Source organism: Gymnoscopelus braueri (genome assembly GCF_963280865.1).
Source record: "Gymnoscopelus braueri genome assembly, chromosome: 20".
Lineage (NCBI taxonomy): Eukaryota > Metazoa > Chordata > Actinopteri > Myctophiformes > Myctophidae > Gymnoscopelus > Gymnoscopelus braueri.
In genome coordinates this window covers 37,637,812-37,709,900 of record NC_137622.1, presented here as the reverse complement: position 1 = coordinate 37,709,900, position 72,089 = coordinate 37,637,812, and the positions used below count along the sequence as shown (strand labels likewise).

General features: G+C 40.4%; 1 protein-coding gene across 1 annotated transcript; it reads left to right on the top strand.

The window, feature by feature from the left end:
* The first annotated feature begins 24,347 nt into the window (after positions 1–24,347).
* Positions 24,348–51,200, top strand: LOC308075680 (beta-1,3-galactosyltransferase 5-like). Its single transcript, XM_080415628.1, has 4 exons — positions 24,348–24,429; positions 36,417–36,549; positions 42,550–42,823; positions 48,586–51,200. The coding sequence occupies exons 2-4, from the start codon at positions 36,430–36,432 to the stop codon at positions 49,236–49,238; spliced, it is 1,047 nt and encodes a 348-aa protein (XP_080271754.1). The 5' UTR covers positions 24,348–24,429; positions 36,417–36,429; the 3' UTR covers positions 49,239–51,200.
* Positions 51,201–72,089: the final 20,889 nt, after the last annotated feature.

Genomic DNA, 72,089 nt, shown 5'->3' with positions numbered 1-72,089 from the left:
TCTGCTAGCAAACCAGTACCTGGAATACCGGTCTTGTGGCCTGCCTAAAAGTCACAGAATCTTGGAAAGAGGCTTCCAATAGAACTCTGAAGAACTCTGTTCTTGGAAAGAACAGAATCTTGGAAAGAGGCTTCCAAGAAAACGTCAAAGAACTCTGTTCTTGGAAAGAACAGAATCTTGGAAAGTCAGTGGCTCTCAACGCTAGTTGAGATCTCAGAACTCTGAGCAGCTTGTCAAGTAGTTGGGTTGGTAAAAACAATATCAGACCCACCTCACGCTCTTTGACTACCAGTCCACCAACATATGTAGTTCTCTTCTCGATACCACCCACAATGAAACCCTGAGTGTTCATTCATCTCTAAATGTGTACCAAAAAAAAACTGCACCTAAGATTTTTGTTCACACCTTTGGAGATAGATTACCACTCAGGATTGTCCTGTGACGTTACCAATGAACATTAGTCATTGGATAACCTACTGCACTGGTAAACTTGAATGTCAGAACTGGGGAAGCACAGTTAACCTGGCGACACGAAAACAAACTATATTTGAATAAACGTGTTGCTTAGCGAGTTGAATGACACACGGTCGGTCTCTTAACCAGTGCTTCTCAAACATTGTTTTTATTTTTTATTTCAAGGACTCCCGTAACTCAGAGAGAGTGCAAATGGAACCAAATGGACCCGCATTTGGTTCCATTTGTACACTCTCAGAGTTACAGACCTGTAAAGGGTCACATTTGGAACCCCCTTAAGGAACATTGAGGGTCCCTGGACTTGGGTCCACTAAACTTGGACTAGGATGGCGACCTGGACCCAACCATCTTCCAAGTTATGACCCGGCAAGCTGCCCGGGTTAACAGAACTAGTCGACGAGCCTGGAGGGGAACCGTCAACTCTACTGCCAGGCTCAAAGGCATCATGGACTTGGCTTTTTTTATACTTGCATGACCACTCATTTAGAAAAATAGGGGGGGGGGAGAAAATCAAGGAAACTGATAAACAAATAACTGACACAATAATGTGTTGCAGACTCTCTTAATATAGAGGATTAATGTTTGTTTTATGTTGATATTGCATATTGTATATTTGTTTTCTGTTCGGCCATTAAAATATAATAACAGTAATAATAATAATAATGATAACAATAATAATACGGGAAAAGGGGGGGGGGAAATGGAGGTGTTCCTCCAAAGAACATTGTTCCGTTTTTGTTTTGTTTCTTTCATTTCTTTTAAATCTTAATTAAAGAGTTGTAACTTTTTTTTTTTTAGAAGATTGATTGCTGTGCCTGGTTTTCCACGTTGGCAGTGTGATGACAGTAGGTACAGTACCTGTACAGTTTTCATAACTTCTGCATAGAGATGCATTGCGGTGATGAATTTGAGTGTGCGTCTGTCTGTGTGTGTGTGTGTACGTAGTGCGTACTGTACTGTACAGTACATACACATGTATGCAGTGGTGGAAAAGTACTCAAACCCCAGTACGTGAGTCAAATGATATAGATACTCCTGCTCAAATATTACTCTACTACAAGTGGCAGTTGCTCTGTTATTTTTTTACTGCTGGAGTACTTGCTTTTTTTTTTTATATCAAAGATTTTCCAGACATTTTCCAAAAAAATATCAATAGTAGCGGAAATGAGAGGCTCATGACGCATGGCATCGCGAGTCGCGACACGTTGTGAGCTTGTAGATCTGTTATTTTCACTATATCTAATAATAGGGCTTAAGCGGTTCATCCATAATGTACTTTTTTTCCCTTCCCAGAAATGTAGTGGAGTCAAAAGTTTACAATATTTGGCTTTGAAATGTAGTCGAGTGAAAGTCATCAAACAAACTACAAAACACTCAAGTAAAGTACAGATACTAAAGAAACATTTACTTGAGTACATTACTCAAGTAAATGTACTTGCTGTCCACCACTGCGTGTATGTATGCACATGTGTATATGTGTGTACCCCGGCTAGGGTTGGGATTGGGAACCGTATCCAACATTGAGGAACCGGAATCCAGAACCGGTTTCATCACACCGTCAGAGGCTGGTTATGTGGACTTGACGTCTGCTATACTATTACAATACCGGTGGTTCTCAAACTTTTTAATTTCAAGGACCACCATAACTCTTGAGAGTGTACAAATTGTACACTCGCAAGAGTGTAACCCCCTCACATATAACCCAGAGGGTCCCTGGACCTCACTTTGAGAAGCACTACAATAATATGTATGCAATACTGTATGTATGATTGAATTTATGTTTATCAAAAATTTGAATGAAGGCCAAAATGTTGAGAGAGAGAGAGAGAGAGAGAGAGAGAGAGAGAGAGAGAGAGAGAGAGAGAGAGAGAGAGAGAGAGAGAGAGAGAGAGAGAGAGAGAGAGAGAGAGAGAGAGAGAGAGAGAGAGAGAGAGAGAGAGAGAGAGAGAGAGAGAGAGAGAGAGAGAGAGAGAGAGAGATCAAGGGAACCATTAAGGCATCGGACGGCTGAGACGGATTTGTTAAGGGACCGGTTAAGGATCCCCGCCCTAACCCCTGGCCCATTTGTTTGTCCTTTATTTTCATGCTGAATGAATGGCTGTTCACAACCCTGCAGCTGGACGGGTGGGTTTCGAACCCACCGGTCAGCCAAAGGGGCTTCGCCCACGCGTACAAAGCCGGAATCTTTTTTTTTTTTTTTTTTCTCGTGAGCTTTAATAAACCAACATTACTACCATGATATTTAAGCAAACTCAATAATGTTTTGAATTTACACAGGAAGGTATTGTCATTGTTTGATTAAAAAACAAAACAAAAACTAAACTAAAAACAACTATGAATTCTGGATATATTTGAGGTTGTTTGATACAATAATGAATATCCAATATGCTGTTGGAGTCTCTTTGTTTTTTTGCTCATTCATTTGATGATACTTTTGAAATAATTTAAATAAGAGCAAATAAAAGTCATATCAGATGTTTTTTTTTATATAAATATACAGTGAGTATACAGTGTGTTGGATGGCTATCCTCAAACTTAACCACTTAAACCCCAGCATCCGTGTTCTGGGAAAACTTTTGCAGGAAATAGCAGATCGACAAGCCCTCCGCCAAGGACCCCTGGGGATCCCCCGGACCCCACTTCGAGAACCACTGCTGTAGCTGAGCTGCACTGCAGTGAGATGGAGTGTTCTATTTATTTTTTCTGTCTCTTTCTTTCGGTTGTTGGGTAAAAAGCTAAAACTACACGGGAAGAATTGTCATTGTTTTATTTTAAAAACAAAAACAAAGCCGGTTGGTAATCACTGCATCAGTCCATGGACACAGGTTCTTCAAGGGCATACTGGAGCTCCCCAGGGATCCCTTCTTGGACCACAGATGTACAGATCCCTCCATCTGGATTGATGTACCGAGTCAACGATCCATGCTGAGCCTCCTTCAATGCCCTTAAGTGCACAAGGTATATGTCAGAGAGTCACTACTTTAAGGTATATTGTATCTCAATGAGTCAGTACCTTTATATGCTCAATTTCATTGAGTCACTACTTTAAGTGCAAACTATGTCATTGAGTCACTACTTTAAGGCAGCCATCGTGGAGTTTGCAGCTTTGAAACACAATGGTTGTTTTGTGCAGGAAAACGTGGGACCTTTGGTGTGTTGCCCAGGTGGCGCCTAAACCCTAACCTTTAACTTCACAAAAACCATGCCTAAACCTAACCTTAACACTAATCTCAAAAACACTATGCCTAACCTTAACCCTGACGGTGACCCTATAACCTCACAGAAACTATGCCTAAACCTAACCTCAAAACCATGTCCACCTGGTCGAAACACCGGAAAAAGAGAGAGTCCAAGGAAACCGTACCTTCCCGGGTGAAAACAGGGCCTTCTTATAGGCTTAAAGACACAGCCATCATGACACAGGCAGAAATCTGATTCTACAGATCACGTGGTTCTTCTGAAAACATGCAGACAGCTACAGTTGGCTAGCATTTACAGTAGCCAATGGGACGATGATGTTATCAGTGACGGTGACAGCCTGGGTGTGCTCTGAAGAAACCCAAACAGGCTGTAGGAAGTGTGTATTTAGAAAAAAAAAGATTTAAATCAACTATAGGCCTATGACCTATTAATTGGCCTATTAATTGGGATAGCAGAACTATACAGCGCTGATTGATTAGAGTGCCGTGTAAATGGGGGCTGTCATAAATATTCGATAAAAAAGCATAAAAAAACATATTTCATTAAAAAAAAAAAAAATTACTATATGTGCCAGCTAGCTAAGAAAAGGAAAACAAAAGATTATTTTATGTCATAACAAAATACATACCAAAAAAAATACATTCTGGGGGAGGACCCTCAGACCCCCCGGTTCGGGGGTGTGGTCAGTGCATGCCATCATTCATATCCAGAGATATTAACTTTTAAGTAATGAATGGTTTTTATTATTATTAAAGATGGGTCTTACATAGCTTCAGTCGTCAAATCAATTTCTGTAGACCTACTTTTTTAACGGATGAAATTGTACCCATTATTTTCCAATGCTAGTAAAGCAAGCCTGATAAAAGTATCAAACTCACAAGATGCACCAAAACACAGGAAATTACATTAACTCTGTTAAAAAAAATACAGTGGTGATACAGTACATCCCTAATTGCTGTGCTCCCATTTGGGTATACAAGCCATGGTCCTATTTATTTTAATTGCTGTGTTGATGAGGCTAAACACACAGTTTGAAGAGTGCAAAGCTGCTATTAGTATTAATAATGCATAATTTCCTCTCTGTCGTGTGAAAACCTCATTATGTCCAAAACTGAAACTTTTCAGGATTCCAATTAAAACATCAGCACAGGGAGCAGATCTACAAGTCCACAACGCTTTTCAAGCTTGTGTATCTGCTACTTTAGATATTTTTGTGTAACTACTTATGACCAAGTAAGGCATTCATTTTCGAAAAAACACAAAAAGTCAAGATATGGAGATAAGATGTTTCTGCCCGACAGCAACCATTTCTGACTTGGTGTTGTCTGAAAGATAACATGGTGGTTTATATAACGTATAAACAAGTAATAATAATAATCTGTGCAGTAAAAGCTATTAGTATGCAGTGACCTTAGGGAGCACTTCATCCATTTCATACTTATCTTCATAATAATTGGTCCTCACCAGTGGTGGAAAACGTACACAAATATTTTACTTAGTATCAATACTGCAATATATAAATACTCTGTTACAAGTAAAAGTCCAGAATTCAACATTTACTATTACTACTATGTTTGAAAATAGCATTATGTATGTTTCATAATATCATAATGTATATCTGAAAAGTAACTAGTAACTCAAGTTTCAAGTTCAAATAATTGTAGTGGAGTAAAAGTACAATATTTGCCTCTGAGATGTAGTGGAATAGAAGTAAAAGTACAGAAAATGGGAAATACTCCAGGAAAGTAAAAAATCCTCAAAAGTGTACTTAAGTACAGTACTTGAGTAAATGTACTTAGTTACACCACTGGTCCTCACTAATGCTACTTACTTAGTCTACTCACACATACTGGAAACCTGCCTCCCAATGGCATCAGTGGAGGGTGCTCGGGTGGCGCAATGGTAAAGTAGCTGCCTACCAGTCTGGCGGTTCAAACCGCGGGCCGAACATCTAGTGCCCACGTAGCGCCCACTTGGCAGCGCAGATCACCGGCGTAGCGTCATGAGGGCTAGTGGGGCCATGGCCCGGTCAGTGAAGACCCTGCGTGGCCCGTATAGCTACTCAAACTCCTGGGCAAGATTTGCCAGAAAAAAAAAATTCTGCTCCGCCAACAATAGACACAGCCGCCGGTCACGTTACTGCAGTGATACATTGGCTGCCCCATGCGCACCTTTTACAAAGCCAAAGCTGCCTACGCCTGCATATCAATGGTCCAAGTGTGACCTGTAAAGTACTGTAGTCTGTAGGAGACATGATCCTGTCCTAAGAGGATTCCAAAAGAGAATGGATCCTGGGATTCATTAATTAAATTACAGAGGTGAGAAAATAAGTACATGTACTGAAGTACTGCACTTTTTGAGGCATTTGTACTTTACTGGATATCTATGTTTATATCTATATATCTATACATACAGTATATCTATATGTATATATGTTACAGGTAAATTGGCATTCCAGGTAAATTGGAAAAGAAGCGCTTGTTTTCACCGCCCCCCAGGCAATTCTGTAGAATCAACGCTAGAGGGCAATGCAAGCCAGACATGAGCCCCAAACCACACACGCACGCACGCATGCACACACGCACACGCGCACAAGCGAGCACGCACACACGCATGCGCACGCGCGCACACACACACACACACACACACACACACACACAAAAAAACGAAAAAAGTAGTCCGCGGTTGTTTGAAAAAGTAATGTCCCAAGCGGGAGTCAAACCCAGACTCCCAGTGGTAGTGAATGGGGAGTCCAATGATTATCGAAGTGCGCCACTGGCCAGTGCTTGCATTTCCTGGTTGCTATCTTCTTTTTGTCGTCCTCGCATCAAAGCCTCGCCTCGCAGCCCCGCGCCTAAAAACAAGCGCTCCCCTTCCAATTTACCTGGAATGCCAATTTACCTGTGACATATATATATATATATATATATATATATATATATATATATATATATTCACACACACACACACACACACACACACACACACACACACACACACACACACACACACACACATATATATATTCAAATATTAGCGAAAATGGGCAATATATTGTTTGTTGTGAATGAATGGGCGTCCATCCATGGAGGTGTGTGCAATTGTTAAGTGTGTGTGTCGGGCACTTTCCAGTGCAGATCCACTTCACAGCCACCTCACAGTGTTAGAGACCATTTTGTGAAATTAGGACAAAGTTGCTGATAGTCAGCGGACATGGCAACACTGCTTATAATTAGCATACATGGCAACACTCTCCCCCTCCCCCCTCTCATTTATAAAAGAAGAAAAAAATTAAGGAAAATGTTTCGACCAACGTGAAGGGGACTGTGATGAATGCGATCTGATGAATTAGTGTTCATTAAGTAGGCTACACCCTTGCAGTAGCCTAGTCAGGCAGGGTTGTTATATAAATCTGACCAGCTGTACCTATTTTGCTGATTAACACAGTAAATGGCAGAAGGCAATGTGAACACCGGCTCAGTGAGGCACACATTGTAGCTGTTCATAAACGATGTACTCAGGACTTATGTTCAGATCGCGGCTCCGTCAGCGCTGTGCAATGAGTAAAAGGGGGAGGGGCTACTGGCAGCAGATCTGCAAGACAACCACACGGCGACGCGCTCGTTAGCTTGAAGATCTGTTGTCCAAAAGGTGATGATCATTTTGACGTTGCACTACCTGCGTAAGTGATTTGCATAGCCTAAGTATTGGGGCATAATACGTTTCATATTAATTGTACATCCTGCAAGTACAGTAACGTATGGGAAGCAGGTACGGTTACAGGCAGAATATTGTGGAATTTTAGTGGAAAGTTTGGAGTTAGTTGGGCCATGTGTCTGCTTGGAGACCCTCAACATGCAATCATGTACACTCCATGTGTGGTGCTTGTCAATTATTGTGGCAAGATTATAGAGCATATTTGTATGTGACTGATTATTTTGTTGTCTGAATTATCAATACACAGAGGAGAAATGCTTTAAATAAACACATATATTATTTATAAAGCAACTTTGAGTATCTTTGGGTATTTTTTAGGGTTGTAGTCGAGACCACCTAAAGCGAGTCCAAGTCAAGACCAAGTCCGAGGGGGGGCGAGTCCGAGTCAAGACCGAGTCCGAGAGGCCAGGGAGGGGGTCGAGTCCGAGTCAAGACCGAGACCGACGGGAGGCGAGACCGAGTCGAGGCCGAGACCGACCGGAGGCGAGACCGAGTCGAGACCGAGACCAGATTTTTTTTTTTTTTTTTTTTGTCCTGCATTTTTTACATCTGCCTGTTAGAGCGCCACCAGGAGGCTGACTTTTGTAAAACAAATTTGTTGCAATTACTCCTTCAGATTCTATCCAAAAATCACGCAAATCAGTATACAGTATCTCTATAGTCATGTGATCAAGACGGATGTGTCCGATATTTCATATTGCATCCTAATTTGCTAACATTAGCTTCCAAAGTTTGCAGGATAGGTCAGTTTGGAACAAAATGCCTCAAATCATGAACGCAGCGTGCGATTTCCGTGAAATTTTCCACACACATTCCCACTAGAGAGGAAGAAATGCCGCCCTTTTCACATTGGCCTGTTATAGAGCATCGCAGTTCCCGCCCACTTCCTGGTTTTTCCTGGTGCCGGAACGAAAAACTCAATGCATTTTTCCCATTGACATTTCCAAAAATATTTATATCAATTAATTTAAGCCTAGAATCAAATTATTTTATATTTAATTATATGATATACTATATTTAATAAATACCCTTTGTTTTGCCGTTTTCACAAAAAAAAATCACAGAATCAAACGTTTTATGGTCATGATTCACCAGGACCCTGGATGGCTTGATTCTAGGCTTAAATTAATAGATATAAATATTTTTGGAAATGTCAATGGGAAAAATGCATTGAGTTTTTTGCGGTGGAACCCGGAAGGGGCGGGAACTGCGATGCTCTATAGTGCCACCAGGAAGCCACAATAACCTACCTGACCTGGCGGAGGGAGACCTGTGCTCCGAGGAGCACTTTTTCTAGTTTTGTTTTGTTTTTATTTTGACATTTAAAAAATTATTTGCATTTTTTAATGAATGGCAGAGCAATTAGCTATTTAGTTATTTTTACTGAATTAATTACATCTCAATGGTAAACCTAGACCAAACAACAAAATTGACAACAAAATTGACCAATGAGCCATTATCATCATTACACATTAATGTTCCTTACAGACAGAACAATGAAAACTAGTCCCCTTTAATTACAAGGAGCCATCATTACATAGCACATCGATATGTGATACTTTAATGACTGAATTACATGTGAATGGTAAAGTTATTGACCAATCAATGACTAAGTCTCACACCCCAGCAATGAATCAGTGTTTCAAACACTGGTGAGACATTCGATTTAAACGCACTGTCATTCAATATGCGTTTGCATCTTCAGTTTTAAAATATGTAAACGTCATAATAACAGGCTACAGTAGTTATATATATATTTTAAAAAAAGCAGATCTACAAGCTCACAATGCGTCCCATTACGCATTGTGACCAGGCCTGGAATTTCATCATTTTAGGCCAGGGGCAAGGCCACTTGGCCTTTTGTCATTCTTTAGGGCACAAAGGCCAAATGCCAGGGCATTTTTTTTAAAGTCCACGGACATAATGAATTTAATTTGAAGGTTAAGGATGATTTTATTTTAATATAGTACAAGAATAGTATAACTATCTGTGTAATATAACCCATATTGGCAAATGACCAATATTTGTTATATAACTTATATTGGTCTCAATATTTGTCACATTCAGCCCTGGACTTCACTGACTGAAGTATAGGGGTTATATGAATCACATTAGATTCACAGATTTTATGTATTTTCCCCACAAATTATTTTCATTCAAATTAAATGTGATTGAACATGCACTAACAATGACTTTAGTTGATTTTGCACTATTTAAAATATAATATTTCTTAATTATTAATAATTGAAGCTTGTAGATTGGCTATTTTCACCAGTTTTTAAATAATAATAAAAAAAGGAACATACAAGTTTTCCACCCAACAGCAACGGTTCTGTATCAGTACATGAGTCAGTTTTAGCATATTTCATTCTAATTGGCTACGATGACTGCCTATGAATTTCATGGCCTGGGTAGGTAAACCTGGCCTGGCGGAGATATGCCCTGTTGCGCACAGCAGAACAACAGGTGAAGGCAATGAACTTAAACGAGGACTGTACTGCACAGCAAAAACGGCTCAAACTATGTCAAACTGTCACATAGCTGAAATAAACTTTCCATTTAGATCATTGTTAACAAACAAACAGAACATGGATGTTGTTTGCAAAAGGATTATTTATTTCTTGTCCATTTGTTTGTGAGGTGAGATCACAGCTTCTCTCTACTTTTGTGTGATATTGATAGCCTATAACTTTGAATTTGTTTGCAGTTCATTTCTATTGCTTACTGGATATTAAGACTCTAATAATTTGGGGATTTCGCTGTATTTTGTCAAATGTATTAATCTATATCAAGCGTCAGGCAATGGCAATTAATAATGTGCGCAAGGAAACCTTACTGAAAGCCGTCTCTAATCATCTTTAGAGAATCTCGTTTATTAAAACAACCACAGGCTACACAGTGAACACACAATAAATAAATAAATAAACACCTGGAAAGCTTGCGCTGTTAGTGGAAATAATTTAAAAATAATATAAACTAGAGGGACATGGCAGAGTGTGTTCTGCTGCTGCTGCGCTGTCAACCACGAGATGATGCGCTCCAAGACAGCTGTCCATAAGCGCCAGACAGCTCTCTTAATGTTAATGTGAATAGGCTCCTCATAATATGGGTATAATAAAATTATTTCATTGCATTGTAGTGACTTGGTCTTGGACTCGAGTGGACTCGGTGGGGGTAGAGTCCCGAGTCCCTTAGTCCGAGTCCGAGTCAAGACCGAGTGAAATTATGGGCGAGACCGAGACAAGACCGAGTCAAATTATGGGCGAGACCGAGACAAGACCGAGTCAAATTATGGGTGAGACCGAGACAAGACCGAGTAAATCAAAAAGCGGTCTCGAGACCGGTCTCGAGACCGAGACCGGTCTCGAGTACTACAACCCTAGTATTTTTCAGTATCTCCAAGAGGCCAGGTAAAGTGTCTTCTTTTGGGGAATTCAGAATATGGTCACCCTACGTACTGAAAAGATGGCGTCAAAGAAAAATATATTCCTTATTGTTTCACTATGAAGACACCCAATGTACTATAAAGAAAACATCACATGGGACGTATCCTCAGTGTTGTAGCCTGGGGTCATCGGGTGTTTCGGGTCTCGCAACAACATACACCCTCGCCCAGGTGACCCAGCCGGGGTTGATCAAGCCCCGACTTACGTCCAAAACACATACGATACGTACAATGAATTATATCTTAGTCATTTGGAATGAGAAATGTATTTTGTCTCATTTAGTAACAACAATGCAGCAGTGGTGAACAAAGGGAACTTGGATAGATATTGCGCGTCATGACAAACCACGAATCATGTGACAAGACTTCTCCTGCCAATAAAAGAGAATAGAGAAAGAAAGAAGGAACTGAATGTTAATCCATTTAGACCAGGAACGCATCTGGTGTGTCATTTTAAGATTTCTTTGGCTATTCAAAAATAGCAGATATGCAAGCTCATAGCGCGCCGCACAGAGTGCTGCGCTATTATTGTGAAATTGTGTGCAAATCTTTGAATATATTTTCTACAAATGTCTTCTAAATCCTAACCTTTTTTTTGTTTTTAACTAATGTTGCTATATCGGTGGTGCTCCAGCTTTTCCATGTCAAGGACCCCCAAAATGATATGTATTTGGGCCGCGGACCCCCATCTCAAAATATGTTGTTCCAGGGACCCCCAGAAGCACAGATCGGAGTAAAAAACTTTCGCTTTAAAATATTATATTGAAAGATTTGCACAAATGTTCAACATTTTTCAAAAATAGCAGATCTACAAGCTCATAGCGCGGCACTCGGTGCCGCGCTATGAGCTTGTACAGTATATCTGCTATTTTTGAATAGCCAAAGACATTTTTAAATGACACAGATGCGTTCCCGGTCTTAATGGTTTAATCATACATGAAACTGCATGAAGTGATGTCATCAGTATTGTATTTTTTTCTCATCAGCAACAACTGCAGAGCGATGATGAAGGAAGGGAACATGGAAAGATACTTTCGGGCGAACCTCAAATCATTCAACTAGGAGCTGAGATTTCAACCATATGTGTACCGTACATGAAACTGGATGAAAATGCTTTCATCAGTATTTTAAAAAGTCCAATAAATCATGTTTGCATTATAGTTTGAAATAGCTAATCTACAAGCTCACTGGAGCCAGGGGGGAGCACCCCACACCCATCATGCACCCCACCACGCGCGTGCATGTGTCCCCTCCCCCGCGCGTGCGCTTCGGATTTAGGCGGATTTGGGTACTTTTTCCCCCGTTTTTTGTTACTTTATTTCGGTTTTAGGGTTAGGGGTAGGGTTAGGGTTAGGGTTATAGATATATATATATAGATGGATATATAATACAAAATTATTATATATTGGTGTTTTTGGATAAAACATTGGTGGCTATAGCCACCGAAGCCCCCGCGTAACAACGCCACTGAGATGCTCCCCATCTGATCAACCGGAGGCAAGTCTACACCCACACGCACAACACACATACAGAGATATCAAGTCAAACAGAGCACTACCTGGGACCTTGACTGAATTTGTACTTTTTATACTGCAATTTTTTTGTCATGAAGCAAGCCCACATTGTTTCTTCAGGAACAATATTTTCTAGTTTCAAACAATATTCCAAACTTTATTTTATTTATTAATAATATAGAACAAGGGCTTCTATTTCAGCATGCTAACTTTACAGTAACAGGAAGGATGTAGGCCTATTATAGCCCACTATTAGCTTGGAATAGAGGTCTTCACGGGTCAAATAAAATTACCCGAACCCAAATGGACCCGTGATTTTTTTACCCGGAACCGAATGGACCCGGCCTATGGTCCAATATGAAGGACCCATACCCGAATGGACCCGTGAAAAAAATACCCGTGACCGAATGGACCCGAGCCATTATTACAAATTGAGAACCGGACCCGAACAGCACCGAGAGCTGTCGGGAACCGACCCGTATAGAACCGTGACATACTGTACAAGAACCGAACCCGTACATAACCCGAGCCTCCGAAAAACCCGAACGCAAATTTTTGGCCAACGTCATTAGTACAAGTTGTCCAGCGTTAAATAAGACGTGTTTCATACTTTCTTACCTAAATGTGAACGTAGCCTCCGTGGTTGTGATGTATAATCCCAGTCAATGCTCATCGGACAGTTTATAAATATAAAATAAATCCACGTTCTTTAGATGTGTGTAATACATTGCCAACTATAATCCACGTTCATTTATGTTGTTTAACATTATAATCGGCTTGAGAGCATAGCATATAAAACGCTATGACAACTCGATTATTTTACCATTTTGAACCATTAACCAAAACGTAATAAACAATATTTGCAACTGCCCCGAACTCTAACCTGTGGCTTGTCTTGAACCTTCACCTTTGACGTCATCAGAATGTCACAGTGATGAATAATCATGTAATGCCATCTTGTGGCGATATTTTTGTTTGCACTTTGCAAGTTTGCAGTGCTATATGGCAGTAAATATTGATTAATTTTCAACCTGTTTGATCCAAACTTCGGATCAAACAGGTTGAAAAATACATCAATATTTACTGCCATAGACAGAGTTCAGCCTAACAATAGCTTGTGATTTTTCTTTTTACTATGGCATAAGCAAGGCATATTTAAAATCATCCATCAGGGGACAACAGTCTAGTTCAATAACATTTTTACTGAACATTATTCAATGTGAAAAGCACAAATACAGGACAATACAAAACCAGTGCAAAACAGCCCCTAGGGCTTTTTATGTTATCCTCTAACATCATTGTAAAACCGTACCACTGTACTATTTGCAAACTGTTAAAGTATTCAATCAAAACAAAAACAAATATTATAGCCTGAGCTTCACAAACAGGCCTAATGATAGCTATAAAACAATAGCCTATAGATGTAACCACACAGTGTAACACTAAATTAGGCAGGTCGTGCATTCAGTTTCACACAGTGAATAGGCATTCAAGTCAAGATAACAAAATATAAGTGTGCTTTAGTGTAAATATCTTGAAAATCTGGAAACATATCTGAAAAGCTTGTTTACATTCACTTCTTCAAATTGAACAGTGCAATTCTGAACATATTAAGGCAATAAAGGCATGTCTAACCCTGAGTGTGGCTTATACAGTGTAATGTACATGTAGCCTACATTCTTTCTTTGTGCATATCTGTAAGTTATACATAAAAACAACCATAGCCAAAACAACAAAAGGTAGCCTACACAAAGTGTAATAAAATAGTTGCAGAAGGTCAGGCATTCATTGATGCTATTGGAAACATTGTTAACATCTCAAAGTTTCACTTCTTCACATTGAACAGGGTATAACAATAGCAGTAGTCTGAATCGTAACATACCGATTTACCACCCTAAGAGTTTGGCTAAATAGAGGTACCACAAGCAAGACCCTAGTGTGTGTGGCAGTGTGCATGTTTAAGATAATAGAGAAGACAATCATATGTTGATGCTGATGTGAAAGGGATAGAGAGAACCCCACAAGTAAGTGTCTGTCTGTCTGTCTGTCTGTCTGTCTGTCCCCCACAAGTGTCTGTCTGTCTGTCCCCCACAAGTGTCTGTCTGTCTGTCTGTCTGTCCCCCACAAGTGTCTGTCTGTCTGTCCCCCACAAGTGTCTGTCTGTCTGTCTGTCTGTCTGTCTGTCTGTCTGTCTGTCCCCCACAAGTGTCTGTCTGTCTGTCTGTCTGTCTGTCTGTCTGTCCCCCACAAGTGTCTGTCTGTCTGTCCCCCACAAGTGTCTGTCTGTCTGTCTGTCCCCCACAAGTGTCTGTCTGTCTGTCTGTCCGCCACAAGTGTCTGTCTGTCTGTCTGTCTGTCTGTCTGTCTGTCTGTCTGTCTGTTTCAGTGGAAAAGCCCCTCCATCTGACACACAAAGAGCAGCCAGATGACCCTGCCTAGTAGTCCTCAATTCTTCTGTGGCAGCATGTTGGCAACAGCAGAGATGGCGTCGGACTGGTGGTGTCTCTGACTTGCATCCTGCTGTGACAGAAAAGGGAGATATTTGTTTTATTAGGATGATAGGATCCCCTTAGCTGGCAAATTAATGACAGCAAACAAACAAATCATCAATAATAAGATACTACTACCACCACCACAGCAACAATTAATGAAATAAAATAACTTTATAAAATGATATATATATCGTAGCTAAGCAAACCATAACTTACCCTATCACATGTTGCTATTGAGGAAAAGCAAAGCGTTGACACTGGCTGTCCCAAGCTGAGTGCGCCGGTTCTCCAGGGTGCGTCCTGAGATGCTGAATGTTGATTCACAGCTAACACTTGAAGCTGGCACGCAGAGGATCTTCTTCACCAGCCTGGCCATCATTGGAAACGTTTTGGCATTGTTCTTCCAGAAAGTTAGAACATGTTCCTTGTCGTCTGTCGCCGGGGAGCTCTTTTGTTGTAAATAGCTTTCAACCTCATCATCAACAACAGGCCCATGATCGTCCACATCCTCCCACTGGCTGAATGGTGCTGCTGGCCCAGGCTCGTCCTCATCTTCATCAGTCACTGAGATGCTGGGCTCCAGCTGCTCTTCTTGTTCCTCTGCAGCTAGTTGTGGAAAATTGGACAGTTCCACCCGTGCCAAGTTATATATGGCCTCCTTTTCTTGTAGTAGGGGGTACTAAGCACAAAAAATGGCCAAATCGTTACGCGGCGGATAAAAGCATGACATTTGATACAGATGTCCCTTGGGTCATCCTAAAACATCCTAGAAGGGGTGCCCAAAAAAATCTTAAACAGGAAGTGAGTTATGGACAAAATTCAAAATGGCCACCTAAACTGTTGACCGTTGACTCAAAAGACAACGAAAGAATCTCCAAAAAGCATAACATTTGGCACATATGTCCCTTGGGTCATCCTAAGACATCCTAGAAGGGGTGCCCAAAGGAATCTGAAACAGGAAGTGAGTTATGGACTAAATTGAAAATGGCCGCCTAGTGTTGTCGATTGACTCAAAAGACAACTAAAGAATCTCATAAAAGCATACAATTTGGCACACATGTCCTTTTGGTCATCCTAAGACATCCTAGAAGGGGTGCCCAAAAAAATCTTAAGCAGGAACTGAGTTATTGACAAAATTGAAAATGGCCGCCTACAGTGTTATCCATTGACTCAAAAGACAACTAAAGAATCTCATAGAAGCATACAATTTGGCATACATGTCCCTTGGGTCATCCCAAGACATCCCAGAAGGGGTGCCCAGAAAAATCTTAAACAGGAAGTGAGTCATTGACTAAATTGAAAATCACCGTCTACAGTGTTGTCGATTGACTCAAAAGACAACTAAAGAATCTCATAAAAGCATACAATTTGGCATACATGTCCCTTGGGTCATCCTAAGACATCCTAGAAGGGGTGCCTGAAATTATCTGAAACAGGAAGTGAGTTATTGACTAAATTGAAAATGGCCGTGTACAGTGTTGACAGATGATGCAAAAGACACTCGTAAAAAATTATCTCATATAAAAGCATGAAATTTGGTACAAATGTCCCTTGGGTGATCTGAATGCATCTAAGGGGTGCCAAAAAAAGTTTTAATAGTCTCTCAATGGAAAACACTCCTCCCACACGGGCTGCACTGCTACAATAGTCAAATCGAGCAGCCAATCTGGCATTTGGTCCAGAAGCCTGAAAGCTATGCAATCTCTACCATCTCCTGACAAATATTGATGGATTAAAGTCGCTGATTCGTGGACACCTTTATGGACACTCTTGCCAGAGGCTGCTTAAGTTTGTAGAGAACTCAAGTGTGGCTGCAAAGCTGAGCCCTTCTGTTCGAGAAAGTGTAGATGCCGGGATGCTGGGTTACCTTGCAGAGCATTATGCCAATGTGCTGGTAATTGCGAAATGGCACACATGAATACATGTAGTTACTAAACACTAATCACAAAAAAACAGTAATGATCAAGAAGAAAATACAGGAGAAGATAGAGTGTAAAACAAGCAAGAAGATGTAGAGTGCAAAATAAATAAGATGCAGAGAGTAAAATAAGAATATGCAGATTAAGATAAGATGCAGAGTAAAATAAATAAGAATATGCAGAGAGTTAGATAAAGAAGATTCAAAGAGTACAATAAAAAAATTATGCAGAAAGTAAAATGAATAAGTGATGTAGAAATGAAAACAGAAGGTAGACTACAAAATACGGCAGGTTATGCACTGCATAACCTGTCGTATTGAGTCTGCATAATATGCAGACTGCCATGGTCAACTGTTTAAACAGCCATTTAGAATTTCTTCAACATGGTCCCTTCCTAAAAAGTTTAATAAACAAGCAAATAAATAACCTCTTCTAGGATATATTAAGAAGCACTCAATGTACGTACCAAATTATACACTTTTATGACGTCCCTTTATGTTTTCTTTTGTGTCAACTGCTTTAGGCGGTCACTTCCTGTTTAAAACCTTTTTGGGCACCCCTTGTAGGATGCGTTCAGATCACCCAAGGGACATTTGTACCACATTTCATGCTTTTATGAGATTCTTTAGGTATCTTGCATCATCTTTCAACACTGTAGGCGGCCATTTTCAATTTAGTCAATAACTCACTTCCTGTTTCAGATTATTTTGGGCACCCCTTCTAGGATGTGTTAGGATGATCCAAGGGACATATGTGCCAAATTGTATGCTTTTTGGAGATTCTATAGGCTTTTTGAGTCAATCGCCAGCACTGTAGGCGGCCATTTTCAATTTAGTCAATAACTCACTTCCTGTTGAAGACTTTTTTGGGCACCCCTTCTAGGATGTCTTAGGATGACCCAAGGGACATGTGTGACACATTTTATACTTTTTGGAGATTCTTTAGTTGTCTTTTGAGTCAATCGACAACACTAGGCGGCCATTTTCAATTTGGTCAATAACTCACTTCCTGTTTCAGATTTTTTTGGGCACCCCTTCTAGGATGTCTTAGGATGACCCAAGGGACATGTGTGCCACATTTTATGCTTTTTGGAGATTATTTTGGTGTCTTTTGAGTCAACGGTCAACAGTTTAGGTGGCCATTTTGGATTTTGTCCATAACTCACTTCCTGTTTAAGATTTTTTTGGGCACCCCTTCTAGGATGTTTTAGGATGACCCAAGGGACATCTGTATCAAATTTCATGCTTTTATCCGCCGCGTAACGATTTTTCACTTAGTACCCCCTACTAGTAGGGGGTACTAAGCACAAAAAATGGCCAAATCGTTACGCGGCGGATAAAAGCATGACATTTGATACAGATGTCCCTTGGGTCATCCTAAAACATCCTAGAAGGGGTGCCCAAAAAAATCTTAAACAGGAAGTGAGTTATGGACAAAATTCAAAATGGCCACCTAAACTGTTGACCGTTGACTCAAAAGACAACAAAAGAATCTCCAAAAAGCATAACATTTGGCACATATGTCCCTTGGGTCATCCTAAGACATCCTAGAAGGGGTGCCCAAAGGAATCTGAAACAGGAAGTGAGTTATGGACTAAATTGAAAATGGCCGCCTAGTGTTGTCGATTGACTCAAAAGACAACTAAAGAATCTCATAAAAGCATACAATTTGGCACACATGTCCTTTTGGTCATCCTAAGACATCCTAGAAGGGGTGCCCAAAAAAATCTTAAGCAGGAACTGAGTTATTGACAAAATTGAAAATGGCCGCCTACAGTGTTATCCATTGACTCAAAAGACAACTAAAGAATCTCATAGAAGCATACAATTTGGCATACATGTCCCTTGGGTCATCCCAAGACATCCCAGAAGGGGTGCCCAGAAAAATCTTAAACAGGAAGTGAGTCATTGACTAAATTGAAAATCACCGTCTACAGTGTTGTCGATTGACTCAATTTTCATAAAAGCATACAATTTGGCATACATGTCCCTTGGGTCATCCTAAGACATCCTAGAAGGGGTGCCTGAAATTATCTGAAACAGGAAGTGAGTTATTGACTAAATTGAAAATGGCCGTGTACAGTGTTGACAGATGATGCAAAAGACACTCGTAAAAAATTATCTCATATAAAAGCATGAAATTTGGTACAAATGTCCCTTGGGTGATCTGAATGCATCTAAGGGGTGCCAAAAAAAGTTTTAATAGTCTCTCAATGGAAAACACTCCTCCCACACGGGCTGCACTGCTACAATAGTCAAATCGAGCAGCCAATCTGGCATTTGGTCCAGAAGCCTGAAAGCTATGCAATCTCTACCATCTCCTGACAAATATTGATGGATTAAAGTCGCTGATTCGTGGACACCTTTATGGACACTCTTGCCAGAGGCTGCTTAAGTTTGTAGAGAACTCAAGTGTGGCTGCAAAGCTGAGCCCTTCTGTTCGAGAAAGTGTAGATGCCGGGATGCTGGGTTACCTTGCAGAGCATTATGCCAATGTGCTGGTAATTGCGAAATGGCACACATGAATACATGTAGTTACTAAACACTAATCACAAAAAAACAGTAATGATCAAGAAGAAAATACAGGAGAAGATAGAGTGTAAAACAAGCAAGAAGATGTAGAGTGCAAAATAAATAAGATGCAGAGAGTAAAATAAGAATATGCAGATTAAGATAAGATGCAGAGTAAAATAAATAAGAATATGCAGAGAGTTAGATAAAGAAGATTCAAAGAGTACAATAAAAAAATTATGCAGAAAGTAAAATGAATAAGTGATGTAGAAATGAAAACAGAAGGTAGACTACAAAATACGGCAGGTTATGCACTGCATAACCTGTCGTATTGAGTCTGCATAATATGCAGACTGCCATGGTCAACTGTTTAAACAGCCATTTAGAATTTCTTCAACATGGTCCCTTCCTAAAAAGTTTAATAAACAAGCAAATAAATAACCTCTTCTAGGATATATTAAGAAGCACTCAATGTACGTACCAAATTATACACTTTTATGACGTCCCTTTATGTTTTCTTTTGTGTCAACTGCTTTAGGCGGTCACTTCCTGTTTAAAACCTTTTTGGGCACCCCTTGTAGGATGCGTTCAGATCACCCAAGGGACATTTGTACCACATTTCATGCTTTTATGAGATTCTTTAGGTATCTTGCATCATCTTTCAACACTGTAGGCGGCCATTTTCAATTTAGTCAATAACTCACTTCCTGTTTCAGATTATTTTGGGCACCCCTTCTAGGATGTGTTAGGATGATCCAAGGGACATATGTGCCAAATTGTATGCTTTTTGGAGATTCTATAGGCTTTTTGAGTCAATCGCCAGCACTGTAGGCGGCCATTTTCAATTTAGTCAATAACTCACTTCCTGTTGAAGACTTTTTTGGGCACCCCTTCTAGGATGTCTTAGGATGACCCAAGGGACATGTGTGACACATTTTATACTTTTTGGAGATTCTTTAGTTGTCTTTTGAGTCAATCGACAACACTAGGCGGCCATTTTCAATTTGGTCAATAACTCACTTCCTGTTTCAGATTTTTTTGGGCACCCCTTCTAGGATGTCTTAGGATGACCCAAGGGACATGTGTGCCACATTTTATGCTTTTTGGAGATTATTTTGGTGTCTTTTGAGTCAACGGTCAACAGTTTAGGTGGCCATTTTGGATTTTGTCCATAACTCACTTCCTGTTTAAGATTTTTTTGGGCACCCCTTCTAGGATGTTTTAGGATGACCCAAGGGACATCTGTATCAAATTTCATGCTTTTATCCGCCGCGTAACGATTTTTCACTTAGTACCCCCTACTATTGCTGGCTAAACATTCGTAGCTGTTTGAATTTTGGCCACAGCATTACAGCAAGTTTTGCATGGTTATCGACCACAATACGATCACCTAGCAGCTGCAGGCATCTTCTTTTCAGCACTTCCAGAAAGGTGGTGTCAGATGCTGTGGGTTGGCAGTGGCTCATGAGGGTGGACTTCCACAGTGCCACCAGATTAATTGTTGGATATTTGGATCCACTCATCTCTTCTGTAGCTTTCTTGAATGGCTGTAAGAATTTTACTAAGAGCTTCAGTGTGTCCTTTGAGGTGTTGCGCATCCTGTGCCATTCCCCCCTGGCCTGGAGAATGTTTTGCACCTCATCATATGAGAACAGCACGGATTCCATCATATCTAGCTTGGTATTCCAGCGGGTTTCACATTCTTGCTTGAGTGAGCGGGGCAGTTGCAGTTGCAAACCAGAGTGTTTGAAGAACGTGGTCAGGGACTTGCATTCATCCATGCATAACCTCACTTCTTCAAGTTGATCCTCTTCCTCATCTTCACCTTTCTTAAATGTGTGCTTGAGTACAGTATTTAAGACATGCGCAATGCAGCTGTAGTGAGTCCAGTTTGACAGGGCTGTCTGGACGTTTCGAGCCTGGTCACTGACGAAAACCAGCTTCTGTATTTCCAACTCTGTCAGGCCAAAATCTTGCAGTTGTTTAACGATTTCATTCTTTATGTTCGCCCCTGTTTTTGGCTGATTTGGGAAAGCGCAGGTGCAGATCACACGGCTCTGGAATTCCCAATTTTCATCAATGAAGTGCAGCGTTATACACGTATAGCTCACTTTTCTATAGTCATCCGTCCACATATCGGTTGCTGCACCACAGGCTTGGGCTACGGATATGGCCTTCTGTATTTCTGGCAACAGCTTGGCTTTTAGCTCGGTGCATTTCTCCCGTGTGTGTCGGGAGACAGACACGCCTGAAGGCAGCAGCGCTTTAGCGTCGCATTTACCGTGTGTAGCCCCCGTATCCACTAACAACTGCGCCAACTCGGTAAACGCTGGGGACTCAAAAGCCACGAAAGGCCGCATATCTTTTGCACAGACCTTGACGCATTTTTCCATAACGGCCTTCTTAGCTTTTACCGTGACTCCTCCGGTCCTAACAAACGAGTCCATGGGCACCTGACTTGGCCTTTTCTTCAAGCACGCTTGACGCTGGTGTTTAAGCAGAGCAGAGGTGCCCGTCTTCGCCGTGTCATACTTAAGGAAACCGTCGCATTCCTTGCATTTTGCAACGCCAACCTTCTTCCCATCTTTGTCAACAATTAAAACGAACGAGGTCCAAGCCGGACTGTTCCCAGCTGGTTTCTCCTCACGGTACTGTCCTAAACTCAACTTTTTTTTAACCTCATTGTAATCCATGCTTCTTTCTTGTTTTGTTTTTTTTACTGTGTGTAGCACGACCACTTCCTCCTTACTAAAGTCACGTGACACAAGTCACGCATGCTGCTCGTCTCCCACTGGCCGGAGGAGAAAAAAGGGGAGGGGCGGGGGTGATTGACAGCTGTGACTGCCAATCGCCGGGTCCGCTCGGGTATTAGTGGAACCGTGATTTTCACAGTCTAAGCCCCGAGAAACCCGCTCGCCGGGTCAACTCGGGTATTAGGGGAACCGTTCATTTCACAGTCGGAGAACCGAGACCCGAGACGGACTGTACCGGCTCCGACCCGGACCCGGAGTCACTTCTTGTGAATGGACCCGTGACCGAGCCGGGTACGGGTCGGAACCCGGGTATTTCGGGTTACATGCCTAACCCGACGAGCTCTAGCTTGGAATCCCCATCAATGATGTCACTGGTATAGGCGTGGTTTCTTATCTGTCCAGTGCCCACTAATGAGTAAGAGTGCATGAGTAGACAGTAATGGTGCCATCTTATAATAAGCATTAGTGAGTGCAGGACCAATGTACGAAGATAAGGTTACAAATGGGTGAAGTGCTCCTTTTATACAAGGATCGATAATAATGGGAAAATGTAGCTTCAGAGACGTTAAGGCTGTTTGCCAAGATAAATCTGTTGTGATGACAAACTTTTGGCTCTCGGACAAAGGCAGTGCAACAACACATTTCTAATGTAAGCACATGTGTGTTTTGCACACCTTATTTGGAGACATTATCTGGAGACAGTGTTGCCATGTCTGCTTATTATAAGCGACTTTGGGCTGCCTTGTTTTTCTGTTACAGTAAGTCGCTAGTAAATATTGGTGGTTGCGTTTTTTTGGCCTTGTTTCTATTTTCATGCCAAGGACCCCCTAATTAATATTTGTTTGTCTGCAGACTCCCATCTGAAAATATTTTATGCCAAGGAATTTGTGTTGAAATGTTTCAAAAAATATTTTCACATTTTCTACAAGATGTTTTTTTTTTTAAATAGCAGATTTACAAGTAGTTGTAGATCTGCTATTTTCAAATAGCCGATGCTCATGTGGCCAATAATGGTCACTTCTTTTGGGCTTGTTTTCATAGTTGCTTATTTCTCTCGCAAAATCTGGCAACACTGGTTTCATGCACCAATACCTCATTTGGGAAACATCATCTGGAAGTGCTCTTCCAGCCACTACTTTCATTGTGTGTTGTGTAGCTTACATGGAAAAGGCTCTGCCCGCAAACGATTGTATGAGTCACTTCAGTTAGTAGCCTAGAAGCAGTGGTGGAAATGTTGTACTCAAGTAGCCTAAGTACAATTTTGAGGTACTTTACTTTAGTATATTTCCAATGCTTTTTCTTCTACTCCACTACATCTCAAGAGGCAAATATTGTACTTTTACTCCACTACAATTACTTGAGAACTTTAGTTACTAGTTACTTTGCATATAAACATTATCACATTATAAAACATACATTAACCACTTTAGTCCTATTTTATACCTATAATATTTGAAAATAGGCGATCTACAAGCATTTCAGTAATTTTACTTTTGTTACTTTAAGTACATTTTGATACCAATACTTTTGTACTTTTACTCAAGTACATTTTGAACTTCAGACTTTTACTTGTAACAGAGTCCTTCTACATTGCAATATTGATACTTTTACTTAAGTAAAACATTTGAGTACTTTTTCCACCACTGCCTAGAAGAGCTCATGCTGCTCTCTGCCTGTGTTACACAGCCAGTGTTGCCATATTTGTGAGAAAAATAAGCAACCAGGTCTAGGAAAACTTGAGAAAATATTCTAATATTTAATCCTTAATAATACTTAATAATATTAAGAAATCTTCTGAAAATAAGCCAAAAATAAGCATCTAGACTTTAAACCTATACAGAACCAACATTACGGCGGGTGTGAGGGGCCCCCTTAACCGGCCTATAGGCACATCGGCTATTTGAAAATAGCCGATCTACACGCTCACAACGTGTTGCAATGCGACACATTGTGAGCTTGTAGATCTGCTATTTTCAAAAACTATTTTTTAAATTTGGAATAATTGGATCTTTTTTTTTAAACATTCTAACAACACAAATGCTCCCTGTGGCACAAAACATTTTCAAGAAGATATTTGAGAACCACCTACTGGTTTGTATAATAATTACAAAACATTTGGAAGCCAGCCTAAATAAGCAAGTACACTTTAGAAACAACAAGCCCCCCAAAAAACTCGACCAGCGATAATATTTACAACAAGCAAGTTTACAGAAACACAATTAAGCCCAAAGTCACTTATAATAAGCCGACATGGCAACGCCTGAACACAGCAGTCTGACAACAACCTAACCCCCACAGACAGACACTCTGTAGCCTGGATACACATTGTGTCAACCCTGTTCTGTTCCTGCTGCTTGACACAGCCTGCATGAGATCCTTCTGGAGACATCTGTTTACCCATGAGGTAAATTATAGAAATCAGTAGGCCTATATATATATATATATATATATATATATATATATATATATATATATGATTTCAATTCAGTGTTTTGAACTGTGGTGTAAAATGTTTTACTTCTAAGTAAAAGTATCAATACTGCAATGTAGAAGTAGCCTAGCTCTAAGTAAGTAAAAGTCTGGAATTCAAAATTTGCTTGTGTAAAAGTACAAAAGTATTGGTACCAAAATGTCCTTAAAGTACCAAAAGTAAATATACTAAATTGTTTGAAAATAGCAGATCTACAGGCTCACAACGCTTCGCATCACAAGCTTGTAGATCGGCTATTTTCAAAAAGCCTGGGTATAAAATAGGGCTAAAGCGTATTATTTTTTTAATGTAGTAATTTATATCTGCAAAAGTAACTAGTACCTAAGTCTTCAAATGATTGTAGTGGAGTAAAAGTACAATATTTGCCTCTGAGATGTAGTGGAGTAGAAGTAAAAGTATAGACAACTGGAAATTCTCCAGTAAAGTAAAAAAGTTAAAATTGTACTTAAGTACAGTACTTGAGTAAATGTACTTAGTTACTTTACACCACTGGTTTTGAAGTGTGTTTTTTTCCCCTGAGTTTACCTTCTCACAGACAGGCTGGATCATTGATCAGGTGAATTCTACAGGTGTTTGGTTGTAATTAGTAGCCTAATTGGACACACGCTTGCGTTTAGTGCGACATGTGCTTGGCAATGCTTTTCAGTTCAGTGGTGTAAAGTAACTAAGTACATGTACTCAAGTATTGTACTTAAGTACACTTTTGAGGAATTTATACTTTACAGTTACTGGAGTATTTACCATTTTCAATACTTTTACTTCTACTCCACTACTTCTCATTGCAAATATTGTACTTTTACTCCACTACAATTATTTGACAGCTTTAGTTACTTTTGCAAAACATACATTAACCACTTCAGCCCTATAAATGTTTCGGCCATTTGAAAATAGCCGATCTACAAGCTCACAATGCGTCGCGATTCGACACATTGTGAGCTTGTAGATCAGCTATTTTCAAAAGATTTGTATACATTTTGAACTTGTGAAATGGGACATTCTGCACAATGAGTGCTTTTACTTTTGCTACTTTAAGTATATTTTGATTCCAATACTTTTGTACTTTTACTCAAGTACATTTTGATTACCGGACTTTGACTTGTAACAGAGTATTTCTACACTGCAGTATTGATACTCTTACTTAAGGAAAAGATGCGAGTACTTTTTCCACCACTACAGAAGACTAACCTCTGGCTGGGTGATTGATTACCAATGGTAACTTTAATCATGTTAGAATGTATCCAATCCTGTTTATCAAAATGTACTTAAAGTACCAAAAGTAAAAGTACTCATTATGGAGAATGGCCCATTTCACAAGTTTTCACATGTAGCAGGTCTACAAGCTCACAACGTTGTGAGCTTGTAGATCTGCTGTTTTAAAATAACCGATGTTTATATAAGGCTAAAGTGGTTAATGCATGTTTTGTAAATAACATAACATTGAGTACATGTACTCAGTTACTTTGCACCACTGATGACAAAGTTACTAGCTTGACTACATTTCCCAGTAGCCTGTGGATAGTTACTTTACAAATTCAAGTAATTAGTTTTGTTGTTGTTGTTTACCTGTCAGATCTACAGGTGTGCAATAGCTGTGCTCTTTTAATGGCTTTAATTTGCTTCTAAAACAAAAGGCATGAATTGTCTGAAACTGTAGTAGCCTATATTAAGAGAAGAGACCACTGAAGTAAGAAACTTAAGGAGATGGAAAACATTCAGAGAAAAAAAAACAGATGACTGTTTATATTTTGAGTTGGATGCTGTTCAGGACTCTGGTTCTGTCATCCAACTTACCAGCCTTTTTCTTTTTAGTGAGTGAGTGTGTGCGTCTGTCTGTCTGTCTGTCTGTCTGTCTGTCTGTCTGTCTGTCTGTCTGTCTGTCTGGGGTTAAAAAAAAATGGGGTAAAAAATTATTGGCTACTCTAAATAAAAAAAATAAAAAAAAACGTTTAAAAACAAATGAAACAAAAACTAACCCGACAAGGAAACCGTAGCAAGTTCACACTTGTAGAGACAACAATGTCCTACACGCTGAACCACACTTAAGAGCCACACTTAGTTACGTTTCCTGTGCATCAGGTGATCAGGTGATCCATACTCAACTAATTACTTTCCTCAAGCGAGTGCTTGACTATTTCATATTTCGTCTCTGTTGGGTGGAAACTATAATGTTTATGTCCAAAACTGTTACTTTTAGGATTCAAATTCAAAACGGCAAAAAATGGCAGATCTACAAGCTCGGAACGTGCCGCTTCGCGCTGCGTTTTGAGCTTGTGGATCTGCTACTTCTGATGCTTTTGTGTGATGCTGCGGTAATGATCAAATAGGGCATTCATTTTACGAAAAAAAAAGAAGAAAAAAAGGTTAACATGTAGAGATAAGAAGTTTCTACTTGACTGCGACGATATGATGCGATTGTGGCTTTTGGGGTGACAGTCTTCAAATTCTGAAGACTTGAAGGAGTTGAGCATGATGCCAGCGCCCCCGTTTCCTGCTAAAACCAGGCAGAATCACACGACTTTGAAGTCTGTTGACCCAATTAAGACCTGAGGCCGATTCAGCACTATGTAGTTCAAGTTCCAATTCAATTGTACAATGTGTGGCCCCTCGCTCACTTTATCGAAGTCAGTATGGCCCTCTGGACATAAATGCTGCCCACCTCTGCTCTGAGAGTGTACAAATGGAACCAAAATGGACCCTTACAGGTCTGTAACTCTGAGTGTAGTAATGGTTTCATTTGTACACTCTCGGAGTTATTTGGGTCCTTGAAATTAAAACGTTTGAGAACCACTGATTTAAAGTATGCCTCTTGACTTCTGTATGAATATTCAGCTTTGTAAACTAAATCAAATAATATCCCTTAAGGTCGTTTGAGACGGGGAGCGGCTGACGTGCCTATGTAACTTTCAATGAGAGACGGGCGATTATTTTGGGATGCGCGGAGAAGTTGAAGGGCGGTGAGGCGAGCGGGCGCGGTCCCGTGAAATTCTCGTGCTCGTTTCGTGCGTCCGCGGGTGGCAAGAACTGGATTGTGGTGAGCTCTCCCCCCCCCCCCGCGCTACGCGCAGGAGGACAAAGACAACAATGGCTACCACCAACACCGTAGCTTCTGGTAAAAAAAAATCCAAAAGGGGCGATGAGAGACTCATCCTTGAAGTCTGTGAGTTCCTCCGACATTTATTTAAAAAAAATTGCCCAGCTACATGGACATAAACAAGAGGGCTTTCGCCCGGCCATCGCTGCAAGGCTTGGAATGGATGGTAAGTTGATGTTATGTAGGCAAAGCTAAGCTAAAAAGTTGGCCAATGTGAATTTAGCTATCAACAGTCTGTGGTTGACTTTAAAGATTAGGATTGCTACTATATGTGTCAAACAAATCGACGTGATTAGGGATCCTGTAGAATACCACATTAAGTTAAACTATTATTCAGTGGTGTAAAGTAGATACAAAGATATCAATTATTACAATATAAAACATACATTAACCGCTTTAGCCCTATTCTATACATAGGCGAATTGAAAATAGACGGTCTGCAAGCTCAACATTCTAGTACTTTTACTTTTGGTACTTTAAAGTATATATTGATGCCAGTACTTTTGTACTTTTACTCAAGTAACATTTTGAACACATGCCTTTTACTTGTAGAGTATTTTTATATTGTGGTATTGCTACTTTTACTTAAGTAAAATATCTGAGTACTTCTTCCACCACTGCTATTATTTAATTTAACCCTCATGTAATGTTTACGCCAGCTGTTGTGCCTGGTGTTGTCATGGTGATCTCCCCTGGGCCCTCCACTTCCCCATGCCACCTCAGGTAGTTCTGCAGTCTGCAGGTGGCTTTCACCACTTTCTCTGCCTTGTCAGGCGGGAATGCCTTTAGCACCCTGTGGTACAGGCGCCACTGTTGGGTCAGGATGCCAAACGCATTTTTCAACGATTCGTCGGGCACGAGAGAGAGCCTGTAAATTGAAGATGCCCTCAGCTTATTCTTTTTTACATTTTTGGAAAGTACAAAAAATGTCTTAAAGGCAATCTGAAAAATGTATTCATTATGTTCCAATGTTCAGTGGCAAAAATACAATTAAATCGTTAATCGCAATTATTTGAGCGACAATTCATCGTCAACTTTAAATTTGTAATCTTGACAGCTCTAGATGGCGTTTGAGTGGGAAGGCCCCATCTCCCTCGATCACGAACGGCATTTGGTCCCATTAGTTCAGCTCCTGGTAATGGGACGTCTTCGGGAATGTCAAGCGTTCCCTCCCTCAGACCTCTTCCAAGTGGGGAGCTGGATAGGACGCCACCGTCACTATTCCGACCATAGGCCCCTACGTCAATGACTCTGAACATGAGGCTGGCATCCACCAGAGCCATCAACACAATTGCCTTCGTAGTTGTTTTTTGTAAGATTTTTATCCCACGATTTTGTAACCCATATTTTTTTCACCCAGTGCCAATTGCCTATGTAATCCTGGGCACTACTCTCCCTCTGCCAGCCTAGGGAGAGCAAAGACCTGAGCTCATGCCTCCTTCAATGCATGAGGAGCTATAGCAAGCCGCTTCTTATCACGCCTTTGTAGTTGTAAAGTGCAGATCCTGAGTTAGGTGCTGCCTAAAGATCTACAAGCTTGCAACGCATCACGAAGTGGCGCGTTGTAACCATATCCTGGCCAGGGGGCCTACCGAGAGATGAGCGCTCTTTTCTTTCAAAAACATGTGGTTCTGCAGAACCACATGTTTTCCATCCAGTGCTCCTATCCACAAGTTTCCTAGGGCACGGTGGGCATCACTTCCTGTCGATTTGATCCCTGATACCTGATCATATCGACAGGAAGTGATGCCCACTAGGAAACCCCCCCCCCCCCATGCAATTGAGAGCCAGTCCTCTGTTCCGGGCAGGGGCATAACATGTGGTTGGAGAGCTTCCCAAATTGCCTGGGTCACCTCTTCAACAATTCAAGAGACGGTAGAGATTCCAACCCCTGTAGTTGTAGGCAATCGTAGTGAAGAAAGTATCCTGTCACCAGAAACCTCTAACAAGAAAATAGGTTGCATACAGTAAGTTAGGGATCCAGGGAATGTAAAATAACATATACTGTATATATTAATCTATCAGTCTATTATTTAATGTGCTTAATGTCATCTTTCTTCTTTTGTCTTTTTATTAGTGCCTACTGCCTACTGCCAAAACAAAGTGGAAGAATCTACGGGACACATATAAAAACAAGGAAGACTAGAGGAAAAAAGCAGCTGGAGGCAAGAAGTTATGGCCTTGTTATCACATAATGACATAGCTTGAGCAATATCTTCAGGGGCTAGCAACAAGTCGCAACATGTCAAGGCTGCCGACAGTGACACAGGTGTAGGCCTGTCCCCGACTAAGGATATCTATAGTCCAATCTGATTGGCCAAATGTTGCTTTTTGTTTTGGCATGATTCGACTGAGATTGGCAGTTGAAGCGGTCTGATTCGACTGCCAATCTCTCAGTCGAATCATGCAAAAAAGATGTTATGCAATAGAGGAACATTCCATTTGGGCAGTAGGGGTGCTTAATGTCTGATACATATACTTGCTTGGTTTCTCCCAATAATTCATGATGTATATCCTATTTTTGGCAAACTATTAGTTAATTAATATAACAAATTAGGCCAATCTCTCAGTTGAATAAGGATCAATAATTCCTAATTCGACTAAGAGATTGGCGGTCGACTCAAGACTCCCCTCGACTGATTAGTCGACTATTCGAGTAATCGAGGTCAGGCCACACAGGTGTGTAGATTGTTTTTATTGATCTATTCTCTCTCTTCCCCTTCTTCTTCCTATTCTCTTTTGATGAAAATAACAAAAACCATGGCACTTGCACAAACACAAATTTCACCCACTGTTTTACACCTGTAAACCTGTGATAATAAAGTTGATTCTAATTCTGACAGAGAGATGGTCAGCAAATGGCGACGCTACACCTTGAGGCTATAACAGAGGATGGGGCCAGCAACCAAAGCCACCCAGAAGTGGAAACACAGCCATCACCGATGCCCCGCCGTTTTCAGACACAATCCTCTGAAGAGCAAACACCCAAGTTCCATGTCGTCAACCCAACACCTCTGCCACCTCCCTCAACCCAACTACGTCCCTTCAACCCAACTACGTCCCTTCAACCCAACTACCTCCCTCGACCCAACTCCAAAATCCCTTCTCTCCGTGGAGCCAGGGAAGAGGAAGCGGTGCGGGTCGAATTAATCCACCCTTGAGCGCGGGCTCCTTGGGATGGTTGAAAATCTCCAGTCTCAGCTCTCAAGTCAGAATGAAGATGAGCTCTACTTGCAGAGCCTTCTTCCAATTCTGAGGCGTTTTGACAAGAGACAGGAGGCCAGGGCAAGAGTGGGGATATTACAGGTTCTCACCAACATAGAGTTCCCTGGTGCTGAAGATTAGTTCTCTCACTCACACACAGGCCATGAGGATACATAGTCCTTCATAGTGTTGTTATTTCTCAATGATTCAAATGTGTTCATTGCTGATCTATTGCAGCTGTTTAACTACCCATACCTATCTATGTGTTTGCTAAAAGGTAGGGTAAGTGATATTTTTCGGTTAAAACAAAAAGTAATCATTGCTATAGAGTGTTTGTTCAGTAACAGAGGTCTTTGATAAACATAAAATACCATACATTTTCAGGTAGGTGACACATTTTCAGCCAATCAGGACAGAGTACCCATTTATCAGCTTCATTTTTATCCAATGTTGTCTTCTCATCACTTCCAAAGTTTAATCTGTAGCCTGTCTTGAGTTCTCTATCCTGATTGGTTAAAATTGGTATCCTTACCTGAAAATGCATTTTCTGTTTTAATGAAGAGCTGGAGAGACATGGGAACTCCTGTTACTGAACAAACACTCTATAGCAATGATTACTATCAGAATATAGAGCTATTTAACATTTATTTTAACCAAAGAAAATCACTTACCCTACCTTTTTAAATATAATTGTTGTATTTCCTCTTCTGACAATGCATTTTTACCTCAAGTTCAGCACATTACACACCCAAGTTCTAGGCAGCTGTTGGCTTCACCTCTATATCACTTATGCCTTATATTTTGTATGAAAGTATTTATTTATGTATTGTTGATTGTTTTGTTTTACTGAATGGGTTCCCAGGGTGTTCTACATGACAGAAAAACACAAGTTTGAAGTGATTTTCATTTCAATAAATAACTATTTTCAAGAACATGCATGTATTTCCCTTTTCGAGAGGGACGACTGTTTATTCCATTCATGAATGTAAGTTTGCGCATCCAGGCACTTCGTTCACTATTTCAGGAATAAATGGCTTCGCACAACATTGTTAACTATAAAGATAACTATGTGGCCATCTTCATTGAGGCATTGTCTATTCTTCTATTCTGTACTCTCCTCCTCGCAGGGGCGGGGCATAGGCGCGAGTGGAGGACGCGAGGAGAGTGAGCGAGTGTGAAAGTTTGGGGTATCGGAATTCAGCTAAAGTCTACTCCGGGAAGTCTATCCCATAGCCTGGGGGAGCGTAACCTGGACAACAGACCACGTGGGCGCCAACGCTGTTAGAACCATAGAGATAAGGTTAGCACCAAGAGCTAACAGAGTACATTCCAAACAGACCCCGTGGCCGCCATGTATGCGCACGTGGCCGCATGTGCAGTAACGGCGAAAACTGTGGTCGTAGAGTTAGACAGAGTTTCCAAAAAAGGCTAATAAACAGCTTGAATTTGGGAAAAGTGAAAAATTGGCTTCCTCATGGTGTGCATATGCTAATGGTCAATGGCCATGTGCAAATTCTGAGCATTTGCTTAAGCCACTCAGGAGAACCAAGAGTGTGTGACTGACCGACTGACATTCATAAAATTACATAGGAAGAGATAATCATAACGATAAGCAATTATTCAATTTCCATAAAGATACCGTCCTTACCGTTAGCCTACTGTCCTCAAACAATGGGTCACGGCTTGTAGTAGTCTGATATTTTGGGCACCCGACACCATCGTATGACGGTGCATGAATTGAGCCTTATTTATCCTTCATCGCACAGCGGTATCGTACGCCAGATACTTTACAAGCCCACAACGTGCCACACATGCAACGCAGTGTGGGCTTGTAGATCTGCTATGCTTGGGGCAAGAGACACCATCATCGTACGTCGAAGCGTGAATTAGATTAGGCATTGGGAGAGTGGCTGGAGCTGACGTTTATGAAGATTGATGGCTCTTTTCCTAATGACCTCCACTCCTTCAGTGGTGGAAAAAGTACTGAAATTCCACACTTAAGTAAAAGTACCAATACTGCGATATAGAAATACTCTGTTACAAGTAAAAGTCCAGAATTTAAAATTGACGTAAGTAAAAGTACAAAAGTATTGGCATCAAAATGTACTTAAAGTACCAAAAGTAAAAGCACTAAAATATTTGAAAATAGCAGATCTACAATGCGACGCTTTGTGAGCTTGTAGATCGGCTATTTTCAAATTGCCTATGTATAGAATAGGGCTAAAGTGGTATGTTTTATAATGTAATAATTTATAATTTATATCTGCAAAGTAACTCGTAACTTAAAGGTAAGTGATATTTTTTGGTTAAAACAAAAAGTATTTTGTTAAAAGGTTAAAATACTATATTCTGATAGTAATCATTGCTATAGAGTGTTTTTTCAGTAACAGATGTCTCCCTGTCTCTCCAGCTCTTTAATAAACAGAAAATACATTTTTCGGTAGGTGACAAAATCTCAGCCAATCAGGAAAAAGTACCCATTTTTAAGCTTAATTTTTATAGTGTTCCAGTTCCAATTTTGTCTGCTCATTTCTTAGTGTCATCACTTCCAATTTCACTTGTTTAATCTGTATCCTGATTGAGTTCTCTGTCCTGGTTGGATAAAATTGGAAATGAAACTGAAACTGAAACGAAAATGCATTTTCTGTTTAATAAAGAGCTGGAGAGACAAGGAGACTCCTAATACTGAACAAACACTCTATAGCAATGAGTACTATCAGAATATAGAGCTATTTAACACTTATTTTAACCAAAGCAAATCACTTACCCTACCTTCATTCAAATAATTGTAGTGGAGTAAAAGTACAATATTTTCCTCTGAGATGTAGTGGAGTGGAAGTAAAAGTACAGAAAATGGGAAATACACCAGTAAAGTAAAAAATCCTCAAAAGTGTACTTAAGTACTGTACTTGAGTGTACGTACTTAGTTACTTTACACCACTGCACTTCTTCTGCACAGTTCTAGAGAGGCTGAGCAGTTAGGCTGATCATGAGAGACATACAACAAGCTGTTTTATTCTTCTGCCACAGCAGTGGTTCTCAAGTCAAGGACCCCCAAATTGTATTTGTCCGCGGACCCCCATCTGAAAAGGGTTTGTGCCGGGGACCCCCAGAGGAGAAGATTTATGTAAGATCTGCTATTTTTAAATTGCCAAAATATACGTTGATGAAGTGGTTAAAATGTTAACTACTTTTGCTGGGGAACCCCTGGACCCCCCCCCCCCACCCCCAAGTACCCCTGGGGGGTCCCCTGACCCAAGTTTGAGAACCAATGTGCTACAGTATACTTTTTCCTTAGAGTAGTTCACCCCAAAAAATTACTTATTTTCTATCGATTACACACCCCATGAAGCCTTGAATTCATGGAGATTTTTTTTTTTTTTGTTGCATTCCTAAGCCATTAATTTGATGATCGGCGGTCTCTCCGGTAGGAGACTCAAAGAGTCTCATTGAGTCTCCTACCGGATACATTAGCATCTTTCCGCCGGTAATCAAATTATTGGCTTAGTAATGCGACAAAAGACAAAAAAATCTCCATGAATTCAATGCTTGATGGGGTTTGTAATGGATAGAAAATAAGTAATTTTTGGGGTGAACTACTCCTTTAAGCATGTTGAGCATACATGTATGTTCAGAAGCATCTTCCGTAAAATCTTTATAGTCTCGGATATTTCATATAAGAGCAAAGGTTAAAGCCTCAATCTGTATGTAGAACAGCAGGAACAATATTACGCAAATAATCATCATTTTACATCATTTTACATCATTTATGTTAATTGTAACAGTACTATTGGGTGGGGGGGGGGGGGTCCTTTCACACTGTTTCGCAAATCGCACGTTAGGCCATACAAGTACAAACTTTTTCAGTCATGGGATTTTATTTTAAAGGGGGGGGGGGGGGGTGGGGGTAAAGAAAGCGGGGGGTAAAGAAAGGGGGGGGGTGCTCGCCTGTCTAAGGGGAGAAGTGATAACTACCTGGGCTGTTTTGAAGGAAGCAAGTGGCTTTACTGGCTTCCGTTTCATTTCACAAGTTTCTGTGGCAGTCTGGCAGAGATGTCTGCGGTCACTGATACTTTCATAATATCTTGCACAAATAGTTTGTGAGCTGAACAGTCTTAACGTGAGGGGGCCGTGTTTTTTCGATAACTTTTTTCATTTATATTTAATTTTTTTTTTTTGAAAATGAAAAAAAATAAATAAATGAAAAAAGTAATCAAAAAAACACGGCCCCCTCACGTATTAGGAGGGCAGGGTGAGTCAGCAGAACCAAGGACGGGTGTTTTTGATGAATCTAACGGGTTAAAAATTGAGTTTGAAGTTATAATGGGTTTGTATAGGAAGGGGGCGTGTCTGATAAAATGATTATCAAATATCTAAATACTAAATCAAGCTACTTAAAAACGGTCTGGGGGGCTCACAAAAGCCTGAGTAGAGTTTTTTTTAAAGTGAAATATCCCTTTAACATATATATGCAATGCCAGAATACACATGCCATTCAGCTCTATGATAGAATGGAAGGCTTTATATTAAAAAAAAATTAAAGTGATCCTCGGAGCAGAGGTCTCCGCCAGGTCAGGTAGGTTATTGTAGGCCATCAATGTTCGGAATTCGCCAATCAGGATTGAATATGAAAAATTGGACGGATCCGTCTTGATCACTTGACTATAGATAATGTGTACCGATTTGTGTGATGTTTGGACAAAATGTGTGGGAGTAATATACTTTTTTTTTTTGGTGCAAAAATCTACCTCCTGGTGGCGCTACAATAGGGCAATGCTAAAAGGGTGGCATTTGTTCCTCAACGTAGTGCGAGTATGCGTGCACATGGACAAAATTTGTAGGAGTACTGTCAAAATGTTTTATTTGCATACATCGGCCGCCTGGTGGCGCTATAACAGGCCCATGTGAAAAATCTGCATCCAGGGAGTGTGTGTGCACAGTTTGGCTATGCCTGTCTGCCTTTTCTTTTTTTTACATTAACTGGTTGAACCTTAGCGTCCCTCTTCTGGGGGGAACATTCACTGAAAATAGCAGATCTACAAGCTCACAGTGAGCTTGTAGATCGGCTGTTTTCAGAAAAGAGGTTTGGCAGTAAGGAGGGGGAGAAAGAGCAGACAAAGTTCAGATAGAGCCAACGGTCAAGTTTACTAAATATTGAGGGTTTAAATATCTGAAAATACACTTTAATATGAATGATTGATTGCATACTTTATTAACAGTTTTCAAAGACAAGCACAGGGAAGTACAGTTCGATACAAGGTCTGTTAAAAGGATTTTAAAACCCAAGAACGCACTATGGCTTGTTTCCATTGGGGTCCTTAGTTTGTACTCAATTCATGGAAACATTTAGTGACAGACAAATATGCACTACTATGCAAACACATCATATGAACGGGTAGAAATCGAAAAGAAAAATATGTACAATAAACATCATATCCAATTCAACATACTAGAAAATATAATGTGCAAACAAAGAAAATACATTAATTTACACAACACTGATGACAGTGCCGTCAGACGAGTTCTCGCCTAATCTTCTGTGGGTTCGTTTCTGACCTGTCCAGATGAAGATTGTGTATTTTCACTTCCATTTTGTGTCTTGCAGTTAAAAAAAGGAGATGTCCAAGAGAAGGCTATGGCTGGGGCTGGTGCTGGCGGTGACCATTGGGCTTTTTGTGTTTTCAAACCAACTGTCATTGAAAAGGATTTTGACAACCAAACTCAATACTGGAAACCGTGTAAGTACATTCATTGCACTGCCCCTTAAAAGTGCAGTAAGTGATATTATTTTCTTAAAATAAGTGCTAAATAAACTGATTGTGAATCAGGGACCACCACCCTGACTAAGAATCAACCTGGGGACCACTGTTGTGTTGGGTGGGGATATGGACTAAGATTAGTGCTTTGGTAACACTTGCTATGCATCTTATGTCTGCATCCCACTGTTTCTCAACCTATAGAGTCCTGACATCACTGCTAGTAGAGGGCGCTTTTCCGCAGGTTCGTGGCTTTACTTTTTGTGTTGATATCCTCATTGGGAAATCTTAGATCGCTTCATATAAGAACTGTTCCAAAAATAAACGCACCACCCTTGTCGATTTTACTCATATGGATATGAAGCATCGACTGAAGGCGTAAATGTACACATTTACCCAAAGAGTAACACAATATAAACACTAGAAACGAGTCAAACAACCCAAAGACTACAATTCCCATGAACACGGCTGCTGAAGGGACAGTGATTTCAGACCCGGAAGTAGTAGTTCTTAAGACTTTTAAGGCATAATTAATAACATTTTCGCCAGAAACAGGCTGTATCAAATATGAATGAATATCATAAACGATGCAGAGCCACCCCCCTGACAAAAACGCCATGGTGGTGTGTTTATGTTTGGAACACAGTTCTTATATGACGTGATCTAAGATTCCCAAATGGGGATTTCAACACAAATAATAATGCCACAAACCCGTGAAACAGCGCCCTCTAGTGGTAGTGACGTCAGACTTCGGTGCTCTATAGTCCACGGACTAATAGTGGTCCATGGCATAATTAGGCCTGCAGGTGGTCCATGGGAAAATGTTTTAACATGTAAATAGAATAAATGTAAAAATTAAAAAATACCTTTGTAAAATGTATTAAAATAATATTTAATAAGTCCATCAAATGTAAGAAAATGTTAATATATTGAATTATAGGCGTGGTGTGGGAGAACAAGCTTGCAATTAAATAATGACTGTTAAGGGCTTGATTTAATTTGTTGCACGACACTATGTGCAACAAACTATATCAAGCCCAGGCATTATTTAACTGAAATATGTGAGTGGTCCAGAGCAAAAAAAAGGATGTTTTCCTACCCCACAACATTCTCTTACTTTATCCAACCTTCCACTAAACTCATGTTTTGTAATTATGTATGAGTGAGCAGACACATGTGATTTATATGGGCACTTTTCCTAATAATGATGACTCAATCAGGCAACTCATAATGTAATAACGGCTCATAATATAATAACGGCTCCCATACACTTCCCCTTCTTGAGATTTTCTGTGGAATTTCTTGACCTCCGACTTCCCAGTAACTGATAACATTGACGCATCATCACCAGATCATTATTGCACTGTTCCATGGAAGAAAATATTCACTTTCACTCTCTACATTACTAAATGCATGGTCAGGGACCACGTGCAATACCTTCACGGTCCACCAGTGGTCCACGGACCACCTGTTGAAAACCCCTGCTATAGAGTGTTTGTTCAGTAAGTGTCTCTCTCCACGCTGTCTCTCCAGCGGAAAGAAAATAAACATTTTCAGGTCGGGAATCGGGATACCAATTTTAACAGTTTTATACACTCGGGAGACAGAACTCATACATGATAAATAAGTGAAGTGAAATGAGCAGATACAATTGAAACTGGAACACTATAAAACTGAAGGTGATAAATGGGTTCTCTGACTGGATGAAATTTGTAACCCACCTGAAAATGTATTTTCTGTTGAAGAGCTGGAGAGACGGGGAGACCCATGTTACTGAACAAACACTCTATAGCACTGATTTCTATCAGAATATAGAGCTCTTTACCGCCCAAAACAATTAAAGGAGCATTTCACCCCTGGAAGAAGTTTTCGGTCTTTTAATGAAGTTTAGGAGTCAAGAAACAAGATCCTGGGTTTTTTTGTGTGAATAATCTGTGTTTTTAGATATCTAGTAATCTTCGCATTCTTCGTGACGTTATTTGCGTCATGAGAGATATGTCTCATTCCTTTCCGCACTACATGTTGTCTTGACGCGTCTCAGTCAGACCAGCTCCAAACGACAGCCCCCGTAACACTTTGTTCAACCTTCTTTCGCCACTCGGCCACTCCCATTAGCTGCGGCCAGCGGGCAACCCCCCTTGCAGAGTGAGGCATTACTTTACCTGAGTTATCTTCTGATAGTTGTACTTGAATGTTGACATGAAATAATAATCCTGTGTAGTGTTTCATAAGCGCAAGCTTGAAAAAAAAATACAGCGTGGAGTGGCAGCGCTGGTAAACAAACACCGTCGCAAAGGCTAGGATCATAATACCAAGGATTCGACAGTGATGTCAATACTATGCGACACGGAAGTAGAACAGCAGAAAGATACCAAGGATGTCCCAGTGATATGACATCACTAACGAATCCTTGGACATATATGTAACTAGATGAACGTGTGCGAGTACAGCCAGTGTTGCCAGATATTGTGAGAGAAATAAGCAGCCAGGTCTATGAAAACAAGGCCAAAAGAAGATAACTAGGCCAAGAGCACTTTACCTAGACATGGGATATTATATATTTGAAAATTGCCGATCTACAAGCTCACAACGCTTCGCGACCCATTGTGAGCTTGTAGATCTGCTATTTACAAAAAAATCTTGAGGGGGAAAAAGTGCAAAACTACTTACTTTTTATTGGATTTTTCAGAACATGAAAACAAACATACACAAAAAAAGAAAAGACTAGCACATTACTAACAAACAAACCGAACATACAAAACATACAAATACAAACATATAAGGGGAAATGTGGAATATTTTTGACACATATTTGTTAGGGGCTCCCTGGCACAAATTATAATTTCAGATGGGGGTCTGTGGAAAAATACATGAACATGTTTGAGAACCACTGGTTTAAACAACAATCAAAACATTTGGAAACAAGCCCAAATATCAACTACATTTTAGAAAGAAGCCGCTTATAATAAGCAGACATGGCGACACTGGCATGCTGTTTGGATGTTATTGTTGGAGATCACACCCACATGGAACCTCCCCTGCCACAAGGCACCAAAGCATTATGGTCATTGTAGTAATGCAGCAGTCCAGTCAAACCCTAGTCAAACACACAGATTTCATTATTTTTCTGGCCATAGGGTGCAAATTTTAAATGGTGCTACTGTTATCTACTACAAATACTATTACCATTGACAGGGTCCCCACGGTCATGAAATTCCTGGAAATATTTTGAAATTGAAAAAAAAATTATCCAGTACTGGAAAAGTTTGGGAATTGATCAAAGGTCCTGGAATTTATCAAGGGTCCTGGAAAAATATTTGGCTATGCATTGTTTTTGGCTATTGATTTTGTTAATACAAAACATTTTCATAAACATGTATAACATTACACGAAATATGTAACATAAGTAGTTTTTCGCCGAACGGGCTGTGTGATGGCATATATTATTTAAATAAAATAAGTCATACGGATGCCATAATGAGTCTTCCAGTGAGCTATGCCCTAATTTTGCACGAAATTTTGAATGAAATTGTACTATTCTATATTCTATGCTTTATTTTTGCTACACTGCCTATCTTTGGGCATTCTACATAGGAGTAAGAGACACATTATTGCGCTGAATGATTGTTATATAGGCCTGGAAATTGGGCTAAATATTCTGGAAAAGTTTTGGAAAAGTTTTGGAAATTCATTGCTAAAAATGTGTGGGGACCCTGCATTGAGTGATTGCAGTTTCTTCCAGGGGTGAAATGCTCCTTTAATGTTTTAACCAACAAAAAATAAATCCTGATTGAAAACGTATCTTTTCAATCATAAAACAACCATTTCTCTTGTGAGGTCCAGGAAAATGGTGCTCAACAATGTCTATTTCTTAAATTCTACTATACTTGTGGGGATGTCTGGCCCTCACAGGTAAAACACCAGTGGTGTAAAGTAACTAAGTACATTTACTCAAGTACTGTACTTAAGTACAATTTTGAGGTATTTGCACTTTACGTGAGTATTTCCAATTTCCAATACGTTTACTTCTACTCCACTACATCTCAGAGGCAAATATTGTACTTTTACTCCTCTACAATTATTTGAAAACTTAAGTTACTAATTACTTTTCAGATATAAATTATTATATTATGAAACATACATTAACCACGTTAGCCCTATTTTATACATAGGCTATTTGAAAATAGCAGATCTACAAGCTCACAACGTGTCGCATCGCGACACGTTGTGAGCTTGTAGATCTGCTATTTTTAGTACTTTTTTTTTTTTTTATGCCAATACTTTTGTATTTGACTCGTACTTGTAAGGGCGCGCTCCCACCAAGAGTTGGCTGGCCGCTGTTAAACGCAGGTTGTGCGCAGCCACAGTTTTTTGCAGCCAGCGGATTAAAAAAAACGGGAGTGTCGCGCCTGTCACTCACTTTCAGGAGCCTCCCCGTAGCCCGCACCGCCTGTGCCTGCCATAGATATTAGAAACCTATAGCCTGGTTCCAGCCGAATCTGCCTTTGCAAAATCGCATCGCACTTTAGCCCTCGGCAGATTAGGTCTGGCCCCCCTCCATAGAGATTCCATTTCTCTCCCTCCGCAGTGGTGTGGAGCCAACCAGGGCCCAGTATCCAAATGTGGGCGGGCTTATCACCTTATTTGGAGCAATGACGTACAAGGAAGCACTGCTCTGATTAGTTCGTGAACAAGGAAGCACTGCTCTGATTGGTTTAGGTCTAACCAATAGAGTCCGTTTGGATCTTTTTGTAACCGCCCCTTGGAAAAAAATCTATCGTTGATAAGGACCAGACTAATATCCACGCAGTGTGTCGTGTGATATTGTCTGGCCACGCGAGGCTAAGAAACCTAGATACCTCATTGGCCTCTGCAGTTCATTGGGGCGACTGGTATCGCAATACACGGCGGCTCTTCCGTCTTCCGCAGGGAACCTGTCACTCAAAGTGACTACTGGCCAATCACAGCGCTCACAGTGCGTTGACTACTGGCCAATCACAGTGCGTCTTTTCCGGGACTTGTCAGTGCAATGGTTCTCAACCAGTGGTCCGGGAACCACCAGTGGTCCTTGAGGGGGTTCCAGGTGGTACCCAGCTAAATGATGGAGAGTTGATAACCAAATGGACCCTTATAGATCTTTAAATCTTGAGTATAACATTTCACACTGTCAAGAGTCAAATTGTTAAACATCTGAATTACTTACTAAACAAGTACACAATTAGAGAACGTAAACAATTGTTATTTTGACAACATCTTATCGAACGATAACATATTCTAAGTTTTGGGTGTGAGAGGCTACCAGCTTATCAAACGGTGTTCCGTGACTCAAATGCTGAATAAATAATGGACCTTGATATGAAAAAGGACCATGTCTCTTATTTGAATTTCACAAATAGAGTGTGGAGTTTGCCAAGTTCCAACTAACTAGATGCTGCGCACAGCTGCTGCCTCTTAAAGGGTTAAAAGCTGGGTTACAAAAAGACCCGCCCCCACCTGCCTCTGATTGGCCTACCAAACTTCCGCTTCTGTGACGCACACGGCAGCCCTGCGGAAGCAGGAAGTGCGCCCGAGATACAAACGCTTCAGAGCCGAATGAGGCGTCTACCTTTATATGTCTATGGTGCCTGCTGCCTTGAGCACCATGTTGCTTCCTCAGTCTTGAGACAGTCCGCCTTCGACTCACCCGATTGGACAGAGGGAGAAAATCAGCGCCTGCCTCCAGCAGTTTTATGCTTAGTCGCGGAGAGCAGATAAACGCAAGGTCTGCGCGACTAGCGGAAAAATCTGCTCTTGCGTGAATCAACGCATTTGCATTGACAATGCATTGGCAGATTCTGCAAACAGCGGCCAGCCAACTCTTGGTGGGAGCGCGCCCTAACAGAGTATTTTTATATTGCAGTATTGGTGGAATTTGAGTACTTTTTCCATCACTGACAAACACACACATTGAACATAATGGTCTTGAACTCTATGCCTACACAGACGTCACCACTACGGGGTTCTCCGGCGCAGTTCTTTGTGTCGTACCCACACCCGTATCGACTTCTACTGGACCAACCTGACCAGTGTCGGTGGCGAAAGCCCTTCGTGGTCCTCATGATCCCGGTGGCGCCGCAGGACCGGGCGGCCCGCGACGCCATACGCCAAACCTGGGCCAATGAAAGCTTAGTGCTGGGCCAGGTGGTCAGCCACTACTTCTTCCTGGGACTGGCCAATAAGGAGCAAGAGGCAGCAGAGGCTCTACAGGAACAGGCAAGTGGGGCTATAACCTGTCCACAATTATTACATCATCGCAATTATTTGAGATTTTTTATTTTTTTTTGCATAATTGTCATAATCATCATCATTTCCATGTTGAAAATGTTTAGTTTATTCTTTTTTAATTAAAAAATTGTGGAAATGGCAGATCTACAAGCTCAAAATCGTCTATTTCCACTATCCCATTATTTCCACTATTTTTTTTAAAATTATAATAATTTGAAAGTGTAAAGTTATTAATTATGTAAGTTATGTCTCATACCTGCCCTGTGCACCTTGTGTTTAAGAAGCCTAAAAGCCAAACAGAAATGTTATTTTTTTTGTTCATAATCAGAAACGCAATTAAATCGGTAATCGAGTGACAATTAATCTTCAAGTACAATTCCGTAATCGCGACAGCCCTAGCTATAACTATCCGTTTTCTTAGCAATTGGTCTATTGCTGGGTTTCTCAAACTTCATTTTTAATTTATTTTTTTTCTTTTCAACCCCCTTTTCTCCCCAATGTAGTCGTTATGCCAATTAAATCCTCCCCACACACATTTCTGTGTGTCACTGCTGTTGTATCTACATACTACTGACTCGCCTCACACAGGACCACAATGGAAACAAGCCCTTAGGGCTTGTTATCCTTTTAGCACCATTGTATAATCGTACCACTGCACTATTTGCAAACTGTTAATAAAGTACCTAATCAATCAATCAATCCTGCCAGCGAGGAGCCCCCGCCGGGAGGACGTGGAGCCTTCGTCCTCCTCCTCCCTCCCAACACTAGTGTTGAGCGGGAGGAGTATGACGAAGGCTACTCCTCCCGCCTAAACCGTGTAAGTACATTCATTGTGCTGCCCCTTAAAAGTGGAGTAAGTGATATTATTTTCTTAAAATAAGTGTTAAATATTCTGATAGTAATCATTGCTATAGAGTGTTTGTTCAGTAAGTGTCTCTCTGGAGTAAGTGATATTAGGGTGGCACCCTAGCCCGTAGGAGTACGTGTAGTGACAAATATCACCCTCCATATACCTGGCTTCCATCCCCCGAACAGGGGGAGGGAGGGGGGTCCCTGGCACAAAACATTTTCAGATGGGGGGGGGGGGGGGTCTGCGGCCCAATACATCAATATGAAAACGTTTGAGAACCACTGCTATATGTCATTCAGCTGGGGACACCCGTGTGTGGGATCATTTTGGGCCTGTTTTTGTAGACCCTGACTGGCTCTTTTGTGGTTTTCCAGTTTGGTTCCCAGTTCTTCTTTGTACTTCCACAATTCCTATAGCCAGTTCAGTATTTCAAAGGAACCCATTGTTAAGGATGAGCATTACTGTTCCAGTTTACTGCACACGCGCACACAGACACCTCAATACTCATACTCCAAAACCTACAGAATAAATCTATAAAGCATTAGTTCCCCAAAAAATAGATATTCATGTTTAGGCTCAAACTTTGATTTTTACACACACACACACACACACACACACACACACCTCATGAACGTTACCCGCGTCCAAAGTGACCACTGATCGGCAACATTACATAGTACTGTTTTAAGTGTTTTTTTATCTATTTATTTTGTACTTTTAATGGCGGCAGGTGTGAACCTAGGGCTGGACATTTAACCGGAAGTATATCAAAACCGATAATTAGAACCAATAACCGACTTCATCTTGCTCATGTAGGTTAATCGAGAAGCAGGGTGGTTTTTGTATGTATGTATTTATCAACGAATCGACTCAAAAGTTCGAATAGATTTTTTTTAATCCAATAATTTGCTTGGTTTATCTCCTCAAACGCCTTGATCGTAGAATCCTCTGACCCCATCCCCTCCTTTAATTTCTCTCTAAATATACCCTATGTTATATGCCCCCTGACTGAGTCTAGCTCCCCCTCCCCTTGTTTTTTTAAAAACTTTCTTTTAACCCTTTAAGACCGGGAACGCATCTGTCATTTTTAGACTTCTTTGGTTATTCAAAAATAGCAGATCTACAAGCTCGTAGCACGGCACCGAGTGCCGCGTATTCGAGCTTGTAGATCTGCTATTTATTTATTTTTAAATCGTGGAAAATCGTGGGTCTTTGAATATAATACATTTTTATTAACTCAAAGCTTTGCTTCTGGGCTTTCTACATGTCTTCCAAATCCTAACTTTTTTTTTAAATAATTTGTTGCTATAATATCAGTGGTTCTCAAAAATTATATGTATTTGGCCGTGGACCCCCATCTCAAAATATGTTGTTCCAGGGACCCCCAGAAGTTGTAACAGAGTTAAAAATGTTCGCTTAAAAAATATATATAATTTCTTTCACGATTAAAAAAAAATAGCAGATCTACAAGCTCATAGCGCGGCACTCGGTGAGCTTGTATATCTGCTATATTTGAATATTAAGAAATCTTAAAATGACACACGGATGCGTTCCCGGTCTTAATGGGTTAATTTTTGTGCTGAATTCCTTATTTAACTCATTTCTGTCAACAGAATACACACTCCCCAGTAATTTTTATTTCTCTTTATACTACTATACTTCAAGTCCGTGAGTACCTGTATGATTTATACATATATATTTCCTTTTTCTCTTCTTTCAATTTTTGTTTTATATACAGAGACGATGCGGGGTAAAGAGGGATATACATATAACTGTTCATGCATATGCACCTGTCTTTGAACCCTAAACTGAATTCCCTAATAAAAATATATATAATAGGAAACCCCCACCTCCCTGGGGTCCCGACCCACACGTTGAGAACCACTGCTGTATATGGTTATGTTCAGACTGAACAAGTTTGTGAAGTTTATGAAGTAGGCAGGCTCTGTTGTTCTAAACAGGGTGGTGTGAGGCGAGGGGTGGCAGAGGCGAACAATGAAGACACTGGTGGCTATCATGGCAGTTGGGGGTTAAGTATCTTGCTCAGGGACACATTGCCGGGAATCGAACCTGTGCACAGTCGTATTTTTGGAGGATCTCGCATAATTGCTTTTTGCTGCTTGTATGAGTGATGGCAATTAAACCTTGATACAGTTGACATAGAAAAACTACATTCTCTCTGATCTTTGCAAGGCATAGGCTTGTGGTTAAGTTGAAGGTTTTACATCTCTATATGTGCTAGACATGATCTACAGGATACTCAGTGACCACATCCTCTCCTCTCATGCCGTCCTCTACACCCCCGCAGACAGAGCTGCCAGCTCCAGTTTGAAACTACCACCAACATGCACAACCTCATCATTACAGTGAATAGAATATTGATTTCCTGTACTACCAGGGTGCTGGAACCTCACACTTGTTTATGCATTATGTTTATGTGCTTAAAATGTATATCAGCAAAATATTAACACATCGAGTGCCAGAGTTTTTTTTAAAACAGGGTACATCCAGTAACAGCGTAAACAAAGGGTGTCTGGGCGACCTTTTTCTCCAAATCCTATCATTGGAGAGGACGGAAGAGACGTTTTTTGGGCTCATGTCACAACCGTCCATTCCATTTTACATGGACCTAGGATCATTCATAGGTTACGTTAGAGCGCCCCTTTGACTTTTAACAGTAATATTATACAGGGGGGACCACGGCAATGTAACCCGATGCGCCCACATACTGTAGGCATATCACTATGACTCAGACATAACCATAAATAAACCCAATACGCCCATATATAGGCATATCACTATGACTCAGACATAACCATAAACAAACCCCATAAGCCCATATATACATAGGTATATATGGAGATCCGGTTGTACAGAGCCACAGATCCGACCACTATGCCCATATATGGTCATGTGCATATATGGGACCGACCGACTTCAAACTCGGCGAGCGAATCGGCAAGGACTTGGGGGAGTACGGTGCCCGCCTCCGAGTCGTTCGGATATGCAGTTCTTCAGAACCGTCGATCAGACCGATATGTCCATATATGGATAATTATGGATATTCAGTTGTCCAGAATCTCATATCCAACCAATATGCCTATATATGGGTATACCAATATACAGGGAGGGTATGGGCATATACTAATGAGACATCAGAGACCTCCATATATGCGCATAAAAGGGACAAGGACTGACAGATAGAGATCTCCATATATGGGCATGAAAGGGACACAGGTAGCCGGGTACAACGGGTACTCTGACAATGCAACGTCGGGTAGAGGCCCGAACCTCTAGTTACTAGCGGTTCGGGCCTCTACCCGAAGTCGCACCGCCAATCCGGCCGATTACTAGAGTCTAGTAGCTAAAATAGCAATTCTACGATGCGTTTTGAGCCTGTAGACCTCTTTTCTTCACTTTTTTTCAGTTAATCATATTCGAGGAAAAAGTCTGAAATCATCACAATATTTATTTGAAGTCATATCGTCCAGCCCAATTTGAACCCATACAAATGAAGGCACTTCATTTGTATGGGCAATTTTTATCCTCGTCCGGAGGCCAGAACGTGCGGAGGATTATGTTTTCACTCAAGTCTGTCTCTGTCTGTCTGTCTGTCTGTCCTCGTGTCAGCGTGACAGCTAATTTCTAGCGCTGTTGGACCGATTGGCGTGAAACTGTGTACACACTCCCAGTAGACCAAGGCAGAACCTCTGCCCCAAATCTTTCAAATCAACCTCATGGTGGCACTATAACAGGCCAATTAGCTTTTAACCCTATAAAAGCCTATAGCCTATAACTCTTGAGCCATAAGGCGTGCGTGCGTACGTACGTACAATAAGAATTATTTTTGGATTCCTCTGGATTCCTTGAATCACGGGGCAACCAGATTTTCCAACATTTTGCGATGTCTTCAAAACACACTTTGTGCTAATGTAACCAAAAGTAAACGTGGGGAAGCAGCATTTAGTTTTAAAGCACGTTTTGGGCACATATCTGGAAAAAACTGCAGGTGTGCTGCCACTCTTATTTATTTTAAAACACAACTAAAACTTCTGTTTGCCACTGCCTTTGAATTGAGGTACTTTGCTTTTCTTTTCTTTAGTTTCTTTCTCTTCTGCACTGTAACTGTATCCGTTGTTTTTATTGTATAATTGTGTTTCCTTTGCTTGTTGTTCTGTGTAAAGCACATTGAATTGCCTTGTTGTTGAAATGTGCTGTACAAATAAAACTGCCTTGCCTTAGAACTCTTAGAGATCTCGAACTCGCACAAATCGGTACACATGATCTTTGTATTCTCGTGATCCTAATATGTATCTATCTGCTTTTTCAGATGCTGTTCTGATTGGCTACACTTGGCTTTCAAAGTTTGCGGGAGGGGCCCGTTTTGCACAGAATCACAGAAACGCACACACACTGCCAATAGGCCAAGGAAGACCAATCCTTTCAAATGGGCCTCACGGTGGCGTTGTAACAGCTCGCTTCACGTTTTGGCCTACACCTCTTGAAACATAGGTCGTACAATCAAAATCATTTTTTCCATGGATTCCTTGGATTATGACGCAACTGCCGGACTACATTTTCAGCAATGTTGTTTTCTTCAAAACACACTTTTTGCTATTACTCCTACAAATTCAGTCCAAACCTCACAGACATGGGTACATATTATGTGTGGAGTCATGTGATCAAGATGGATCAGTCAGATTTGACAGGTTCCATTGCAATTGGCTATGACTGGCTGCCTTCCCAACTTTGTGGGCCCTGGGTAGGGACCTGGCTTGGCCGGGGATCTGTCCCCGCCAAGCTCACTTTTCTAGTCGTTATTGTTTGTCTTGTGGAATATTTGTATTATTTTTCTGTCTTTAGCTCTGTGTACTGTATGTCTTGGAAAAAATGAAAAAGCTAAATTATTTTTAAAAAGTCACTGTCTGCACTCCCGCAGGTGATCCAAGAAAGCCAGCAACACGGCGACATCCTCCAGAGCGACTTCCTGGACAGCTACCACAACCTGACCATCAAGACCATGCTCATCATGGAGTGGCTCAGCTCCCGCTGCCCCAACGCCTCCTACGCCATGAAGATCGACTCCGACATGTTCCTGAACGTCCCCAACCTGGTCCGGCTGCTCCTCAAAGCCCCCCCGGAGGACTACCTGACGGGCATGGTGGCCAGGGACCCCGCCGTCCTCCGAGACCCGGACTCCAAGTGGTTCCTCCCGGAGGAGGCGTTCCCGGACGACCGCTACCCTCCCTACGCCCGGGGGCTCGGCTACGCCTTCTCCATGGACCTGCCCGGCAAGCTGGTGGCGGCGTCCAGGCACGTCCGGGCCGTCTACATCGAAGACGTGTACCTGGGGATGTGCATGAGGCACCTGGGCATCGATCCCACGGACTCGTCGTTCGGCCTGTTCAGGTCGGGGCAGCCGTACTTCAAGTGGCCGTGTTACTGGGCCTCCATCGTCGTGACGATTCTGGAGAGCCCTCAGGAGCTGCTGGACGCGTGGAGAGATTATCAGGCTCAGCAAACCGGCGTACAACGTGGCTGCTGGCTGTTCACGTAGTCTCACGTGAGACAGCAGTGTTGATTTCGTCGACTAAAACGATGACGAAAAATGTTCGCCGACTGCCTTTTTTCACTGCCGAAAACGAAATAAAAACTGAGCTTTGACGACTCAAACTAAGACTAAATATATTGACAATTTCGTCAACCAATAAAAACTAGACTAAAATGTCAGTGAGGGGCTCGTGGAGAAGAGATGCAGTAGAACTAAAAGACAAGTCATTTTATGTTTGTTTGCGCTCGGGTGTTGCGCTCCGAAAAAAGCAGATCTGCAAGCTCACAAGCTGGTAGATCGGCTATTTTCAGCATGCAACCAAGTGTAAAATCAGCCATTACGACGCCATCAAGGTACCGCCAAAATACATTATAGTCGACTAAATCAACTGTAGATTTAGTCGACTAAAATCGTATATTTAGTCGACTAAAACTAGACAAAAACTAAAACATTTCAGATTACTAAAATATGACAAAAACGAGACTATGACTAAATTAAAATTTGCTGTCAAAATCAACACTGCGAGCTAGACTGTTGCCTCCCAAAAAAAAACGTTTCAAATGCTTCCGTCATACGGTGTGGAGCACGGAAGCTCTGAAAATGACCCGGGGGTAAAGCGGATGCTACACAGCCCCCGCACGCTTCTGTCTCGTCTTTACGGTCGCGTAAATGTGTCCTACTGTCGATAGATTCTTTCAAAGCATGTATAGTTTGCTGCTTAGCCAGAAATGAAATGTTCTTCTCGGCTTTCGGGAGGTGTAGCTATACCGACTCAGAGATTGTGGAACAATCGATTTTTGGAGGAAGGCTATTTAAATCTCGCTTTTACAGCGGGAATACAAGCTTGCAATGTGTTGTGAGCTTATAGATCTGATATTTTTCTGTGACACTGTCATGTGACGACGTATAAAATAGGGCTGATGTGGTCTGTCGAACGATTTATTCCATTATGATTTCTCAGATGTTTTTTATGATTGAAATGTTTTTGACCCTAACCCTTTTGTATTTATTAAATGAATGAATAATATATAACATGATATAATAATAAATATAATGTAATTCGAAATAAATAATGTTTTTTGTAAAATTGTAATATGAAATAAAGACATAATATTATGTGGAAAAGGTTATAAAAAGCAGATATTTAGCCATAAAAACGGGCCGTGACCCAAAAATGGGGCGACCCTACAGTATATGTATGGGAAATCACTGCTGTAGTCAGTTCACCAGTGTTACATCACGTATGTCTAGACAAGAAGTTACCCAACGGGTTCCCACGTTGGAGGTTACTCCATTCACTTTGGGTGAAATGTCGCCCGAGTTAATCAAGTTGCAGTAAAACAAGTGGTTCTCAAACTTTTTAATTTCAAGGACCCCCAAATGTTTATGTACGTATATGCTGTGGACTCCTTCTGACAGTACATATTTGCGCACAGGGACCCCCACGAGAATATTTGCGTTAAAATGTCTATTTTTTGGGTAGAGTTGTGAGCTTGTAGATCAGCTATTTATGGAATTGCGAAAGTAAAAAAAAAAAGCTTTAAATTGGTTAAACTGATTGTGATGATGAATAGCTGGGGACCCCCTGGAACACCTCAAGGACCTCAGGAGGTCCCCGGACCCCAGTTTGAGAACCACAGCAGTAAAAAAAAAGTACCGTGCAACTGTATACATCATGTGACGTTATCACATCTTCACGCAACCCTATTTTTGGTTTTGGTTTTGTTACGTTTTTGGTTGCCTTTATGGATTTGAACAGAACTCGAATTTTTTATATTTATTGTAAAATAAATAACTTGAATGTGGGCCCACTGTAAATGGCACGTTTTAGCTGCTATACAGAAGTTTTATATTTGCAGAATTGATACCGTTCCATTTCTCGCCGTGACGATGGTTTGTTATTATATACAAATTAAAAAGGAAAGGATCTTTTTTTTTTCGATGCTCAGAAATAAATAACATGAAAAATTATTCAGTGTTTTTGTCTCATTGAGCTGAAATAATGTCGGCATAAGGCAATGTTCTCAAACCTTTTCATGTCAAGGACCCCCCCCAAATTGATATGTATTTGGCCACGGACCTAGCCTGGCTCCACCCCCTGAATCGTTTGCCTCGCATTCAGGGTCTGGTGACGCTGTCGAAGGCGGGTGTTTCTCGGTTGAAAATCTGTACGACGAATCGGGATCGGGATAATCCAGTATGAACCAATCGTGTTGGTTCATAGTGGAGTCCCACTTTGGCCTCGCCCCCATTTCAGAAATCAGCTGCATTGAGAGTGAAATTAAATGAAAATTCAGGCTGAGTGTCAGGTTACCACTCATCTGAAAGTATTTTGTGCCAGGGACCACAAGATTTTTTTTTTTGTTTGTTTTTTATGCCCGATGTATACTTTATATAGGGATAAAGTGGTTGAACTGATTCTGATGCTATATTTACAAATTTAGCTGGGGACTCCCTGGAACCCCCTCAAGGCCAGGGGTCCTTGGCTCAGTAGGTAGAGCGGCCGCTTGGGAATTCCTATGTCTGTCTTTTTTGGAAAAAAATAATATATATATTATAAACAGCGACGATATCCAGGTTGGAGTCACGTTTTTATGCAGTCGGAACAGCAAAAGAAATGAAACAGAATTTTGACTTTGTTCAGACTGCTGCGCCAAACCAATCCGACTCCAATAATCTGGATAGGAAATCAGATTTGGGCTGCCAGTTTGCACAAGGCCCATGTGTGCATGTAAAGACTGATGACACATGAGCGTCTTTGCAGAACTGCGCCCCAGGCATAATAGATTGCAACGCACACTCCGGCTGTGCCCACCGCATGCTTGTGGAATGGTGGTCACAGTGTTGGAAAATAACTCGACACACTCTCACGGCCTATCGTGACCTCCCCAAGCGGCCTATCGGGCACTTCCGCACTCCAGGAATGCGGAAGCGCCGTTATCAAACCTAAGACGCAAAAGGGTCTGCAAAAAAAAACATTAAAATGACGGAGGACACCTCCTTTCATGGGAATGTACATTTACCTCCTTGTGTGGTCTCCTGATAGATGTTTTTTGTTTTTTTCAGGCCAGTTTTGAAAGAATTGTGATTCACATCCTAGAGACACAGTGGCTTAGGAGCAGTGTTGCCAGATTCTGTGAGAGAAACAAGCAACCAGGTCTAGGAGAACCAGCCCAAAAGAAGCGACTATGGGCCACATGAGCACTTTAACATATACATCAGCTATTTGAAAATAGCAGATCTACAAGCTCACAACGCGTCGCGATGCGACGCGTTGTGAGCTTGTAGATCGGCTATTTTCAAATATAATCTTGCGGGGAAATTATCATAAGCAGATCTGGCAACCCTGCTTAGGAGCACTGGTGGAAAAACAATGGGTGAATGTAATGCTCAATCGTTGTAAAGTGCCTTGGATGAAGACGCTATTTAACGCACCATTTACCTTTATTTGACCATTTATACGCCAGGTTCAAAGTACTTTACCTTTTAAACCCTCTACTCTTAGTAAAAAACACAAGTACTGCGGGGTGCCCGCTGGCCTAGCGGTCCAGGCGCATACCACATACCACATACGCTGATAATCCGGTTTGAAAGCGCGCCGCGAGTTCGATTCCCGATCCCTTCGACCTTTGCTGTGTGTTACCCCCCCATCTCTCTCCCCATTTCCCTGACAGCCTGCATGCTTTCTAATCCAGTGGTTCTCAAACTTTTTCATGTCAAGGACCCCCAAAATGATATGTATTTGGCCGCGGACCCCCATCTCATTTTTTTTGTTCCAGGGACCCCCCTCCCAGAAGCAAAGATTTGAGCAACAAATGTTTGCTTAAAAATATATATATATTTAAAGGTTTGCACAAATGTATTTCTTTTTCAAAAATAGCAGATCTATAAGCTCATAGCGCGGCACTCCGGCACTCGGTGCCTCGCTATGAGCTTGTAGATCTGCTATTTTTGAATAGCCAAAGTATAAAAGGTCATAATTATTGTGATGCTATATTAACACATTTTGCTGGGTACCCCCTGGAACCCCCTCAAGTTGGGGGGACCGGGGACAAAAGTAACAGGGGGCAAAAGTAACACTCAATAACTCTATTTAGAAATAAGCTCGAGGGTTGAGACTTATTGTGCACATGCTCAGTAGGGTCCTCTCTCTGCCTATATGGAAGGATAGAATGATCATTTAATCTCAGCAGAAGTTTTCACCAAAAAACTGATTTTGAGGTGTAAATGTACATTTTTGAGTGTACAGTGTTTTCCTTCTACTGTCTAAAGATAAGATGTCAGCTAATTTAAACTTGGATGAATTGTATCTCTATGTTGGTCACAAATTAACGTCAGCAGCCTATGCTAGTATAGGTGTTTCTAGATAGAATATGGGATTTTATCATGGTTGCCCCATCGGGGGCAATTGTAACAAAGTGACCGGGGTCAATTGTAACAATGTGTTTTCAATGCAAGCAGATTTTTTGTCTGGGATTTCATACTTTCATTTATTTATAGACATACATTTGAAAAAACTAAATTGAAAAATAAAATCATTAGAATAAAAATACAAAATAATTGTAATTATGTATATAAAACATTCGTAAGTAAAGCTGTTACATTATTAAAAAAAATACATATTACTTAGTGATGTGCTTTTATTTGAGATAAAGTGTATTAATATGACTTATTTTTACAGTGTTACAATTGCCCCCAACCACTGTTACAACTGCCCCCGTCACGGGGGCAATTGTAACACTGTGACTCATTGCATTCAAATTAATATTTTAGTCTGGTCCTTATTAGTGAAAGCTTTAAAAAGAATTAGTTAATTAGGGCACATATATAATGTTTCTTATAGCAAAAGATGACTAGGATATTTCAAGTAGTCTGTGAATTATGAAGGCAAATACAAAAAGTGTTACTTTTGTCCCCTGTCTCCCCTACCCCTGGGGGTCCCCGGACCCCACTTTGAGAACCAATGTTCTAATCAATAGAGGCAGAAATCGCAACAAAGAAAAATCTTAAAAAAAAAAAAAAAAAAAAAAAAAATCTCCCTCTACTACTCCAAATATATCTTTGCTTAAAATAGCCGATCTACAAGTCACTTACTCATGTGAGCATGATGTAGATCTGCTATTTTCCTGACACACTGACTTTGACCTGTGGGATAAAACTAAACAAAAAAAAAGCAAACAGCACCCCCTTGTGGACAACATGATAATGGTCATTAGTCATATTGAGAGATACAGTAGACAGCATTGGTTCTCAAAGTGCGGTCCGGGATCCCCAGGGGTCCTTGGGCGGGTTCCGGCGGGTCCCCGCCTCCGCTCCGCCTCCAGCTGTCACTGATTTGACGGGCGGGAGAACCAATGAAATTAAATGCTGACCTTTGAAGGCATTCCAAGGAACAGTGGTGTAAAGTACATTTACTCAAGTACCGTACTTAAGTAGAATTTTGAGGTACTTTTACTTTACTGGAGTATTTCCAATTTTCGATACTTTTCCTTCTATTCCACTACATCTCAGAGGCAAATATTGTAGGCCTACTTTTACTCCACTACAATTATTTGAAAACTTTAGTTACTTTGTAGATTTTGATTAGACTATTATTAGGCCTACACAACAGACCTTAATCACTTTCAGCCCTATATTTATTTCGGCCATTTGAAAATAGCAGATCTACAAGCTCACAATGCGCATTATGAGCTGCTATTTAAAAAAGTACATTTTGATGCCAATACTTTTGCACTTTTACTCAAGTACATTTTGAATTACAGACTTGTACTTGTAGGGTTAAAGGGTTATAGTATTTCTATATTGCAGTAGTATCACAATCATTTTAACCACTATATCCATTTATATGTTGGCTATTTAAAAAAAAAGATCTACACGCTCAAAGCGCGTCACTTCGTGCCATGCTACGAGCTTATCTGCTATTTTAGAACATTTTTGAAAAGGTAATGTTTGCAAAAGTTTGAATAATTTACTTTTTTCCCCCTTTTTTACATATATCTACTCTTCTGGGGGTCCCTGGCACAAAACCTTTTCAGATGGGGGTCCGCGGCCAAATATATATCAATTTGGGGGTTCCTCCTTAACAAGAAAAAGGTTGAGAACTACTAGGATACAGGACATATGGTGGTGCATGGGGAGAGAGAGTGAGTGAAGGTCTGAGATGATTGCAGCGGTGGAAAGTAATGAAGTACATAAATGAACGCCCCACTTGATCATACTACAGCGTCACACAAAAGCATCCACAAGCTCGAAACGTGCGAAGCTACTCGATTTGAGTAGATATCTATATAAAATAATAAAGCATCAATCTCTTACCCTTTTCTAAACAAATTGCTTTCAAAAGGCATCAACAAAACCTAGATATTGTAAATATAAAACAAATAATTACAAAATAAAGCAGCAGTCTCTCTGACTTTTTAAACTTAATGAATTTCACAATGCAATCAACCGACCGTATTCAACATGCATCCAACAAACCTGACAGTCTGTAGTATATCTTATTAAAAATAAAATACAAAATAAAGCAGCAGTCCACGCTCTGACTTTTTAAACATAATGATTTTCTGTTGTTTTGGGTCTGAGGGGCCATCAGTTTTATCCTCTGGTGTTTTGTTCAGCTTAGCCCCTTTCGGGACCCTTGTTTACTTTTTTTAATTTGGAAATGCGGTATCCAGGGTTGACGCTCAAACCACTCTCTCTCGTACTCGCGGCTACCACTCTCTGGTCTCGGGCAAATATCTCGTCGCTTAGACGTTGCAGAGATTTCTCAAAGGTACCCAGAACTGCAGTAGTAATGCGCGGAAAGCTGCATTATTATCCGCGTGGATCGGCGTTGCCGTTAAACATTTTTTATTATTTTGTAAACTTAAGCTCCTCTCTCACACTCCTCTCCACTCCACATGTCCCGCCTCCCCGCGTTGTGACTGACGAGCTGTGCGTCCCATAGATATATATAAAAAAGGCTATATGGCTCAAGGGGGCGTCGCAAGCGTAGCTCAACCGCGGCCATCTTGCGACAGTCATTCATAATATTATGTCTATGGTGCATGTACAATTGAAATAACATTAGCGTGCTCAATTTTCATCCGATTTTCAAACGGTTTGGTGTGTTGTAAACACCAAAGATGTAGTTATGATACTGCATACTTACAATTATAATCATGGATTTAATATGAAAATAACATTAAGTATGCAGTATCATAACTACATCTTTGGTGTTTACAACACACCAAACCGTTTGAAAATCGGATGAAAATTGAGCACGCTATGGTTATTTCAAAAGTACATGCACCATAGACATAATGTTATGAATGAGCGAGCTGACTGTCGCAAGATGGCCGCCATGTGGCAACGTCATACTCCATTGGCCAGCAGCGCGGGTGAGTCATCTAGTGTTTATATATATCTATGGTGCGTCCTACGTTACCATAGATATATATAAAGGCTAGATGGCTCAAGGGGGCGTCGCAAGCGTTGCTCAACCGCGTCAATCTTGCAACAGTCATTCATAACATTATGTCTATGGTGCATATACTTTGAAATAACCATAGCGTGCTCAATTTTCATCCGATTTTCAAACGGTTTAGTGTGTTGTAAACACCAAAGATGTAGTTATGATACTGCATAGGCCTACTTATAATTATAATCATGTGTTTTTTTTATTTTATAATATTAAGTATGCAGTATCATAACTACATCTTTGGTGTTTACAACACACCAAACCGTTTGAAAATCGGATGAAAATTGAGCACGCTATGATTATTTCAAAGTACATGCACCATAGACATAATGTTATGAATGACCGTCCCAAGATGGCCGCCATGTGGCAACGTCGTACTCCATTGGCCAGCAGCGCGGGTGAGTCATCTAGCCTTTATATATATCTATGTACGTTACTGCCTCTGATTAGCCGAGCTCCACATGCTTGCATGCGGTCGCATACGGGTCATGCGCTACGTCATAACTGTGCGCAGGCTGCGTGCTAAAAAGAACTGATCTGCAAGCTAAACAGCATCTCTGTTGACGTAGGTTGATAGCTTGCAGATCTGCTCTATTTTTGCATGATGCGACAACTTGCCTCTACGAGAGACGGAGAGAGAGAGTACATATTAAATGAATGAATGAGCAAACATAAATGACGCTCGTGATCAGTAACGAGGCCTTTTTTGTCGGAGTAATATGGTATAATATTACTGTTTAGGCAGAATAATACCTTACTTTACTCGTTACTGGGAAAAGTAATAATATTACAGTAATATATTATTATTAATTCGTTACTGCCCAACACTGTATATATATATATATATAGGAGCACCTAGCAGCGCTCTTATAAATATGCAATCTCATTGTTTTCACTCTGTTTGTTGTTGTTGCTGCTGCTGCTGCACCAAAGCAACAGTGGGACAGACCAAGCGTATAATGTGCTTGCCAATGCGTTTTAACCCTTTAAGTTGACTGCCAGAATTATTCCAGATTTTTTGCAGTTTCTTGCCAGGGGTTTTTACATTGAACAAAAAAAGATACAAAATGTTTAAGTTTTTAAGTTAACAAGGAAGTGGATAGGAGTCTAAATCTTCGAAAAATCATATCTCCTTGGTCTAATAAAAAATAAAATAAATAAAATAAAATAAAACATTTTTTTAAATAATTATTTTACTAAAAACGAGTTAACTCGATCTTGGCAATCAAGTGATGGATTCTAAAAACGAGTTAACTCGTTCTTGGCAATCAATGTTTTAAGACATTAAGACCTGGAACGCATCTGTGTCACTTCTTGATTTGAGCTAAAAAGCATTATTTTACACTTTGCCGAGTGCCGCGCTATGAGCTTGTAGATCTGCTATTTTTGAAAAATCTAAAAATGTGTCAAAATCTTTGAATATATATATTGTTTTAAAGCGAACATTTTTAACTCAAATCTTTGCTTCTGCGGGGGTCCCTGGAGCAAAACATTTTGAGATGGGGGTCAGCGGCCAAATACGTATAAGTTTGGGGGTCCTTGACATGAAAAAGTTTGAGCACCACTGATGTTTTTTTCAGAATACTGTTGGGATTTAGAAGACATTTGTAGAATCGGCTTCAAGTCTTAATGGGTTAAGACCGGGAACACATCAGTGTCATTTTAAGATTTCTTTGGGCTTTTCAAAAATAGCAGATCTACAAGCTGCTATTTTTAACATTTTGTGCAAATCTTTGAATATTTTCAAAGCGAACATTTGTAACTCAAATCTTTGCTTCTGGGGGATTCTACAAATGTCTTCTAAATCCTTTTGAAAAAGGTATTTTGCTATATCAGTGATTCTCAAACTTCTTCATGTCAAGGACCACCCAAAATTATACGTATCTGTCTGCCGACCCCCATCTCAAAACATTTTGTTCCAGGGACCCCCCAGAAGCAGAGATTTGAGTTAAAAATGTATATATATATATATATATATATTCAACGATTTGCACAAATATGAGCTTGTAGATCTGCTATTTTTGAATAGCACAAAGAAAATCTTAAAATGACACAGATGCGTTCCAGGTCTTAATGGGTTAAACCACCTACACTAGTGCAGTGGTTTTTCACTGTGGGTGTCGTGGCACCCTAGGGTGCCCTGACACCAGTCCAGAGATGGCACAGAATACTGATAATATTTGGAATTTATCAATATCACTTCAGTTTAACCACTTATAGACCCTCAATACTTAGTAAAACGGACCTGAGTTGCACTGTATACACTTGATGAGTTATTTTTCCATCTATAGGCCTAGATACCGTAGCAACATACGTTTTTCAGACAACTCTGAGGATTTAGAACAGTGATTTAGAATATTGGTTCTCAAAAATAGCGTATACACACCCCAAAAAAAACTACTTTTTCATGTTTAAACCATAGACTGTATAAAAGAGATGGACAAAGCCACACCTCTGGTTTCTACAGACCGAAAATGAAGCCGATTGTTCAGGAATTTGAAATCCGACATCTTTAAGCCAAAAGGCCACCGGGAATAGGAACCGGAAATCAATCCCTAAAGAATGCTATTGGTTGGGCAGCATGTCAATCAAGAGCAGGGGCGGGGAATGAATAGCCTGGGACCAGACAAATCTGCCAGTGCAAAAGAAAAATGCCCTCGGCGATCCATTCAGTGATATAGTCTGGCTACGCGAGGCTAGGGAATGAATGCTATTGGTTGTGTAGCTTGTCAATCAAATCATCCCGCCCCTCCTAGATCATAGCCAACTTTATCGCCAATTTTAAAATAAATGGGACCATAATTTAGCAAAACGCATATCAAGATGATTGAAAGGAGACTTTAAACTAGTGACTGGAAGCATGTAGTATTTATGACAATGTTTATTAAGGTAAGAAAATCAAGTCTAAAGTTTCTCAAAAACCCATCCGCTTCCATTGAGAGAATATTCGTTCTGACACCAGCAGGGGTAAAACAGCGAAACTACAGGCCATTGATATGAACTGTCTCTTCCGTATTAGCCTCAATGTAAAACGTTCAAGCTGGGCCCTCGGTTTAAACATAAATCTTCTCTTCTGGGGGTCCCTGGCACAAAACGTTTTCAGATGGGGGTCCGCGTTCAAATATCAATTTGGGGGTCCTTGAGATGAAAAAGTTTGACAACTACTGAGTTAGAAGGCATTTGTAGAATCGCCCTCAGGTTTTAAAGGGATAGTTCACCCACAAAATGTTCACCTGTCTGCATAGGCTTAATATAGAATATTATTTAGTGTGCTCAAAATAGCAAATAAAAGGGATAAACATTTCTGTAATAAATCACACCACCACAGACTGTGTGGTTTAATACAGAAAATGATTATCCATTTTAGCTAGTTCATTTGGCATATCGTTTCTGTCCAGCTGGAACCAGCTAACTCCATTTTTCCGCTTTTGCATTTTTCCCCCCATAAATCAGTGCTATTGAACACCCTTTACGTCTGTGTGTTGGTAAAAGAAATATTGAACCAATGAAAAGTATTAAAAAGTGCTTCTGACAAAACCAGCTAACTCCATTGGATCCTCAAACTTTCTGCTAAACCAGCTAACTCCACCAAAGGGGGTGGAGTTAGCTGTTTTTGCTGACTCCAGGCTCCACCCCCTTTTGACCTCCAACCTCATTGTGAGCTTGGAGGTCGATTTAGCTGTTCTATCAATGATGAACAAAACCTCCTAATTTTTGTTTCGTTTTTTTGATTTCCTGAAAAATGAACATTTTGGAGTTAGCTGGTTCCTGCCGGACAGCAGAGATATCCTAAAAGTGTATTTCAAATATAGGCCTATACTGATGCAATATGTTTAATTTATATTTAAGATGGATACAGTACGCTATCAAAGTTAGGATTGCGTAGCGATGAAGAAGAGGCTTCAGATTACCTATTATAATGGCCTAAATACAGTGGTGGAAAAAGTACTCACATTTCATACTTAAGTGAAAGTATCAATACGGCATTGTATAAATACTCTGTTACAAGTAAAAGTCTGGAATTCACAATTTACTTGAGTAAAAGTACATAAGTATTGGTATCAAAATGTACTTAAAATACCAAAAGTAAAAGTACTAAAATGTCTGATCTACAAGCTCAGAACACGTCGCGATGCAACACGTTGTGAGCTTGTAGATCGGCTATTTTCAAATAGCCTACGTATAAAATAGGCCTGAAGTGGTTAATGCATGTTTTAAAATATAATAATTCATATCTGCAAAGTAACTAGTAACTAAAGTTTTCAAATAATTATAGTGGAGTAAAAGTACAATATTTGGCTCTGAAATGTAGTGGAGTAGAACTAAAAGTACTGATATTTGGAAATACTCCAGTAAAATAAAAGTACCTCAAAATTGTGCTTAAGTACAGTATTTGAGTAAATGTAATTAGTTACTTTCCACCACTGCCTAAATAGCCAACTAATGCCAGCTAGGTGCTGAGGTCAGGTGTTTGAAATTATGGGCAAGTCACAGCTTGAGTAAATCATTACTGGCACTGGCAGGATATAAAGCCTAATGCTGTGTAAATAAAAAAACAAGCACAGAACACCAGTACAGAAGTTAATTGAGTTTAGTTCAGAGGATGAGGACCACATATGAAAACAATAAAATAAGGCCCTGATCCATTCAGGTCAGACAGTCCAAGGTGCTGCATGCTGGCTCACTGGGATCAGCTAAGAGCCTCAATATTAATTAGGATCATGTTCCTTCACATGAGACGGATCTCTATGATATAGCTCTATATGATATTTGTCAATATCCAGTGGTTCTCAACCAGTGGTCCGGCCGGGGACCACCCGTGGTCCTTGAAAGGATTCCAGGTGGTCCTAAGCTAAATGATGGAGAGTTGGTAACCAATGGACCCTTATAGATCTTTAACTCTTGAGACCGTAAAATGAAACCAAATGGACCCTTGTGGGTCCATTTGGTTTCAGAAGCGTAAAATTAAACCATTTCATTTTACACTCTCAAGATTTAAATTATTGTTAAACATCTGCATTACTTAATTTACAAGAAGTCTACACAATTAGAGAATGTAGAATAATTGTTCTTTTGATCAACGTTTGCCTGTCATCTCTCCTATGGTACCAACATCAATACTAGCCTAGTAGCCTGTTATGGCCAGACTAATATCACTGCGTACATCAATACAGCATGGAATTGATTAGTACGAATTCCTTGACTAATATATCACTGCGTACATCAATACAGCATGGAATTGATTAGTACAAATTCCTTATTTACAATAAAGATTCATATTTTTTTCTATTTGACTTAGTCCTGCCTGTTAATCATTTTAGCGGGGTTACAGTAATGATAATCAAAATCACAATGTAACTAGTAGTAACTAATACATTTCAAATAATTGTAGTGGAGTAAAAAAATATGATATTTGCCTCTGAGATGTAGTGGAGTAGAAGTATAAAGTACTGAAAATTGGAAATACTCCAGTAAAGTAAAAAATACCAAAACAAAATTGACTTAAGTACTGGACTTGAGTACATGTACTTAGTTACTTTACACCACTGGAAACATGTTAATATTACAAATCTGTGTAATCACTCAGTTTGGTTGCAGTGTCCAGACTGTTCCACTGGGTGGCAGCACCAATGCATGTAAAAGTTCCCTTACCTACCATGAGTCCTGAATGTATTCAGGCACACTTTGGCTGATTGGTTCTCAAAGTAGGGTCCGGCCGGGGACCCCCAGGGGTCCTGGGGGGGGTTCCTGGTGGTCCCCAGGAGTAGTTAATATAGACCCAGTTTGGCCGTCGGGAGGACCGGGACAATTCCCGGTTTTGTTGCAGCCTCCAGGCGGCGCTGTGGCAGAAAACGGTGGCGCGGCGCCAGACAAAGGACAAGTGCCTGTTAGTTGGATTGGTCCAAATGTCAGTAAAGATTTTTTTGGAAGGATCAAGACGTGAATGGCTTGTTTGGCTTTCCGCCCCGCCCCCATCACAAGTGCAGTTGTAAACAGAGCAGCAACGTGAGAGAGAGAGTTGTGAGATGTCTGAGAAGGAGATTAATTGACGTTTGCGTCATGTTATCTTGATCAAATATGGACCCCAAGCCTATTACCAGCAAGAAAAAGAGTGTGGAGATGAAAGGACAAGTGCCTGTCCTGTGGAGGAGACTGTTTCAAAAGCCCCAGACAGTCAAATATGCTGCTGCAGTCAAAGTAAGTTACACAACACTGATTCTTCTGAACACATGGGGTTCTCTGGAATACTTTAGACCAGCTATGATTAACAATTAATCATTTAGCAGCTCTGCAGGTCCATGGTCTAATCCAGTGGTTCTCAAACTTTTTCATGTCAAGGACCCCCAAATTGACACTTATTAGCCCACGGACCCCCATTTCAAAAGATATGCCAGGGACCCCCATAAGAGAAGATTTTTTTACGGCTCTAGCAGTGATTCTCAACCATTTTAATTTCAAGGACCCCCAGTTTGACATGCATTAGGGCCACAGACCCCCATTTAATGGCATTTCTATCACTTGGACCACAATTCATATTGTAAAATCTATGTCAATTTAACTCTTGAGAGTGTACAAATGGAACCAAATGGGTCCATTTGATGCCTAATCTATCATTTAGCTGGGGACCCCCTGGAACTCCCTCAAGGACCCCTGGGGGTCCCCGGACCCCACTTTGAGAACCAATGGTCTAATCATTACATTATGTACTGCAGCTGGGTCTGTAACATTAAAGTTGAGAATCATAGACCTAGATGCCACAACAAACAGTCCACAGTTGGACATAACTGATATAATATTGAGTTATTTGTATGTTCCGAGGGAGTATGGTCTCATCAGATGAGGCGAATGACGCGCCTGGTGACGTAGGGTTACTTCCGTTCCCGACCGGATCACAAACCCGAAAAGGTATTGATCCCAGGCTAGTAAACATTTAACTCATAACATGATGCAATTGGTTAGGCTGTTCTATATGGCTGAATGCAGTGGTGTAAAGTATCTAAGTAAATTTACTCAAGTACTGTACTTAAGTACAATTTTGAGGTACTTTACAGGAGTACTTCCAATTTTCAGTACTTTTACTTCTACTCAACTACATCTCAGAGGCAAATATTGTACTTTTACTCCACTACAATTATTTTAGTTACTAATTATTTTGTAGATTTATTACAAAACATACATACCCACTTCAGCCCTATATACATTTTGGTGATTTAAAAATAGCAGAACTACAAGCTCACAATGCGACACATTGTGAGCTTGTAGATCAGCTATTTTCAAAAGATGTTTATAGACATTTGAAAACTTGAAATGGGACATAATGCATAATGAGTACTTTAACTTGTGATACTTTAAGTACATTTTGATGCCCATACTTTTGTACTTTTACTCAAGTACATTTTGAATTCCATACTTTTACTTGTAAGAGTATTTCTACAAAGTACCTTTTCCACCACTGGCTGAATGTTTAGCTGTAAAAAATAACCTTGGCATTAGGCTACTAATGTACAGGATACTGTCAAAGCTTATTCCATTTAGTGCTAGTAGATTTGGTTTGTTGTGGTATTATGTCTCTCATCACAAACATAAAATCTACTAGTCTCTGTATAGTTCAGTGAGTTGACTTTGGCAACATTTAATGTTACTAAAATAACACTCAAATTGAACGTTGCTTTTTACATAGGTTACTATGTAACGTTGCTTTTTACATAGGCCTACTACTGTATACGTTTACTATTCTTACTGTTATTCTGCTCTTGCTGAATATTGGTATTGGCATATTGACTATTGGTAAGCTAATTTGATGACAAAATAAGACAATCATGTTTTCATAATACCACAGTATAGCATTATTTTAGGAGTCCTGTTGTGACTGTTGTATTGAGGGAAACATTTTGTCGACGAAATGTGATGGTATGTTGTATGTAGGAAATAGGTAGGAAAAGCACTGGACTGGATATAGAACTTTTGTGTGACTGTTGGTGAATAATGATTTTTGGTGATTACTTTGCCAATGTGGAAAGGAATAATGCTGTAACTGTTCAATTCATGTGGATTGCTCCTGTGACATAGAAGTGAGTGTTGTAGTGACTACTACTGTAGGCCTACAGTGTGTGTGGTATATGTTTGTATTTTTAGTTTTTTTTTGACAAGAAACATCTCAGATGTGTTCATGTAGCCTAGTGTTTGGGTAGGGTGGCCTGGGAAAGGTGTATGACTCCCGGCCTGAATTACAGGCCCAGTCCGGGCCGACATTTTAACCACTTTATCCATTTATGTTTGCAATTCAAAAATAGCAGATCTACAAGCTCTGCTTGTACATCTGGTATTTTTGTAAAAAATGTGAATATCGAAAATGTTTGGTCAAATTGTTTAACATTAATCTTCTCTTCTGGGGGCCACTCACACAAAACATTTTCAGATGGGGGTTCGCACATATATATCAATTTGGGGGTCCTTGACATGAAAATGTTTGAGAATTACTAATCTAGTGTACGCTTTGTGTGCGTCCCTTACCAGAGGAAAGAATAACAATAATACCAAAAAAAACAGGGAGCACTCCATGAATTATCCTATCAATCATGGTCAATCTCGCCAGAGAAAGCTTCAACCTTTTAACAAAATACCGTTTTCACCTTTAACACCATACATAGAGAATTCTGCAATACTATCCTACAGCTCCCACTATTGGACTGGGCTGGACTACTATAGTGTATATTTGTATTACAAGAGAAAAAAAACGATACCCTTTTTTACATAGGCTACAGTAAATGTAAATCAATCATAATTCCAAATAATCAAAATACATCGTATAAAGTAAAGAATAAAAAATACATCATATAAAGTAAAGAATAAAAATACATCATATAAAGTAAGAATCATAGTCGATATAAAATCAACTGTCTATAATTTTGTATGAGTGACTGCTTATAGCAGCATTTGAACTTTACATTTTTCAGTAGTTTTTTGGGTCTCCGCCAGGGCAAAGGCTTGGCCGAGACTGTGTGTGTGTGTGTGTGTGTGTGTGTGTGTGTGTGTGTGTGTGTGTGTGTGTGTGTGTGTGTGTGTGTTGGCAGTTATTATGACGTATCTACAGTGTTGGTCAAGTTATTTTAAATTAGCAACTAGTTACTATAGCTACTGCTTTCAAAAGTAACTTGGTTACTTTACTAGTAAAGTTAGACACCTGCGACCCCTTTCATGTTGCTGCAGCATAGGACGACAACTCTCAACTTTCATCTTTTGTAGCTCACTATGATGAAAAGTAGTAGATATAGGAAAAACACGTCCTCAACAACATTGAAACTTTCTTTTTAGTTCTGCCTGGCTTTGAGTGGAGCAGACGGGGTAAACATAATCAGGAACGTGCCTCCATGTTGACGTTACTGATCAAGAATGATCAGGAACATAGTCTATAGACTATTCAACATGGAGGCAAGGGCAGGCTGGTAAAAAAAAAAAACTGCTTTAAAAGGTTGTTTTTTCAACCCATCGATTACTTTTTTCCAGACCATCAGAACTATACAGACATCTGTAGAATACCGGGGATACCTTTCCTTTATTTGATACGATACAGAAAAGGGTAAGAATTGAGGAGCCGATCGTCCCCTCAGCCCCGATCTATCTTAACAACAACACTAAGACAGGACCGAGTGGTCTAGTCCCACTGCCCCGCAGAGTGGAGAGTGAGGTCACAGAGTGGAGGTACTTCTTGGCCCACTGCCAGTGTGTGCCACACTTACAGAGAAAGGAGGGCTAGTTATCATTGTTAACATATCACCATGATTCTTTTTTACTTTTATGGGACATGACAAAACAGACAGGACTGAACGTGAGAAAAACGACAAACAAAAAGAAAACAAACACAAAGAAAGTAGATTAATAATAATAGTGTGTGCACAAATAATACATTAGGTGCTGATCTGTCCAGCGATTTGGGGGATTAGGTTCCTCGCACACACACTGTATAGCGGACTGCCCTTTAAGTTATTATTTTTTGGGTGTCAGCCGGCCTTTCATCTGACAATTATTATTATTAATTAGCAATCCTCCACATATACACGTGTGTGTGTGTGTGTGTGTGTGTGTGTGTGTGTGTGTGTGTGTGTGTGTGTGTGTGTGTGTGTGTGTGTGTGTGTGTGTGTGTGTGTGTGTGTGTGTGTGTGTGTGTGTGTGTGTGTGTTGGCAGCAGCAAAATAATTAATTAAATAATACCTGGCAGTGAATGTGTTAATATGTGTTTTAGTTTTTTATGTCATGGTATAATCTTCATCCCACATCAAGTACATTAACAGTAAAAGACAAGTACAAAGTACATAAAGAGAGAGAGATTTATTGACATTCATTTCAAACTCAGCACAGATACTGGTACACTGGTCAATGTTAAATTGTCAGTTTTTTCTCTTAAATGTATAAAAAAATATTTATAATAAATGTATGCTTTGAAAAATTGTCATAAATAATTTTAACATGCACGGTACATCATTATCAGACCTAGACCCTTCAACTTCTTGTTTATGACTGGCTAGTGGCTATCACAGGTTTTGTAGCATCTGTAGAAATATTGGGCCTTAAATGTAATTTAGAAAGTATTTTTCCCCACATTTGTAAACAAATGCTAGAAATAAAATGGTGCCCAATGTTCCAGTTACCCCTCCTTTAAAAAAAAACAAAACGCGTTTATTGAGCACCATGTTTGCATTGCAGACAGTGTACAACATGAGCAGATTGAAAACATATTTATATATATCTTTTTTTGAGTGAACAAGAAACAGACCATGTACATTGTAAATAACATTTAGAAATACTTCCCCACCCTTTTTCTCCTTTATTCTTTTAAATTCCTCCCTTTTGTACAGTTTTTTTTAAATACATTTGTTTTTTCATGATTTTTTCCCCCCTTTTTTCCCCCTTCTCCTTCCCACCCTTCCCAAGGTCTGTCCACCCGTAGGCACAGAATGGTAATAGTACTGATATTTTTTGCAATAATACCCACAGTACCCTTAAGTCAGTGACATTGGAAAATGACATTTGAAAAGAAAACAAAATACTGACAGACATTTTAGGGGAAAAAAAAAAACCCTGACTACGTTTTACATGAATAAAAAGAAACAAAATAAATTAACACAGACAAAAAAATGGTCAGGCTTTCTGAGAGGCTGTTTCTGTGTTTCTCATTGGCATTTTTTTCCCTTTTTGTCCTCCTCTACCCCTTTTCCAACAACCATTGGCACCTGTTGAGGTCCAATTCTAGGCAGGAAAAAAAAAAACGGGTCTCCCTCCACCAGGAGCCCGGTCCCCGCCGGCCCGGTGCAGGGAGATCACCCATACAGCGTGCAGGGACCCCCTCCCCTTTCATTAAATTAAAACGGGTAGACCAGGGTGTTTTCTACAAATGTCTTCTAAATCAGTAGTTCTCACTGTTTCGTGCCAAGGACCCCCCAAAATGATATGTATTGATTGATTGATTGATTGGATGGAAAATGTTTTGTGCCAGGGACCCCCCCAGAAGAGAGGGTTTGGGTTAAAAAATTATTTCATTTTTTTTCTAAAATAGCAGATGTACACGCTTGCAATGCGACACGAAGTGACGTGCGGTGAGCTTGTAGATCTGCTATTTTTTTTAGATCTGCTTTTTGGTAGATTTTTGTAGACTTTTTGGATCTGCTATTTTTCAATAGCCAACGCTAAAATATAAAATGACACGGGTGCTTTCCCGGTTTCAGTGGTTAATTAAATGAAAACAGGTGCACCAGGGTTGAAGAGTTTAATGTGAGATGTTTCTCAGAGGTGCACCTGTTCTGCAAACTGAAATATTACCCTTCAAATCTCTTAAAGCAGACTTGAGGGCTGTTTGGGTATGCAGCCATGATCTCTTTCACCCAGGGAACCATCTTGGTGACTTTGTAGTACGGAGCAGGATGCAGCGGAAAGAAGTTTATACCATACAGCGTCCAGATGGCGTCGTCGTTCTCACACATCAGGGGTCCTCCCTCGTCATACTGAAACAAAAAGCAGTTGTGTTTTTCATTGTGTGTTTTTATGTGTAAATATCATGTGATGTTTTCATCTCTGTGTCACTCACTGAGTCGTGATTGGAGAACGTACAGAACGTACTGCTGGTGATCCATTCGGGCCAGTCTGGTGATAAACGTATGCACTCATCATTGGTGTCGATACGGGCATGAATCTCATGGAGCTTGTCAGTGTGGTATGGCCAGACTGGGGAAAAAACACACAGGATTCAAAGTTGAGGACTTTGTACACAGTCATTTCTAAATACAAAGGAAAATTCAATTCCATTACAAAATACATATTTTAACCATTTGTCCCTATTTTTGGCATGTCATTATAGGCAAAATAAATATGTATTTTTTGTTCACATAATTTTCAAAAATAGTGAAAATAGCGATCTACAAGCTCACAACAAACTGTGTAGATCATCTATTTTCACTCTGAATATAATATTGAGATTATGAATTGCCAGTGAAGTCTCTAAGCAGAAGTACTGAAGTCCCGCCCTAAAACCTGTATGAATGTGTGTTTATGTTGTTTCCTCACCAGCTCGTTGTCCCCATCCAGTGAACATGCACATCGTGCCAGCTGGGGGGTGTGTCTCAGGAAGACACACAGGTTTAACATTCTTGTTAAACTTCACAGGCCTGGACAGTTTGGCCAACTTCATGCGATACTGAGGATAGGGTCTGGTGGATGCTTTGGGGTGCTCGAAGACCTATCAGAGAAATGACAGGCACACGTTTAGATTAACCACATAAGCCCTGTTTCCAAACATTGTTTTAAAAAAAAGAAGCTTAGATTGTAGATCTATTTTCAAAGGATGGGCATGCATCAAAGAACCTGGAGTCAGACTGGAACCCGGACCGACAGCAGTAAGGACTGAGTCTTGATGTTTGACCTACCAGCTGAACCCCTGTGCGCATAATTCTAATATAAACATTATAATCTATAATGATCTTGACTGTATCTATAATGCGTATTTAAAAACTTTGTTCAGACTGCAGGCTCAGACTTGATAAAAGCGTCTGATTCCATCCAGAGAGGCCAAACATCAGATTTGGTGTGTCAGTGTGAACATAGTGTTAGTTATGTAATATGTTCTGACACATGTTTGATGTTCATACTGTACCTTTTCAACCCTGATCCACTGATGGTCTTCGGTGGTAGAGGAACGGTCGTGAGCTCCCAGCTGCACCCAGTCTCCCTCTCTGGAGAAGACAACATAAACAAATGATTATTTCACTTTAATTCCATTATCAATAAGTAACTATATTAACATTAGTCCATTAGTAGCAGAGTTACTGGTTGGTTGTTAAATTCTTCATATATAACCACTTTAGCCCTACATTCTTCGTTGTACAATGAACAGCTAAAATAGACGATCTACAAGGTCAAAACGCGTTGCTGTGGCACGTTGTGAACTTGTAGATCTGCTATTTTCGCTATTCGTTTGAATGTTTTGTGTCCGTTTAGTGACATCTTGTACCTACATTGACTAATGACCAGAATAGTGAGGCCAAGTTTAAAGAGATGAAGAGACTTGATAATTGATTGATAATAAACTGTGTTTACTTATATGTCATGGTTATGTATGTTTGTATTACCTGACCCACTTAGTCGCAACAATATTCTGATTAATCAGTGCACCACCCCCACGTAAGGCTCCATCGGGATGCTGAAAGATAAAAGGTAAAGTGTGAATCAAAGGCAGACATATTGTAAGCTTGTAGTTCGGATTGTTTGCCGTGTGACTCCGTCGTACAAGATATGACCTTGTTTTATTAGCTCAGTGGTTCTCAAAGAGGGGTCCGGGGACCCCCAGTGATCCTTAAGGCGGTGATCGAACCGGGAACCTGCTGATTCCAAGACGACCGCTGTACCTCCTGAGCCACTGCTGACCTGTTGCATAATGTATATGTATATGTATAATGTATATATATAATGTATATTTACATAGACAGCCACCATCCAGGGCCAGGAATGTGGAGGAGCCTCGTGACCGTGGCTGATACGTCCAACTGCATGGTTGCCTCGAATCCCACACTCTACTTTATCAGCTTCCACTTCCATCTCTACACATGATAAAACACACCAGGACAGCTCTAAATACATACAATTAAATAGCTTACATTTAATGAGACTCGCACGCACACACACACACGCACACGCACGCGCACACACACACACACACACACACACACACACACACACACACACACACACACACACACACACACACACACACACACACACACACACACACACACAGCATTGCTTCAATGACTGTGTGCCAGGACATTAAAACATGAACACACCTTGAATGGCAGAGATGATGAACTTCCTGCTGGATGTCCAGTAAACGGTGGGTGTGTCTGGAACGCCACAAACCTCAGGGCTTCTGATGATGAATCCGGCCATGAGCCAATCATCGCCTTGTTTCATCATGAGGGAACCGCCAGTGTCGCCCTGATAAGACACAAGTAAGCATTGTTCACTCTCCAGCGCTCAGTTACTGTTAAAGCACACTGTTAACTTTTTACAATGTAAAGTCTTAACAATTAATTTTATTTTTATTTTTATTTTATCTAATTTATTTACAGGAAGAGAGAAAGGCTGTAGTAATTTTCTGTTAGCTTGGAATCCCCATCGATGATGTCGTTGGCAGGCAGGTTCCTGAGCTGTCTACGGCCCAGATGAGGTTGAAAGTGGGTGAAGTGCTACATTAATATTTGAATGGGATTTGAATGGCATTCTTACTATGCATCCGTCCTGGCCTCCTTTCACATTTTCTGCACAGATCATGTTGTCATCTAACCTTCCGTCCCAGATCCGGTTACAATGGTCATGGTCAGTTACCGTAACGTTCACTCCTTGAAGAGCTGTGGGGAATGGTAGTGGTTCTATAGATACAAACAAACAAACAACAGAATCATTATTAGTTTGAGTATAAGGTTCTGACTGCAAGATTAACAACTTAAACCCTGCGTCCCTATTTTGGGCATGTTATTATGGCAAAAACGTTTTCAGAAAATAATGGATCTACACGCACGCATTGTGCTCGTAGATAAAGTGGACAAAGTGTTTACAAGAGGCGGCTTGTAAGGCCAGGGTTAAATACTAATATTAATACTCAGCAGTCTGTTATTAATGAACTATTAATGAACTATTATTGATAATCATTAGTCTGTCAAAACATTATTCAGTGAAATTCTACGTGTACTGCACACCAGTCGTTCTCAAAGTGGACCTCCAGGGGTACTTGAGGCTCCAGGGGGAGCCCAAGAAAGTCAAGTCCATTTGGCCACATTTGATCATTTGGTCCCCAGGGTGCCATTTTGGGGGTCCCGTGCTTACCTTCTCCGACGTGACCCCAGCCATAGACC

Bases quoted from the DNA above. Each gene is read 5' to 3' on its own strand.
- LOC308075680 (XM_080415628.1), top strand. From the start codon at position 36,430: ATGTCCAAGAGAAGGCTATGGCTGGGGCTGGTGCTGGCGGTGACCATT. The intron at 36,550-42,549 runs GTAAGTACATTC...ATGCCTACACAG, and splicing joins AACTCAATACTGGAAACCGT to ACGTCACCACTACGGGGTTC. The intron at 42,824-48,585 runs GTGGGGCTATAA...GAAAAAGCTAAA, and splicing joins GGCTCTACAGGAACAGGCAA to TTATTTTTAAAAAGTCACTG.